At 41.4% G+C, this 60,948-nt stretch overlaps 1 protein-coding gene across 1 annotated transcript; it reads right to left on the bottom strand.

Annotated features, from left to right (window-relative positions):
- Positions 1-15,049: 15,049 nt before the first annotated feature.
- Positions 15,050-30,366, bottom strand: SRD5A3 (steroid 5 alpha-reductase 3). Its single transcript, XM_037529848.2, is given in 6 exon segments — positions 15,050-15,516; positions 16,635-16,769; positions 21,444-21,641; positions 22,891-23,033; positions 30,147-30,192; positions 30,195-30,366. Coding segments are annotated over 6 exon segments (954 nt in total). The 3' UTR covers positions 15,050-15,256.
- Positions 30,367-60,948: the final 30,582 nt, after the last annotated feature.

Here is a 60,948-nt window from a genome sequence, read left to right as displayed (position 1 = left end):
TGAAACTTTGAATACAAGCTGATTCCAGCAATATAAATGAAGATGTTCATTTCTAGCTATTCGTGCACACCAAACTCAGGAGCCTGGCGTCCTTATTAAATTCAGTGTTGGCTCTCCACCCCGCTGCAGCACTCTGCACTGTCAAAGACAAATGATTCTCCTGCGTTCCCGAGGGCTACTTCCTCCAAGCCAAAGCACGGTTTTTTTAAAAAAAAAAAAAAAAAAGTGAGAATCACGCTTCCTAAACCATATGCATCGGGCAAAAATTCAGAGGTCGTGCAGAGCTCAATCTAGCCAAGCAGTTTGGGATAAACTGTGGACACAATGAAATGGCCGAGGTGATTATCCTCAGAGACCCCGGAGAGTCCCAGCTGCCCTCGGCCAAAAACTTTCTACTTGGGAGGAGGCTTCCCAGCTCCCCAGGATACAGCTGATCAAAAAGCAGCCAGTGGGTGGGCAGCCCGGTCGTGCGCCCCAGATGAAGGTTCACAGCGGGCCCCCGGCTGGGAGCGCCCTCTCCCCTCCCCCAGAAGGAGCCGGCGCGGCCAGCCCGCCCCGGGAAGAGGCGCCTCCACCCGCCTTCCCCCGGGAGGAGGCGCCGGCTCCCCTCCCCCAGCCGGCGGCCGCGGCGGAGGGCGGCGCTCCTCAGCCCCGAGCCGGGGACCCCGAGCAGCCGGCTCCGCAGCCTCGCCCGGCCCGGCCCGCTCACCTCGGCCCGGGCGGCTTCGGGGCCCTGCCCCGCGGCGGGCTGCGGCTGCAGCTGCTGGGCAGGCGCCGGCGGCTCCTTGTTCCGGTGGCTCAGGTCCTCCTCGGGCACGGCCCGGACGCCGGCCGCGGCCCACAGCAGCGGGGCCAGCAGGAGCAGCAGCAGCCGGAGCGCGGATGCGCGGCCGCCCCCCCGGGCCGCCGCCGCCATCCCGCCCGCCCCGCCGGCCGCGCGCGGCGCCGCAGGAGGAAGTGCGGGCGACGGGAGCCTCCGCCCGGGCCGCCCGCGCCGCCCGCGCCGCGCGTCCGCACGCCTCGCCGCCGCTCAGCGAGGGGCCGGCACCATGCGGGGAGCGGCAGGGGCGGGCGTGCGCGGCCGCCGGCTCGTCGGTCCCCCGGCCCGCGGTGGCCACACGACTCCGCCAACCGCCTCGGCGCGGCCCAGCCCCAGCTTCCCCGGGCCCCGCCCCCGCCCGAGGCGGCCTCCCATTGGCCCGGCGTCCGCCTCAGCGTCGTGACGTGCGCGGGCAGGTTGAGGCGCGGCTCGCGCCCTCCTCCCATTGGCCCCGCCGCCCCGGCAGGTACCCGGCGCGGTGACCTTCCCCGCATCCTCCCGCGCCCCACCCGGACCCTCGGCCGCCCGCGCTTCCGCGGGCCCGGAGCGGCGCGTCTCTTCACGTCTGCGCCCGCCAGAGCCTTTCGCCCCGTCCCCCGGCCCGCCTTTCGGCTCTTGCTCAGCTTTTTCTAGATGTCAGATTCATTGGAGCGCCTGGCTACGTGGCACTGGCTGCGGGAACCGCCACACCTGGCCCGGTGCTGCGCGGGGTGCCGGGGCTCGGCGCGGGCCTCCGACGCGGCCACCTGCAGCGTTCTTGGGGGTTCAGAGCCCATCGTTTACAACAGTACACCTGGAAGGCGATTTCGGAAATGACGTGAAAATGCTCGAGTCTGGTTTTAGTTATTGTTGACTATTTATATATTTCCTCTAATAACCCCCGAACAAAATAAGAAGCGACGTTGGCCTTGTTCTGGAACGCTTTTCCGTTTTGGATACTTGTGTTGCACAGTCCCTCTTAGACTGACCCCTTAAAACGTTTGGCTTTTGAAAAGAGCGTTTAGGATTTTTGCAGGATAGGGATTGGGATAGGGAAGAGTAAAAAAAAAACAAAGAGGTTTGGTTGGATTTGAACGTATCTTTACCTCTTATTCTTTAAAAAGTTGAGATGTCTAATTATCAGGAGTTTGACTAAGAAAGTGCTTAGTGCCAGACATTAAATTCTAAGTATTTTATATATGTTAAAAATGTACTTTGAAGAGCGAAGGAAGGTTATCACTAAATACTGGAACAAGGAATGAATCCATTGAGGCCAGATGTGGCAAAGTGGACAAAGCTTTGAGTTCACTGAAGAGACTATGCTATGTCTTGGGTTAGTAAAGCTTTCGCTGCACCTTCTTTTTCTGACAATAATTAACTTCCTCCATTCTGTCATTGGAAGCTACTCACTCGTTCAAAACCTGTGGAAGCAGTCTTACTAGAAGTGTTCTCCAGCATTTCCCCTTCCAGAATTCAAGTCTCTTGCTTCATGCTACTGTAACTTGTTGCATGTATTGTGTAAGTAACCAGGAAGTCTCCCTCACAGTTTGGGGTAATCTTGTGCCTCCCAGTTCATCCCAGAGTGCTAATGTTTGCACCCTCACAAACTGATAATAAAAACCCCCATGTCCCATGTATCCAGACCATCTCCCCCTGTGACTCTCTCTGCATTAAGCCTATTGGACTCCCTGGTTTCAGACATGTCTGAAAGGGCGTCTAATGTCTCAGTGTAATGGCCGAGGCAGAAGGAAAAATGTGGCACACTGGTCATGTGGCCCTGATTCCTGGAAGGTGCTTGATTTGTTTTCTGGGGTGGCCCATCACTCCATAGCGCTTTAACAGGAAGTGTTCCTGGCCAAATTCCCAGTCACCTTAGAAGAAAAGGCGCTGAGGACCTCTGGGATACAGCTGCAGAATTGATGCTAGGCTCTGGCTGCTGAATGAGAGATGGCTTGAGGGCAAGGAGGCAAAGCAGGGTAGCAGAAGTTATAAAGTAAACATATATAAAGTGCCCACAGGACACTGCCAGAATTTGAGTCAAAGTGTGGCCTTTCCTGCCTGCCCTAGAGTCACCCTGATCTCACAAGTCTAGGCTCCAGGTGGCAGATTCTAAAGTGAGAAGTTCTTTTGTTACACACACCCAGGTACCTAGGCCATGCTCAGGAATGCACAATCAGGACTGGTTCTAATTGTCACCAACCTGAGGAATTACAGGTATTGTTCTATGCCTCACTGGTGACTAACTCCTTTAGAGAGAAAAAAAGACAAAAAACAGGTGGTTACTTTTCCCAGTGGATACTAGAACTACTTCTTTGATCCTACCCCTGAAGCATGCAGAAGCTCACCAATTCCAAGATGATTTTTTTTCTGTCCTGGCCTACATAGACAGTCTTAGGAAACGTGAGATTCAAAAAATGTAAGGCTGGAGCCTCCCCTGGTGGCGCAGTGGTTGAGCGCTGGGCTGCGGGACTGCCCATAGCCTCTGCAGTGCTGGTTCGATCCCCCGCCACGGTGAGGGTCCCACATGGCGCACAGACCTCTCCTGCAGCACCTGCTACTCCCCTCAGCAGTGTATTTCGGTCCATCTGCCTGTTCTGTTCCCCGCTCTGGCTCTGGTGAGTTCTCTCACTCTCCCACGCTTCTGACTGTGCCCAGTGCTTGTATAAAAAAAAAAAAAAAAAAAAAAAAGTAAGGCTGTATCCATGTAGTTTCTTCCAGTAAGAAACCCTACTTTACAAGCATCACACTGTGTGTTAATATTTTTATTCACTCCTACCGCCTTACTGAGCCTTAAGCTCCTAGATGGTAAGATTATGTCTTTGATATAAATATCCCGGTATCTAGCAGATTCCCTAACATGATAGTAGCCATGGCCGTCATTATAGTAGTAAACATTATAAATCTTTTTTGAGTGCTTAGTCTGATCCAGGCAGTACAATGAATGGGTTACATAAGTGACCTTACCAGGTAAGTACTAATTTTCATTTTTATAACAGAGAGATTTGTAACTTAAAGTCAAGTAACTTTCCCCAAGTCACACAGCTAGTAAGTGGCAGAACTGTGCTTGATACCTGTTTCATTTAACTGTTCCCTACTTACTAAAAATCCAAATATATAAAACCTGCCAATTACCTGTAGACATTAGCATTATGTGTTAGAAGGGGATGATGCCCTTTCTATAGTCTAGGTTTCCATCAGAACTGTTTCCTGGCCTCCCTCAGAGCTGTAACCACTTCACTTCTGCTGATATAGGTGAATCTGGGCAGAGTAACTGGATGTACTGGGCTTAGCTCCCCCACTGTTTATCTCTAGGAAATAGGTGTTTTTCCTCAGGGGAAACCATTTTCTGCTGTTCTCCCTGGGACTGACAGCAACTGGGGGACAGCTCTTAATTCAGAAGTTCAGTATTAGCCCAGCACACCAGGCTCCGGACCGAAAGTCCTTTCTTCCCACCTGGCCGCCTGTCTGTTTTACCTTTTGTTTTCCTCCACAGCTTTTCAGAAGAAAGAGGGGAGCTATTTCCTCATCTATGTTAGAGACCGCACCTGCACCCTAGCATCATCAATAGGTGGATTAAAGCTTTTTACATTAAACAGTCCACAGAGTAAATGTTGGTTAGAGAAGCCAGGACTGCAAGTGGAGGAAAAGGAGAGAGAACAGAAACCAGAAAAGTCTGTGCTAAGAGTCAACTGAAGATTTTGGGGCCTCTCTGGTTGTGCAAGGGGTTAAGCACCGCACTATGAAGCAATCCGTAGCCAGTACAGCACTATTTCGACCCCCAGACAGGGAGGTGACCCACATGGTGCAGCAGACCTCTCCTGATGCGCCCGCTGCTCCCCTCAGCAGTGTATTTCAGTCATTCTGCCTGTTCTGTTCCCTGCTCTGCCTCTGGTGAATCCCCTCACCCTCCACACCTCTGGCCTCTTCCCCAGCTCTTGTATGCATGAATAAATAAATCTTTTTTTAAAAATTAAATATTTTGTTGCAAATTGAAATCTAAGAAAATGACAAATAGAAATTTGCAGACCGCCTGACTTTCTCAACTCTTCAGAACGTTTCTGCTTGTGAAAAGAAGCATACCACTACCTATAGGTCTGCTAAGACCCTTTACATAATGACTTAGGACCTTGTTGGGGACTCTGCTAGTCCAGGGAAAAAGGGAGAGAGCTGCCCACTTTAGCCTGTATTTAGACTTTCTTAGATTTCCATCAGTAGGCAGAAAATTTTTTTTTAAATGATTAACTACACTCTCATTTATCCACTATTTCTTTCCCTTCTCATCTATATATTTATTTCACACACAAAACAGGGGCCAAAAAAGGTCTCTCTTGATTGCCCTCCACAAACTTGTCCCTTCCCCAGGCTTCCCATCTTAGTAAATGGCAACAGAAATCCCCTATCCGATCCCCCTACCCCACGTTCAATTCTGATCAAGTTCTGTTGTCTCTGCCTCTGAAACAGATCCTCAGTCTGTTCCCCCGTCTCCACTGGTACCATTTTGTCCAAGCTAAATGTCCTTTCTCACCTGAACTGTTAAAATGCCCTCCTGATTGCCCCCTTGCTTCTACTCTTGCCATTCCATATACTCTAACCAGCAGGCAGGACGAACTTTCAAAATTACATAATTTCTTTCCTCTATGTAACATTATCTGACGGCTTCTAAATGCTCAGAATAAAGTCCAAAGTCCCTATCTCTGAATTAAAGTTCTAAGTCATCTAAGTTCTGCCTTCTGTGTGACACCATCTCTCGGCTTTACCTCATGTGCCATGCCCAGCCGAGCTTGCTTCCACATCAGGGTCTCTGGACTTGTTTCTCTTCTTAGAGCACTCTTTTTTCTGATCCTATTCTGGTCAGTTAGGTGAAACAGCACCTCCTGAAGGGGTAAGTTCCTGCCCACCCATCTAAAGTAGTCCCCTCCCTCACCCTTGTTGTCTCTCTCATCGTTTTTTTTTTATAACACTTATCACCATCTGATATTATCTTGATTGCCTATTTTTATTATCTGTATTTTTTATTTTTATTATCTGTATCAATTAAAACAGAAGTTCCAACAGGGCAGAAATCTTACTGTTTTGCTCACTGTATTCTCAAGATATAAACTGCCTGTCTATAGAAGACACTCAGACATGAACAAATCATTAGTTTAATAAATTCTGACTGTGGAAGATGCTATCATAGCTGCAGTAGACTCACTTACTGTAGTCATGACTTTTATTTTTTATTTATTTAATTTTTTTTTTGGTGCAAGCATCTCCTGCTGAGGGTCTCAGTGGGTCTTTATTTATACGTTTAAGGCAAGCAATGGGATTACATCATCGTATGCACAGAAGCAAAATAAAACAATCAGTACATTCCTTTCCCATAGACATTTTGTTGCCTATGTGGTTTTTTTTTAATACACTTTTATTTATTTATTTAATATTTTATATAATTCTTACATTATTTTTATCTTTGCTCAGCAATCAAAAAAGATAAACACATGTTTATCTTTTTGCAGCAACATGGATGGCGCTGGAAGGGATCATGCTCAGCGAAATAAGTCAGAAAGAAAAAGAAAAATACCTGATGCAGGAATTCATCGCAGGAATTTAGAAAACCTAAATAAGAGACCAGGAAAAAGACTAATCAATACAAAGTAATAATCAAAATCAACAAGCAACTATGAACCAGAGACACACTGAGGGCGGGTGGGAGGAAGAACCAGAGTCATGACTTTTAAAGATACCAGAAAGGATATTGTGGGGTTCACTGAATTAGAATTATTTCTAATGTGAAATCTTTGAAGGTGTGTGCCAACTTGATCAGAGGTACAAAGGAAAAGAATCTCAGCATGAAAGCACCAGTTGGCATGCCTACCAAGACTCGGAGAATGGATACAAGAAAAGCCCCATGTGGGCCTCCCTGGTGGCGCAAAGGGTTGAGTGTAGCTCTCTGAAGCTGTTGGCAGCCTCTGCAGTGCAAGTTTGATCCCTGGCTAGGGAGCTATCCACATGGCACAGCAGACCTCTCCTGACTTGCCCGCCGCTCCCCTCAGCTGTGCATTTCAGTCTGATACCTACTTATGCAAAGCAAGTTGTTTAAAAATAAAATAAAATAAAATAAAGGTAGAGGAATGCCCCCTAACACCAGTGTCAGAAACACCTTCCTTTGTGGACTCTATCAGTTTGGAAATGTTTTGTGGAAAATGATGCAAAGAGAAAGACTGTAAGTTATAAGGTTGGCATCCATCATTTTTCCATCCTGCCCCACTCCCCAAAAGAAAGTAGCTGGAGAAATAACCTAAGAGGACAAAATAAGTTGTATAAAGATCCGTCACACTGGCCGTAAAAGTAATAGCCCAAGATCTATGCCAAGGAGGGCAAGCCCAAAAGTCTCTAGCAGCAGAGGGAAAAGACCTGGTGTGGTCTCCATCCCTGTCTAAAGCATTCAGCATCAAGTGTCCTGCTGTAGACAATTGTTACAATGAGCAATATGACCCCAAGTTTACCAGATATTTGAAAATGTCAAGGGAGAAATCAGAAATCAGAATTTTTTTATGTGAAATTTCCTAATTTTTGAATTTGGAGTACATTCCACTAAGTATAAAAGAATGTTCAAGATCACATTTAGCATAGATAAGAGAGTAATGTTTTTCTCTCAAGAGAGGCAGCTCCACAGTGATTAGGGATCTGGGTTCCTGCCAGCTTTCTACTCTATCCTGCCTAGGGTGTGGTCTTTATCTTCATGACTCAGTATGGAAGCTACATCTCTAACAACCAAGTTCAGGCAGCAGGATGGAGGACTAGCTGGGAAAAGTCAGGGTCATGTATTTCTTTTTTTTTAAAGATCTATTTATTTTTATACAAGAACTGGGGTACAGGCAAGAGGTGCGGGTGGGTGAGAGAATTCACCAGAGACAGAGCACGGAGCAAAACAGGCAGACAGACCAAAAACACTGCTGAGGGGAGCAGTGGGCGAGACAGGAGAGGTCTGCCGTGCCATGTGGGTATCTCCCTGGCCGTCTGGGAATCGAACCCGCGCTGCAGAAGCTATGGACAGTGTCACAGTGCTGCGCTCAACACGCTGCACCACTGGGAAGCCCCAGGGTCATGTGTTTTAAGGAGTTGATCACAAAGCACATCTGCTTATACCTTACTCGCTAGACTTTAGCTTCATGGCCACAGCTTACTGCAAAGGAAGTTGGGAAACATCACATCATTGAAGTTTACATTCGTGTTTTTCTATTACAGTCCTTGGGGCGGAATTCCTTCTTCTCTGTGAAACCTCATATTTTATTCTCAAGACCTTCAGTTTATTTAACAAGATCATTCATGTAACTGAGGGTAATTGCCTTCACTTAGTAAGCAGTTTGTAGATGTTAATCACATTGACAAAATATCTTCACAGCAACATTTAGATTAGTGTTTGAACAAACAACAGGACTGTAGCCTAGCCAGGTTCACATATCAAATTAACCATCACAGCCATTAATTCAAAATTTAAAAATCTGTGCAGACAACACCTATCTATGAGTCAGGTTTGGCATGTGACCTGCCAGTTTGCAGTTCTTCCTTCTCATGCTGGAGCAAGGATCAAGGAGCCTGGGCCTCTATAGACCTTCAGTATAAAAATATCCTGTCTGTGCACCTTCTATACGACTAGAGTATCCATGTATGGTAATGTTACAGGGCAGAGAGAAGGGCACCCCAGGACCCCCCAACCTGCCCACTCTAAATAAGTTCTGCCATCAGCCACATCAAGACAAAACATATAAAACCTCTAATGGAAAAGAACTTTAATACAATTAGTGTGCCACAAAGAAAACAGGAAGAATAAAGTTTCCAAATCAAGCCCCTGAAGTTACCCATCCCCTCATGGGTTAATGTCCAGCCAAAGAGTGTTGGCCCAAAGCAGGGCCCAAAAGCCTGCCACAAGTCTAAAGCACTTTCTGGTGGGAACCCACAGGAAAGGGTCAGAGGGGACCAGACAAAGCTGGAAGGAAAAGTGCAAAATCAAAATAAAGATAAAAGCTGCCGTTGTTAACCCCCCCATGGGTCTCTCACCCACCTTTCAACCAGTCCAGGACCCAGAAGCAAGTGCAGCTTCTTCACAAATCTCTGCTCCTTGTACCTCCTATAGGTCTCCTTCTGGCTCTCCATCATTTCTCCTTCCTTCTCCAGTCTCCTCTCTAGCTTCTTCTCCCTGCTCAGTGGGGCAGGAAACCTGGAACCCCCCCTTTTCCTGGGGACCACCTTGTAATGGTAACAGGAAGCCTGTGGTGAAAGTCCCACTGTTTCTGGAAGACTTTACTAGATAAACAGCTAGCCTTGGTATTTGTGTGTGTATTTACCATGGTGGTGTAGGGTGCTATTTGATAACTCTCTTTTCTCTTAGGCCCAGTTCTAATTCATTAAATTATTTTCACTGTAAAATCCACATCCTCTTCAAACTGTGTTCTTTGAGAGTAAGAATCTTGTCTTACTTAACCTGTATTCACCATAGAACCTAATTCTACGACTTGCATATAGTAGACCTAAGTAAAGTTGGTTGAATAGTTACACTGCTATTGTTTTGCTTTCAGAGGTGTAATGTGTAAAAAGCTAGAAATAGATAAGTGCTCTTTTTAGAAGAGGCACTAAACTGAGGCCCATACAAAAAAAAAAAAAAAAGGCATCTGTTTTTCTGATCCAGAAGGAAATATGAACCATTAGTAGACATTGTGCTTCCTCTGCCCACCCTACAAGCGTGTAAACTTCCTACATTTAATGGGAATCTTTCTGTCTTTGCCTGTACTTACAGAGATTGTCATCTTTGATTTCCAGCCCTTTTCCTTTGTTTCCTAAAAGGACTTAGTTTTTTCCAGATCCAAGAATAAGACAACATTAAGAGTTTTCAAAGGTCATTTTGCAAATACTGTCTTTTTTTTTTTAAATTTATACAACCACTGGGTATAGTCAGAAGCGCGGGAGGGTGAGAGAATTCACCAGAGCCAGAGCAGGGAACAGAACAGGCAAAAGGACCGAAATACACTGCTGAGGGGAGCAGCGGGCCGCAGGAGAGGTCTGCGCGCCATGTGGGACCCTCAAGAGGCTGCGGGCAGCTTCGCAGCCCAGCGCTCAACCGCTGCGCCACCAGGGGAGGCCCTGCAAATACCGTCTTAGACCAAAGTATGAAAGACTGCTAACTACAGAGTACAGTGTGCAAGCAGAAGGAACTGGGAAGGAGCAAGGTTTATAATTTTGCCTATAGCTTTTTGTTCAATACTGTCCCTTTTAGTAGGAAAATCAGCTACTGCTCCATCAAGAGGCAGAAGTATTTGCCTTGGTCTTTCTTGCTTCACTTACTATATGAAAGTTTAAATTTTATGAGGAAGACAGACTTTGAGTCATGTAATGAAAGGCAGGCCTGGATATCAGAAGGCCAGTTACAAGTGAGTCTTTAGGTAGCCAGACCCTTGGCAACCCTCTACTAACCATTTTTAAGGTCGAGTCATATCCCCAAATACCTTCAGATCTTGATAATAAGTTTACACCCTTTGAAAAAGTAAGATTAATAGGCATATCAAAAATGGCATGCTCAGATGTTAACTGATTCATTCTTACACACTCTCATAATACCAGGTGCTTCTGCATCTAAATTATACCCCAGTAAAGACATTTGAGAATGCAATCCAGGAAATGAAAATAAAATTCATCTGAGTTAAGTTCCTACATCCCTCATATAAAACAACAACAAAATCTAAAAATCTGCAAAGTTTTCTGAGAAGGGAAAAATATTAAAATTTAATTAATTTAATAAAAATTTAATAATAAAATTAATATTAAATTTAATAAAATATTAAAAAACCATGATTTTGGGATAGGGTAAACTCTGACTTTTCAACATATTCTGGAATTCTAGAATGGGAAAAAAAAACTCTGGAAAAGTGAAAGAGGGATTTTACCAAAGAGAAACAATGTGTAATAAACTGAGAGGATACAAGATCACCAAATATATTACTGAGACGATGAACGAGTCTCTAAATGAATTTAAGTAAACATAGTTAGATTAATAAATTACTCAGAAAAATCAGGAATTTTGATGTCTCCTCCATCTCTAAGTTTTTGTTCTTAATTTCATGGAAGGCACTGATCCCCTAACAGATTTTAGTCCCAGAATAGTTGACTCGGGGGTACGGGAATGCAGAAAGGAATCCATTTCTATTTCACTGCTGCTCATCAACTACTGTAATCCTGAACTGCACAATTGTCCTGAAATCTAAAGTTCCTTCCCATATCTCAAAAAATAATGGAAGGAGACTCCATAGACAATTTCAGATGAAAAAGAAGAAAGATGAATTGGAAATAAAATTTTGTCAGAATTTGGCAGGAAGGAGAGTAGGCCCCAACGTGAGCTGCCTTTGTGCCTACAGAGTTCATGGCCAGCTATCATGGGGATGTGGTCTTTTCACAAAAGGTGCTGGGGAGGCCAAGAAACCTACATGTGTGCTATCAGGTTTTACCTGGATGCCTGGCTACAAGATGCAGTTTTACTTTTCTGCTGAGAAATCCATTGTGTTCTTCTAGCCTCTGGGTCTTTGGTAGGAAGAAACCCAATATTAAACTTTCTCAACTCTATGCACAGAGTAGCTCTTATAATAGTTTTCATTAGCATAATTAAATTTTGCTTTCTCCAAAATCTAACGCATGGCTTTCTAGATGATTGGTATTTTGAGAAAAACAGTGACATAGCCATCACATGTACTATCTCTGTATCACTATCACCTGCTTTCTTTCTTGTCTACCTATCAGCAAAGTCTTAGAAGGTTAGACTAATATATGTACAAGAAACAGTTTATTTTTTCCCCCTAATAAACAATTTGACAGAGTGGGCAGAAATTGCTTATTAAAAGGATGACAAGAGTATAAAAATACCTACTTGCTTATTTACTATTTTAACAGCTGATTTAATATATCAGACCATTTTGAGATATATTACTGATGAATGGTCCTTGAGCTTTCAGGTATTTTTAGTTATGTCAATGTTTGCAGTCTCCTTAAACTATTAAGTGTCACATAAAAATATCTGCAAAGGTTCTTTTTTGGTAGGAATTCTAACTCTAACCAAGCATGGAATTAAAAATGTAATATAAAGCACAGCCTTGTGGAGAAAATAACCCATGCTCACTGGAAGTACATGTTAACCTAGAGGATGAGCTGCAACAGTGGAGACTCAACAAAAACACAGGCTATTTTTAGCACATTTTTATCGTTAGTGGTAAATCAGGGAATGCTGTTAGGAGGTAGTTCAGTATCATTTCCACAAATTAATAGTATCAGATAATGAAAGATGAGGTTATTCAACTCAGCCAACAGAAAAATCAAGAATATCCACTGCCAAGCGCTTTCTAGATTATCCATGTGAAGAATCTGCAGACTCTCCATGGTATTCTCCCTCAGGCACATGGAGTATTTTCTCTAACACAGAGAGCAAAGCTGATTGTCCTCTGCAAGCACAGCACAGTTCTCAGTTATTTACCATTGGCAAGATTTCACTAAAGACCAAGCTACTTTGTTCTGAACCCCTTTGAGAATATTCCTTTTATACCTTCACTTAGAAATGCAATTATTTGCAAGGCAGGGGAAAGGAAAGTAAGAAGTGGAGGATGTGTAGGGACCTCTGGGACCCTGGGGATTGGGAAGGCTTTCTCAAGCCTCTGGAAATGGGGCCTCATTATTTTCCTTAAAAGCACAATGACATTCCAGAACGGTGGTCAAATTCCAAGTCTACCCCTGGCATAATGGTATAACATCGCATGCTAAAGCAAAATATACTCTTCTCCCAAATTATTTGCTATTAAAATGGTTCATGCTACCTGTGTGGAAATGGAGACCAAACTGGATATGCTTCACATTTCCATCACAGTTTTGCCTTCATGAGTCGTGATCCCGAGGATGCCAAATTTAAATGACAACTGAAATGTTTCTTGATTTACACTGAATTGATGATCCTAAGTGGTATTCCATTCATGGGAAAGAAAATGCTACATCAGAATTATCATAAGAACTTCAGCATATGCTTTGATATGCATAGGTTGTAAATTAGTGAGCAAAGACTCTCAGTTTAACAGCACTGGCTTACCACTCCAGGGATGGGGGTGGGGCTGATATTCTTGGACTGTGCATTTGAAATGTCTAATAAAAATGAGATTCCTCCCATAACAAGGTTCACATTAGTGTAAGACTTTAGTACCTACTAGATTACAATATGACATCTGCATAAAAGGAATAAAGTTAATACCTCAGCCAACAAGTCAGGAAATCTTACGTGGCATGAACGTGCAGTTTTTACTGTGCTGCTCAGGCTACAGTGCTATTTTTCAAGTTTTATTTTTCTTTCACAACATGTGCTCTTATTTCCCGTTGATTTAATCACAGGCATTTTCTTTAACACAAGCTATTTTAAGTAAATTTTATTCCTAAATATCTTCAGATTTATTCCATTAGTTAAACTCAGGCAGACATTAATCCAATTTGAATACTACAAATGAATGAAGTTACAGCACTATTCAATTTGCAGTCAGTTCCATTCACAAAAGCCTTTTATGTATAAATATAAAAATAATTTATTTTCAACTGGGTCGCTACATGCAAAAGAATGAAGCTTGACCACTACCTCACACCATACACAAAAATCAACTCAAAATGGATTAAAGAACTAGACATAAGACCTGAAACCATAAAATACATAGAAGGAAATATAGGCGAAACACTACGGGATTTGCACATCAAAGACATCTTTACAGACACATCACCCAAAGCAGTGATAGTGAAGAGAAAGATAAACAGCTGGGACTACATCAAATTAAAGAGCTTCTGCACAGCAAAAGAGACAATAACAAAAACAAAGAGAAACCCCACCAACTGGGAGAACATTTTTGCACCCAACACTAATGATAAAGGACTGATCACAAAAATCTGCAAAGAGCTGATGAGACTCAGCAACAACAAAGAAAATAATCCAGTCAAAAAATGGGCAGAAGAGCTAAAAAGAAACTTCTCTGAAGAGGAAATGCAAATGGCCAACAGACATATGAAAAAATGTTCAACATCACTTGTAATCAGGGAAATGCAAATCAAAACTACCATGAGATACCATCTCACACCAGTGAGAATGGCACATATTAAAAAAACTAGCAACAACAAATGTTGGCGAGGATGTGGAGAAAAAGGAACTCTTGTGCACTGTTGGTGGGAGTGCAAACTGGTCCAACCACTATGGAGAGCTGTGTGGAGATTTCTGGACCTACTAAACATAGAGCTTCCATATGATCCAGCAATTCCACTCCTAGGTATTTACCCAAAGGACACAGAAACATCAATTCCAAAGAGCACCTGCACTCCTATGTTTATAGCAGCACTGTTTACAATAGCTAAGCTTTGGAAACAACCCAAATGCCCAAAAATAGATGACTGGATCAAGAAGATGTGGTACATATATACCATGGAATATTACTCAGCATTCAAAAAAGATAAACACATGCAATTTGCAGCAACATGGATGGCGCTGGAAGGGATCATGCTCAGCGAAATAAGCCAAAAAGAAAAAGAAAAATACCGGATGGTCTCACTCATAGCAGGAATCTAGAAAACTTAAATAAGGGACCAGGAAAATGAATATAAGAAAGTGAAAATCAAAATCAACAAAAAAACTATGAACCAGAGACACTTTTTGGGGGGTGGGGGGCGGGAGGGGAAGGATTGGGGTCAGAATGGGGCGTTTGCAATTGTATGGGGGAATATAAAAATAAAATTTAATAAAAAAAAAAAAAAAAAAAAAAAAAAAAAAATAATTTATTTTCAGATGCTTTCACTTTTACATTCCTAGGGAGATAAGGAAGTTAAATAAAAGGTGTAGGCTGTGATTTGAGGGGGAGAAGAGTAAAAACGACTATAAGGGTCACATAACTGGAATTCTTTGTGGGGATGTGTGAAAGCATAAACTAACTCCAACAAGCTCATTTCCCTCAGAACACACTGATGTGAAATTGTATCTTGTTATTTTCAAGGGCTATTCTGCTTTAACTGAAAGGCAATAAACATTTACCAAGCACCTACTCTGCGGCTTATTATGGAGTCCTGTGAACTTTTCCCTAACAAAAACAAAGATTATCGCATCTCTGTGCATGTCTGTGTATGTCACTGTATGTCTGTCAGCAGTTGGGAGAAGACATCTTTTAGTAGCAGGTTGGTTTTACAAGCATCTCAGCAAGCAGGTACAGAAATTCCAGGTCTGTCAAAAGTATTTCTTCTTCGACAACACTTTGAAGATTCATTTTCTTGAAGGGTATTGCTTTCTTCATTCACTGAAGACTTTGAGATATGAAAATGGAAGACTTTCAAACAGATCTGAAGAAACTGTACTTTGGTCACTAGACTTCATTGTCCTTGGGAACTGAACCGGTGACCTGGTTTGCATTCTTCACGACTGAGGTCATCTTAAAACAGAAATGGCAGGAAAGCTTTCCTATGCTTTGGATAGGAGACAAATTTGCTTTTGTAGAATTTGTGGCTGAGGAAAGCAGACAGTGCCTGGTTGAAGAAGACATACATCACCACTAACCACCAAGTTAAGTTCTGGAATCCAAAAGTCACAGCCATGGAGATGTAGATCATCAGCTCTGCTAAGTAGTTAGGGGAAGAAACATATTCAAACCAGTCTCCAAAAGGGATGCGGTGGTTACAGTGAATGACTACTCCTAAAATGGAATAAGAAGACTTCCTGAACATCTGAAGTTGAGGAAAGAAAGTTTTACCACATCACTCCTCAAACCATTTACGAAAACTCTTCACAAAAGAGAATCTGGATGTTGGAACCACCATCCTGTCAGATTTTTTGTTTTCTATCTACTACATATTAAAAAGCCACAAGCTTAGTTTAGCCTGTCACCTGTTCATAAGGACAAAAGGAAAGTCCCCATTCCCCCAACAATCCTCCAAGCTAGTAATTAGACTCTAGACTGCATGAGTTCAAATCTTGACTCTGCCATTTACTGGCTGTGTAACATTAAACTGCTTAACTTCTCTGCCAAATTTTCTCATCTGTAAAGTGAGGATAAAACTCTCCTCACCTCAAGTGAATACTGTGAACAGAATTGTAAAGCATTCAGAACAGGGGGTGGTGAAAAATAAGGACTCAATAAATGCTGACTCGTACTATTCCATTTTTAATATTTCAAAAAGACTAAAAATGCCATACTTGTAACAAGTTAACTAAAAACTCATTTTTAAAAAGATTTATTTTTTTAAATTTATGCATACAAGAACTGGGGTATAGGCCAGAGGTGCAGGGGATGAGAGGATTTACCAGAGACAGAGTGGGGAGCAGAACAGGTGGATCTACTGAAATACACTGCTGAGGGGAGCACTGGGGAAGATAGGAGAGGTCTACTGCACCGTGTGGGTTAGCTCCCTGGCTGGGGATTGAACTCATGCTGCAGTGGCTGCCCATAGCTTGATAGTGCTGAGACTTTAACCCCTGTGCCACCAGGGAGGCCCCTCAATTTTTTTTAACTTTGCCTGGAGTGATACTAGCTCACCATGGGAAGGAACACTGGTGCTCACATGCTGGTCAGACACAAATGCAGCACAGAACAGAATGACAAAATGTCAGGACTAGATGGGTCCTGAGAGATTTCCAGTTTTATGCCTCATTTGATGAGAGGGAAGCTCTAGACCCAGAACACTATTTTGTCAAAAATGAGTATGTGACAGATTAGTCTCCCACTTAGGGCAGGATGGAAAAGAATGAAGGAACATGGACATCTCCCTTCTGAGGGTTAAAACCCACATGCAATGGCTCTGAAAGGTACCTCACCTGCTTTATTTTTCCTGAGATTGCCGAGAATGACGTGACACTTATACTGATGGACAGAAGACCAGATGAACATCATCATCCCGAGGATATGGAACCATCGTGCCTGCATAAAGAGATTTTTCCCTATCACGTAGACTGTGGAAAGAAGAATTATCTTATTAGCCAACTCTTCTGAATTTCAGAGGTTCAGAGAATTAAAAAAAAAAAATCATACAGCTAACCAGCAGAACATAGTTATCTACTTAGTAGTCATGTTCCTTGTGGCTAGAAAAGCATCCTGATATAATTCTCGAGTACAGAGGGGAGAATACTGTTCCTCTCGAACATGGGGTATGCTGCTCCTCAGCCAGGAGAGCTCAATGGCCCTGGCGGAATTCCATGTCGACATTTTCTCTTGCTCCTTCTTCAAATGCTTCTAGCAGGGAGTTCATGTGGGTCTCCTACTCTCGAGACCCTACACTTCCCTACTCTTGAGATGTACTCTTGTGTGGTAAGACTACTCTGTATTTCTAAGTCTGGCTTTTTCTTTATCTTTTGATCTACTGTTAGTGTCCGGAAAACACTTTCTAAAGAAATCTCTCTCTAAGCGACCATCTGAAGCCATTGCTAGGGAGGCCCTGAATGCGGATGTTGACTGGGCTGGATCCAGCCAATGAAGAAAATCACTGAAGGAAAAGGCTAAGGGGGAGCTTCTTAAAAAAAGGAGAAATGCAAATTGCAAGGTGAAAACCAAAACAGTATCCCTTTCCTTTTAGAGAGAACCTAGTCAGAGAGAGATTTAGTTTTGGGAGAAGAAACACTCAAAGAACCATCTTCCTCTTTCTACCAGGAAGAATTCAGGTCATCAAATGACTGAGGAGCAAACCACTGGCTCCAGAAAAGCAAAAAGCAGTCAGGCTAGTCAAGGTCTTGGCTGAAGAAACATATTTGTCCATTGACAAAGGGGAAGAGCCTGCGGCACTGGAGTCAAGTGGGAGCCCCTAAAAGCTGCTTCAGGTAAGAGAACCAAGGATCATGCTTGTCCATATGGGTACCTGGAAGTAGCCTCAGGGAGGAGCTGATGACTAGTCAGTGTCTACCGAAGTCTCCTTGTCTTCACTTCTCTTAGAAACTCTACATAACAATATATAAACAATCTACTATAGTCTCTTAATATTTATTACGTTTACCTATTTAACTAAAAGTTCCTATCAGTTAAAAATAAACAAAATATGAAACACCAGTTTTAAATCTGAAGGGCTTTATGAGCAAATCACTCTGTAGGATTAAAAGTTGAAGCAGGGCCTCCCTGGTGGCACAGGTGGTTGAGTGCAGCGCTGTGAAGCTGTCCGCAGCCTCTGCAGTGCCGGTTCCATCCCCGCCGGCCTCGGAGCAACCCACACGGCAAGCAGACCTCTCCTGTCTTGCCTGCTGCTCCCCTCAGCAGTGTATTTCATCAGTCTGCCTGCTCTGTCTCTGGTGAATCCTCTCACCCTCCCATGCAGCTGGCCTGTGCCTCGGCTCTTGTATAAATTAAAAAAAAAAAAAAAAAGTTGAAGCAACTGTGAGAGTTAATGTCACTACCAAGTCACCTACTCTAATGCAGGAAATGACCTACGAAGGAAAAAGGCTCGTCATCAGTCAGAACTATAATATAGGAAAGGGGAGGCAGGTAGAAGGCTCATACCGTCTGAGGGTCTAATTTGTGGAGTATTTAATGATTCACATGGTCACTCATTATTTATTATTTACTGTGTGTCTGCTGAGCCTGGCCCTGTTGGAGGCACAAGGGAAATAAGGCAAGATTCCAGGCCTCGTGAACTCACAATCCAGTGGCAAAGGACAGACAGGACAGGAAAACAATTCAGTTAGATAAGATAATTTCAGGTAGAGATGGAGCTCTGAAGAAAAGAAAATAGTGCAGTGTAATGGAGAGTGTTGGGGAAGGTCATCTGAGACCTCCCTGGAGACAAAGAGCTGTGAAGATCTGAGTGGTGTTCAGAGGTGCTCTCTTTTCACTTTCACAAGAACCCTCTGAAATCATTCTTTCTCCCTAAGTCAGAGGAAGGTTCTAGGCCCAGAGAGGTTAACTAAGGCAGAACTCAGACTCAGGTCCACCTAACTCCTAAGCTCAGGGTTCTTCTATCAGGCTCTAGGGCTGGCAAATACCCTAATATGTTTTCCCTCAGTGAACTGCTGAAACCAGTTCTAGCCATATTGTCCAAGTGGTCTCTAATGTCCTTTGGCTGACTTTTCTTAACTACTTATTTAGGAGAGAGACAGGGGTTGGGGTTCTGCCAGCAGAGGAAACTCCAGAAGAAATATGTAATGTTGATGACAACCAACAGTCAGAAAGCTAGTGGGTAGCCAAAGTGCTTTAGAAGTACCTATGGGTGGAAAATCCAGTAGGTTCATCAGGAAGGACAGCTCGCACCATTATACGGGCTGCATGCTACAACTTTTATTCTTATGGAGTGACTTGCTCTTAAAATCCTTTAGATTTAAATCTGGTGTCTCATATTTTGTTTATTTTTAACTGATACAAATAGGAACTTTCTGTTGAACGGGTAAACATAATAAATATTACTAGGCTGTAGTAGATTGTTTATATATTGTTATGAAGAGTTTCTAAAAGAAGTGAACATAGAGGAAAAACTGACTTTTAAGTTTAGAGAAATTAGATGGAGAGATGCTAGTGTTAACATGCAGATTGACAGGCAGCCCAGGACCCTCAAACTTGCACTTTAAAGGGGTCTGTCTGTCTACCTGTGAGCACAAAGACAAAGCAACTCTTAGTGTGAAAGAATTTTAAATAGCCTTAGTGTGCATAGAGAAGAAAGAGAAGAAAGAATAACAGTTTCCTAATAAAATACCCAAAGTACCTTCCCCTCAAGGGTAAATGCCCAGCCAAACAGGGTTGGCCCAAAGCAGGGCCACTGAGGCCTGAAAGTTTGCCACAAGCCTAAGACACATGCTGGTGGGAAACTATAAAAAGGGGGTGACTTGATAGGGGCCAGGCAATTTGGGATGAAAAGAGCAAAATCAAAGTACAGATGAAGATAATGGCTGCCACCGCCAGTCTCCCTATGGTCTTTGCCAGTGTTTCTACGTGTCTTTCCTCTACATGTCTTCTTCAAGTCCCCCAAGTCCCTGGTGGGAGTCTAAAGCCAAGAAGGAAGTGTACCCTTCTTGTCTTCTCCTTGAGCCCTCCTGCCTTCCATCTTACATAGTTTCACCTGGCCACTCAGTTCTGCCCATATTTAAGCGGGGTGGTGGAACATGGGACCTCCTCCTTTTATGGAGGTGATTCTGTTATACTAGTTAAATGGCTGGATAACGTCATTCCTCAAGCCATGCAGGCCTTCAGTTGTACTGCAGCAGCACAGAGATGATATTCAAGGGGTACCTGATTGTAAAATCAAACCTGAGGGGACAGCTCCCTCCTTGATGATGGGAAATATCACACCTTCAGTCTCAATTTATGAGGATGGACAGGGCAACTTTAGGAAGCACTGAGACTTTAGAGAAAAGAATCATGAAAGATTTAACCCACCATGTCTTAAAAAAAAAAATTTATCAGGGTGAATCTGGAGGTCTAATTGGTTTTATTCAATGATGCATGAATTAGGCAGCACGGCATCTAGCTAGTAGGAAAGTGCTCAAGGAGCTGTAGCAAAGGTGTTCCTGGCCAGAGAGAGGATGGGATAAGGCTACCAGCAAAAGAAAAGAAAGATTGTTTTATGTGAGGCCTCTTCTCTTAGGAGAAGACAAGGATGCCTCACCATGCAGATGACGTCACTTGTGCTGTAATTCCAGATGGAGAGGTTTAAAACCGTGCTTTAGGGAAAGGCTGAAACTGCAACTAGGTTAGGTATTAACTCTTGGTGGGGGCTTAGCATAAATCACTCCATTTTTGGCTTATTCTTTTTTAAACAATTATCTGGGCCGACAGATAATATGGCTGCAAGGTGAAGTTACCTCAGCACTAAAAACTCATTTCAATTACTCAAAATAGCTTGAATTCTTTGTACTAAGTATGTATTATTCTTACCAAAGGAAAAAAAAAAAAACAAATCAAAAAATACCCAAACCTTCTCCATCCCCATGAAAACAACCTTCAGTGCCTCCTCCTAAAACAAAGGTCATGGTTTCCCTTCCCTCTTCCTGATTAGTGAGAGCTGGGAAAAGGTAAGGCACCAATTTGATTTACCATGGCACTCTTTCGTCCTCCCCTCTGAGGCTGCTTTACTGGAAGAAAAGTTGTCTAAACAATGGGAACAATCACAAGAACTAGACAGCCACCAAATGGTGCCGACTCCCTCTTCAGAACTCCTCCCTATTCACCATGAGCCAGGCCACCCCCACCTCTGCTTACTGTCAGTGATTTTTACCACATGACAACTTCCCACTCTCCCCTTCCCCACAAGCAACCCAGGAGGCCCGAGGCTTTGCAGAGGCAACTTTGCTGACTTTTTCTCCTCTTCTTAGATGAGCCCTGCTTCCTGGTCAACTGGACAGGATCAGTCTGGAGGAAAGCTGCTGAAGGAAACCCCATGCCCCATTTCTTCACCTTTAAATTTAGACTCCTGAACACTTCCCACTTTATTGCCTTTCCTGAAGCTTTACTGAAGGCATCGCTGCTTTTGTCTGTTTCCTTCAGGTTTTGGCAGTCATGGTTAGTGTACATAACCCAAGGCACGCTGACTTTTAAAATCTATTAGGGTGGCAGGTCTCTCGACTTTCAGTCTTACACAATGCTGGTGAAGGCCTGCAGCTGACGGCTACCTCACAGGCCCTGTGACTCAGCGCATGTGTCCTGGGGCCACTCACCATTCCTGCCGTCCATGGGCACTTGGCTCAGCACAGTGAGGCCCACGAGGACATAGTAGGCAAGTCCAAAACAGTACTGCACGACATGAATCACCGCGTTGGAGAAGACACTGACGTAGAAGCACTCGAAGAGTCTTTGCAAGCTGTGCAGCCACAGAAATACTAATACTAAGAACGCAGACAGCGCCAGCTCACCCCCTACAATCATAATGCAAAACATTCAACATTTCTCTTCCAAAGTTATGTTTTTCCTATGTTACTATGTTAAACAGAGTGTTAAACAAGATGAGAGGTAGGAAAGGGCCCCAGAAATCACCTGGTCTACCATTTTCCTTCTTTTTCAGCAATGAGGAAATGGGCCTATGAAGCCAAGGAAATTGGCTCAAGGTTACTGCAAGCTAATGATAGAGCTGGGGCAAACCCGGGTCTCCTAACTGCCTCCTCATCTGAAAGCCATTCTGGCCTTGTGGATATCACTGTGAAAGGATCACAGGCCAGGGTCAATGGCTCTCCTGGCTCTCATAGCCAGATGAAAAGGGTCAGGAAGAGTTCCAGATGACCTTGAGCACCCCACCTAGTGAGACCCTTTAGGGCCATGGGAGACAAGAGACATAGGTACCCACAGAGGCAGAAGAGGGACAGACAGGGAGAGCTATGCATTTCTTTCTCTATATAAAAATTACAAAACTCACAATCAACCTTCCAAATCCTAGAACCAACAATAAACAGATGAAGAGATGAAGTTTCAATGTGTGAAGTGTCCTCCCTCCCAAACAGAATTTGCATAGCTCATCCCTTCTGACTGTCATCTTTTGCAACAAGTTCCTCTGGTTAGACAGAAAAGGATTGTTCCTTGGAAGCCAATGGTTTGGCTGCTGGAACAAAGGACAGAGAAAGAACCAGAATAATTTGTTTCTAATTCTACTCCTTACCAGCTGCCTAACATTAATTGAGGGCACTTTATGGTTTTTACTTTTAATTCCTTAATGTAAAAACTTGTCTATCCGGGACAGAGTGAGGCAGATTTAAGGGCTGTTTTGTAATGTTCTGGTTAACAACTATTTATAGTCAATATTACTATATACCCAAAGACTTTCAGCGTAGCAAACACTTTTAATGGGTGACCAAAAAAGTGATTTTCTGTCAAATTCCTGGAGTTCTGAGATATGAGTTTGGATGGAAATATATAAATGATAAATGTTTCAAGGCAGGTCTAAGGGATCCTGAAAACTTTTCCGTTTAAGTGCAGAAAGGCCTGTATTAGTTATCAGGGGAGAACAGCCAGTCCTGTACCTGGTCCTGTACAGAGCATGGCTAGGAACCATGCCCTCACCCTCCACTTCCCAGGCCCCACTGGGGAGGAGCCTGAGTTCAGAGAACCGCCCCCTGCAGGCAGGAAGGACAGGAACAGAAAGCGATGACTGTTATTAGCCAGGGGAGTCTTTACCTCTGAACTGCACTGCCCCAAGAATTCTGAGCAAACCATGAAGCCAGTTTGGAAAAGGCGCTCCCAGAAACAGAGATTGAGTAAGGCACCAAAGCAGGAAGCCATTCCATAGCACCGACAAGATGTAGAAGTGAGAAAAACACCTGCAAAGGAAAAACAAATTAGGTAATAGCTTGTAGATCCACAATGGGGTTTATTTCCAGTTATTTATCTTTTTTGCAGCTTTTTATTTTTTATTGCTTTTTTATTTTTTATACAAAATTCTGTAAGAAAATTTTGCGTAAAAAAATTTTGTATAGATCCACTTTAAACAATTAGGCAGGAAGACTATTTTTTGTTTCCCTATCCTCTTTTCCCTTGTCCTGAAGTATAGTATTGCTTTTTATTAAGATTTTTTTTTCAGTTTTCTTTTTTGGTTTTCTTTTTCTTTTTAGTTTTACTTTTTAATAGAACCTAAATTCTTCAGGTGTTCAGGTTAAAAAAAAATATTCCTTTCAAATGATGGACTCGGTTAACTCATAGGAACAAGAGGCCTCCCGGGGTCAACAAGAACATGACTGACCTCGTTCAGCTTAGATTGAGGGTCAATTAGCAATTTCTCTTATCTCTGGGTAACAGAATTGGGCTCAAGTTCCAAAATAGGGGGCCCTGGACCCTGGCAGAGAGAACCTAGGTTGTGCTAACACAAGCCAGGTCTGTACAAGATTTCTAAATCTCAAGCGATATTGCTGCAATCACCACGCCACTGTTACACAAGATGTGCAAATCACAGGCACTTGGGGCCATAAGAAACCTTACAGCTCTTCTGATTGAACGTTTTTCTAGATTGTGTTTCCCTACATTACTCTCAAAATACGATGACATTTTAATTCGTATTTTAATTCGAATAATTCGAATTAAATTATTAATTTAATATTAATTCGTACAATTAGGTATTCACTCCTCATGGTTACAGTTCTCCTACAAGGACAAAGCCTATTTTGCAGTCAACAGCGAAAAACTAAACAAACCTCCCACACAGCCAAGGCAAGTTGAAATGAACAATGCTAATTTAATGTGAAAGACATTGATTTGCTGAAACAAGATCACCCAGTATGACACAAGAGCCTACCACAGATTCATTCTGAGAGCTGTTTACCTATACTTTGCCTACTATTTTTCTCTATGTCCAATGAATTCGAAATTTTTCTGACTCTGTAGGTGCTTGGCAGTCACATGGCCTTCCTTGGTCTTTAATACAACATGCATATATTAAACCCCCTTTCTCATTTGTTTGTGCCAAAGACCCTTGGAATCAAAAAGATTAAACACAAACTCAAGGGCTCCTCTTACAGATGATCCAGAATATCCTTGTAGGCTGTGAGAAATCACAGCCTTCCAGACCTGGCCCACAAACCCAGTCTGACAGATCTAATTGGTTCATTCCACAGCAACTCACTTAGTTCTCCCAATTACTGTTAATGCTCTACTACTGGATATGCTCTCTTTCAAAGGTCCTGCTAATCTTGGTTCTAACCTTCCGTAGGCTCAAAAGCTCACGTCCTCAGATTGTGCATAGGTGTCAATTCCATCCCAAGTCACTCACTGGCCTTTACTGTCCAAGGCCTTCTTCAGGTACACTTCCTAGAACTGAGCCCAGGTCTAGTCTGGCTCCTGGAGCTGAGCAGAAATTCAGCAGCACCTGACTCTGCAGACTCCCAAGGAGGAACTGCTTTCTGAAGGGCAACTTCTGGGTCAGCCACTTTACCTACTTCATTTTCGCAAATATTTACTGTGCAATTACAAGGTGCCAGATAATGTTCTAGGAGCCAGGGATTCAGCAGGGAACAAAGACACCAGGTCCCTGCCTTGATGAAGCTCACCTGTCAGCAGACAGCCAATAAATGAACATGTAGACATTCAGCATGACGTTGGGTGAGAGACAGAGAGGACAGAGAGGAAGCCATTCCACACAGCTGCTCAAAGATGGCCTCTCTGGAAGTGATGTTTGCTGAGAATGAGTAACCCTGTCACAGACTAAGGCATGACACTTGAGAATTTCTGGGAGAACAATTTTCTAGGCAGAGGAAAGGACAACCAAATAAAAATCCTGAGGAACAATAAAGGACATTTGTGTGGAAGGGGCCAGGCAGTGAGGTGGAGGGTAGATGCTACAGGGCCTTGCAAGGACACTGACTTTTCATTAAGTGTGATGGAGAATCATTTGAGCAGAGTGACTTGACTTTGAAATAATAATTTCAAAAATTCTGGGGCTGGACAGTGGTGATGGTGTCACAATAATGTGACTGCTGGATAAAATCACAAAGGGTGAAGATGGTAAATGCTATGTCATATGTCTTTTAGCACTGCAACAAAAAAAGCATTACTTATTTGTTTCTTATGTTTAAAAAAAATCCCTCTGGTAACTAGGTAGGGAATAATTTAGTTGTGGGGAGACTAGACAAGATTATTTCATCGTTATAATAATCCTGTAAAGATAATGTGGTGATCTTGGTGTGGCACATAAGAAAATTAAGGCTCAGAGAGGTTAAGTTACTCATTCAAGGAACAGGAAGGGGCATGGTTTGGCTCTACACTCAGCCCTGATGGCTGCAGTTCAAATCACATGAGTGCGCTCTATTCACGCAACCCTGACTTGCCCGTACCTGCTTTTCTGGCCCTATGAAGCATGTTCCAATTTATATCAAGCCCCAAGTCAACCAAACCAAATCTTATCTGTTTGGTGTTAGCTGCTAAGTCACCCTGCGGTGTCCTGCTTGGGCTGGTTGCTTCAGAGGCAGACTGCTTGTCTATTTCCTACATTTTGTACATCATCTTGTTTTGCTTGCCTGATTTTCCTCTATAGGAGATGAGTTCTACTCTGTATACAAGGAAATATACATATATACACACACACAATCATGTATGAGACATATATACATATACATGTTTCATATACATATGTGTGTATATCTCCTTATATATATGTAGTTTTAAAAAAGACCCAGCTCTAGATTCCAAAAGCTCTGAAAACTCCACATCCCTCTCCTAGTCACCCTTTCCCCTCTCCTGACACTTTGCCACAGATTTCCAAGCCCTTGGGAGAAGGGATAAGGTGATCCTATGGTAACATTGGGCTCTGCACCCAGCAAACATGCTTTTAACTTAAAACATTTTAGAGCTGCTTATAAATCTCCAGGGAGGCTCTGGGGATTCAGCAGTGAAACAATTCCTGCCTCCATGGAGCTTACACTCACATATAAAATTAAACTTGATAGCATGTCAGCGGGCAATAGCTTACTGAAAACGAAAGCTGGGAAGAGGAGAAATACTAGGTATGGCAGAATTCTACTTTTGAATAGGGTGAACTGGGCATGCCTCACTGAGAAGGGGTAACTGGTTAGAATTATAGGAAGTGAGGACATAAACCATGTAGCTATCTGAGGGAAGAGCTTTCCAGGTAGAGGGAGCAGGCAATGCAAAGGTCCTGAGTGGGAGAAAGGTCTGGCAGAGAGGCCTGGAACACTTGGAGCCACAGTGGGGACCAAACTGTAGGAGACCAAGTACAGGGGGGACAAGACTACAAAGGGTCTTGGGATCTTCCTGTGAGGGAGGCTGAACTTACCCGCTGGTTTTGAGTCAGGAGGCATGAACTGACTGAATATGTATTTGCTGATTGCCAGGATGGAGCCACGGCCTGCTAGAGGCGTAGTGAGGTAATGAAGGAAGGGAACTGATGCACATCGAGGCCTGATGGGTGCCTGGCCCTGTGCTAAGTGGTTTAATGTCATCACTACCTACGTGACCAAGCAGTACTATCCTGTTCACATTCTAATACTACCACCTCCTGCCTGGACCACCTCTATACCCCTGATCCATTTCTCTCTATGCAACGGCCAGTCATCCTTTCAAAACAAGTTGTAATGCCATGCCCCCTTCCTTACCCTAAAGCTCTCCATCACTTCTATGCATTCTGGATAAAATCTAATCATGACCTATAGGGCTCTGGTGAGCCAGCCCTAATTTCCCCTGTGAACTCATTTCCCTGCGCAGCCCTCCCTGACCAGACTTTCCAGTGCCACCAGGGCTACCTTCACTTGCTCATCATCAAGGAACCGTGTGGGTTTCCCTCTGAAGCCCTTATCACCATCTGAAAAGATCTCATCAGTTTTATAATATTTGTTTACATATTTGCTATCTTCCTAGAACATGAGCACCAAGGAGCACAGAGTAGCTTCTGGCCCATAGGAGGTACTCTGTAAATACTGGCTAAATGAATGAAAGGGAAGAGGTTCTTAACTTTTTTCTTCCAACTCCTATGGGGGTCTGACAAAAGCTACAGATACCCTCCTAAAATGTCTACCACAAGCATAAAATACATAGTGGTTACAAAGGAAAACAATCAAACAATAGGTTAACACAACCACTAAAAACAATGTGTGGTATAATAATACATGTGTCTTAATTAATGTGTCAAATAACAAGACCTAAGCAGAGCAGTCACTGCCCTATTCTTCTAGTGATGAGAAGAACGTTTTGAGATCTCTTCAGTATTTTAAATGCAATATAAAAAAAGTTGTCACAAAATTGTAGGTATTACTAATTTTCCTGTGGATTGTTGATTACAGTTGCCATTAAAGAAACGCTGAATTTCAACTAGAGGTTAGTGGGGGAAAAAAAAGATATGTTTTTTTAAAAAAAGTTCTATAGAATAACACCCACCTCTCTCCCATGCCCTGGACCTTCCTTGAGATGCTGTGGAAGGTCTGGACAGCTCTCTTTGCCTCTAGAGCTCAATTTCATCGCTATGTTTTTACAAAATATTGAACTTTTAGAAACAGGAGAAGTAGTTCCATATACACTATGCAAGTCAAGAGCATTATGACCTCAAAGTGCCCTATTTATTTAGACTTTCTGGGAAATCAAAACCCTAGGGAACAAATGGAAAATGAGAAAATTATTATCTTTAAAAAACCCAAACAACAAAACCCTACCAGACAGGATAATGGAATCAAACATTCCATAAACTTATTTAGGCTTCATTCTTGCATCCATTGGAAAAAATAATACCAAACAAAATTACCTACTCATCGTCTTAGATGCAGAAACATGATTGACAGGTGCAGCTTATTTCTAAATATAAAAACTAATAGGCTTATTTTGAATTTTGCACAATTAAAAGATACAGTAGCTAGATATTTTTGTCTCTCACTACTGGCCTGGATTAGCTGTACCTTCTTCAATGCTAAAAGAAATGTTTGTTTAAATTCAGAACAAAAGAACACTTGAATACTGGTTCTCTTCTAGAATTCTGGAAAAAAAAATGGTTTCAATTATTGCATCATGTAGTAGAAATTACAAGAAGCCCAAAGAATAGCAATTGTAATGATGAATAAGGGAAAGGGACCAAGTCTGTTTCTTGGCTGTCACACAATGACAGACTTGAGAACTAACACCTGGGGTGTGGAAACTGGAGAAGTGAGTGCAGGAAATTGCTTGAAATGTGTCCTTTAATCCAGGGATGCTAGCACCTTTTTTAAAATTTAGAAAACAGAATTCACACTCTAAGAAATATCCTTCACTTTAGAACATTAAAAAAAGTGACCCTCTAGGAATGCCAGTGCTCTAAAGTAGAAATGAAAGTTGTGCAATCAAACTTGATTAAAAATAGAAAGGGTAGTTTTCACTTAAAAAGAAATAGGTTTAGGAGAGTTCCTTTTTCACCACATCCTCGCCAACATACGTTGTGGTATATATACACAATGGAATATTATTCAGCAATCAAAAAAGATAAACTCATGCCATTTGCTGCACTGTGGATGGAGCTAGAAGGAATTATGCTCAGTGAAATAAGCCAGAAGGAAAAAGAAAAATATCGGATGGTTTCACTTATAGCAGGAATACAGGGGAACCAAATAAGACATTAGTGTAAAAAAAATAATAATAGTACAAAACACAACAAAGCAAAAACAGACAACTATAAACCAGAGACATACTGCAGGGGAAGAGGAGGGAGAGGGAGGGAGGAGCAGAGGGGACTATGGTGATGGTGCACGGGTGCCTTGGGAAAGGAAATTCTATGGGGACTCGACCTGAGGGGGTGGGGGGAAAAGCAAATATTGTTTAAAAATAATAATTAAAAAAATAGGTTTAATGAATTTGTTCTGAATACTTCCACTTCTCCCTAACTGAATTCCTCATTTCCTTTTCTTTTCCTCCCAATGACCTTCTCCCTTCTCAATATTAACACCTGCTAAATCTTTCTCCAACAGTGGAAAGTAGGGGTGAGGGGCCTACCCAGGTTTCAGAAACCAAGTAATACTTAGCCTCTGTCTAGTCTGCGGGTCTGGGAAACTGGTGCTTGAGTACATTACAAACCGCAACACGTTGCTCAGATTCCTCCCTAAATATCAACCTCAGAGGCATCTTCAAGGTAGAACAGGCACTGCTATATTCCTAGGGTCTACGATGTGTTTGGTTGACTCTTCCCGGTTATGTTCTGAATGCAAAGTAAAAAACCAAACCTAACAAAAGGAAAACATCTTACACTTCTTGAAAGAATTCCTTTTAAGCCCTAATGATTTACTCCTTTGAACCTGATTACAGAATCTGTTGAAATTCCAATGGAGCTTGAGGACCACACTTGCCTAAAATGTGCCATCTTGGGCTACCTTCTCTAGGGGCACCTGCTAAGGTGCGTGTTAGGAGGGTCACAGCAGAGGAAGGCGGTGGCGCCCTAGTTATGACCTGCATCTGGCCCTTTGTCCTGATTTTGAGGGTCAGGAGAAAAACAGGGGAACTAAGAGGTGCTTACAGCGCGCCTGCCTTCACTTCTAGCTTGAACTTGGTGACCTCAAGTCAGATTAAGACCTCCAAGAGTGCAAGGGAAGGGGGAAGGGGAGAATTTGGGGACACAGGCGACTTTCACATGCCTCCTGGGGACAAGGCCTAAATTCAGAAGCGCTGCCATTCCTCTTGGGGAAAAGACTCCACGGGGCCCCAAGTTCAAGCTCGTGCGCCCTTGCTAATGCAAGCAGCTCAGCTTCCTCGGTGTCCACAGACCCTCGGGGCATTCCACCCACAGGGCCCCGAGGCAGACGTGGGCGGTGCCCGCGGACCGGGCCCACCGGCGCTGCGCAGCGAACCCGCCTGGGCCTCCCGGGCCCGGTTCGCCGCGGCCCGCGCCCGCCTCGGCTGCCCCCTGCCGGTGGCCTGAGCAGGGCGCCCCGGGATCTCCGCGTCTGGGCAACGCGGGCTCGCGCCCCGGGCGCGGTTACCTCTTGGGAACATCAAAGACCCGGCAGATGGCCGGGCGCGGCGGCCCCCACACTTGGTTTTCCCATAGCGGATCAGGTCCTGGAAGAGCGCGCAGCTGGGGAGCAGGCCGGGCGGCACGAGCTGCAGCAGCAGGGTCAGCAGGAAGGCGGCGGCCAGCGCGAGCCACAGGGCGCGCAGCGGGCTCAGCGTGGAGAGCGCAGCCCCTGCCCAGGGAGCCATGGCCGCGGGCGCGCCCCGCTCCCGCGCGCCCAGCGCGCACACCAGCCCCGGCCAGGAGCCGCCACTCGCGCGCCGCGCGCTGGGCTCGGCCGGGCGGGACGTCGGTGACGCGGCGCGGGGCGGGGATACGCGGGGCCCGCCCGGGACGCGCCCCTGGGTGGAGGCGCCGCCTGGGCGCGCGGTGCGCGGGGCTGAGTCATGCCAAGCCTGCCTGGTGGTTCCCTGCTCGGAATCCGCGTCGGGGTGGCCTAAGTGGCTCCCCGGAGTAGGGCTGCGTGCTGTGATTCAGGGGAGGAAAACTCACCAGGCCACGTTGCTGCAGGTCTGCAGTACAGTGTTACTTTCAGTGGAAACATGGAAACCCCGAATGTTTCCCTGCAGGGTATCTAGGTAAATGATGGTACCTTAACATGTTGGGATATGGTGCAGCTGTTAGGGGGTAGGATGTCCCGAGCTAATCCCATACAGGCTTGTGGACTCCACCCCCCACTCCAGACTAAAGCCATCAGGACATTGGGAAAGACAAATCCCATCACCACCAAAGGGAGGGTGGCTGGGACCTGAGGGTGGAGTTGGGCAGCCAGGTTGGATATAAAAACCATGCACGTGGGGGCTCGCTGTCGCTCGCCTCCTGACTTCACGGCTCCTGGCTCCGGCCAGCTCTCAGAGTGCCATTTTGGGATTCCTGATCGGTGGATCGGGTAGGACTCATTTAAAACTTTGTCTCCCACTTTTCTCCCTGAGCTGTACATTTCCTCATTTCCCCTTCCCTTGTAAATAAACCTTTTATTAACCTTTCACGTGTGCCTGCAGTAGAGCATTGATAAGGGGGAAAAAAGACGTTTATAAATACACAGGTATTGGTATAGGGCAGCCCCGATAAAAACGGGGTGCCTGACTGTGGGTCCCCACCCGCGTGCTTAAAAGGACTTATCAATGCTCTACTGCAGGCACACGCGAAAGGTTAATAAAAGGTTTATTTACAAGGGAAGGGGAAATGAGGAAATGTACAGCTCAGGGAGAAAAGTGGGAGACAAAGTTTTAAATGAGTCCTACCCAATCCTCCAATCAGGAATCCTAAATGGCACTCTGAGAACTGGCTGCAAGCCAGGAGCCATGAAGCCAGGAGGCAAAGGACAGCGAGCCCAAGGCCCACGTGTTTGGTTTTTATACCCAACCTGGCTGCTTAACTCCACCCTCAGGTCCCAGCCACCTTCCCTTTGGTGGTGATGGGATTTGTCTTTCCCAATGTCCTGATGGCTTTAGTCTGGAGTGGGGGTGGGGTCCACAAAGCCTGTATGGGATTAGCTCAGGACATCATCATTTCCCCTTAACAGTATGAATACAGTTATAGCAATGTGTGGTTGAACTTGGTGACCTCAAGTCAGATTAAGACCTCCAAGAGTGCAAGGGAGGGGGGAAGGGGAGAATTTGGGGACACAGGCGACTGTATTGACCGCCTTTCCTAGGGCATTTCTTACACAAAGATGAATAGTTGTATTAGGGTGTTGAGACTGTATAATTTTAATATGCAAAGCATCAAGGGCACTGCAAAAAACAAAAATAAAAGGGAAATTGTATTGAAAACAGCAGTCCTCTTCCTGCTAGTGTTTCACTCCATCTAGCAAAAGCTTTTAACTCCATCAACTGTTTCTTCGGAAATTTATCTCCATGGAGTGACTGTGCCGTTTATTGACTCATTAATTTTAAGCAATATTGATTTTTTCAGTTATGCCAAATGAAAAATTCGCTGTTAGGTATTTTTTTTTAAGAAGTCATTAAAATGTGACTCTCAAAAAATGTTTATATATGCCTAATATATGTTTATATATGCCTAATATATGACAGTCTCTTGGACACTGAGGACAGAAGTTTACAGGACTTTAAGGACAGAGATTTACAGGACAATGGGGCTGCCTTTTCGGAGCTTATATTCTTGGGATTGGGTGGCAGAGGGAAGAGGCAACCCATACTGCAATGCGGTATCTTACCTGTGTGGAATAAATATTAGGAAACTGAGTGGGTAGACTATGCTGCTTCAATAATCCTTTGGGTTGTTAAATGTACCAGCTTTTTAGAGTTTTGCTTCTTTTTTAGAAAAGATTTATTTATTTATGCATACAAGAGCTGGGGTGTAGGCCAGAGGGGTGTGTGTGTTGGGGGTGGGAGTGGTGAGAGGATTCACCAGATACAGAGTGGGGAGCAGAACAGGCAGATCTACTGAAATACACTGCTGAGCGGAGCACCACGCGACATAGGAGAAGTCTGCTGCGCCATGTGGGTCAGCTTCTTGGCCAGGGATGTGCTGCAGTGGCAGCAGAGAGCTTCATTGTGCTGAGACTTAACCCCTTGCATCAACAGGGAGGCCAGAATTTTTGCTTCTTTATTCAAGGACACTCAAGGCTTTACTGATGCCCTGAGAACCATGTAATAAAGGATGGGCAAGTTGGCATTGCAGGTAGGACAATGAGGCCTTTTGTGTGACTCAGGATCCCTTCTGCAGGGCTAACCCTTTGTTGTTCCCTCATTTTTCGTAGGTCAACCCCACAGAAATGCAGCTGGCCCTTTTAGCTCCTTTCTAGACAAGCTGCTTGTGAGTGCGTGGCAGGACCACATTTCCTAGGTAGGTTCTCTTAGTGATTTAACACCCGGAAAGATTGCAAAACAAGATTGGGGGTGTGTGTGTATTTTGGGAACAGGAAGATTGAGAATGAAGGGGACAATTATCCGTTAATTTTTCTGTTTGGTTTTAATCAGACTGCATAGCTTATATTCAGACAAGCCCCTGTAGAGGGCAGTGGCTGAACAGGAAGCCAGCAGTCAAACCCCACTGAGAACATTTGAAATGTTTGAATCCTTACCAGAATGAGTTACTTCAAAAGTGGAAAAACAGGCTAAAGTCTGTTGGAAAGATCATTGCCAGTAATTTGCAGTTGGGTTTTGTCTTTCTCCATTTAATTACCTGGACTATATGATGGACAAATCTCTGGCCTTGTCTGCAGTAGATGACAATGCCATTCTTCCAGTTGTTCAGGCCAAAATCTTGAACTCAACCTTGATTCCTCTCATAGTTTAAATACGATTTGCCAGCAAATCCTGTTATCTCTACCTTTAAAATATAAATCCAAAATTCAGTCACCTTTGGAGTCAGTGCTTTCCTAAAAGTCTTAGCCAGAAAAATAAGAAGTCTAAGGACTACCGAGCCAGAAACAAACTGTCATTTGAAGATAACATAAACTCCAGTAGAGGCTTACAGATCTACAGATAAGCTATTAGAAATAATGGGAGAGTTATATAAGGTTTCTGGATAGAAACATCAATTTATAAATATTGATAACTTCTATTTCCCAGCAATAAATAGAAAGCAAATGTCTTAAAGATACCACTTTTTGGAATAAAATATTGTGGGATCCCCAGCCCTCCTTGTTCTCGGGGCTGGTGTCTTGGTACCCAGAGTCCTGGCTGTCAGCAAGGTACCAGATTTACAGTCAGGTTGGAGGCCCCTCACAGACAAGGACAAAAATCTTGGTATGAGGAGCATGCTGAGAAGCTGGCATTTGCTGAAAACAGCAGGCAGATATTATAGCCAGATTGGCAAGGTCAGCTAAAATACCTTGCTTGAAAAGATTATCGGAAAGTTAGGTAAGCATAGAGAATAAAGATAATATGCTTTGACTGTCAGGAACAATGGGGCCCCCTAGGCAAGAGACCCTGGCCACTCCACCCTAGTTTACATCCCCCAATAATACATCCCCCATTCATGTACACTCCCTAGTATTTGCCCCACCTTTGTACTTGATTCTAATAAATACAAGATTGCCTTTGGATCGGGGCTGCCCATTACTGCCGGTGTTAGCCCCTCTAGCCTCCAGCACACTTGGACTTCAAGTAATCTTCCCCTTGTCCCGCTCTGTGAGGGGGCAAAATATTATGAGTCTGTTGCCTGCTGCAGTCTCTCTGCCTGTTCTGTTCCCCACTCTGTCTCTGGTGAGTCCTTTTGTAACAGGGTGGTCCCCAGGAAAGGGGGAGGTTCCCTGCCCCACCCAAGGGAGGGTGGAGCTGAGCAGGAAGAGGAGAAGCTGCAGAAGAGACTGAGGAAGGAGCAGGATGGAGCCAGGAGACCTGGAGGAGGCGCATGGAGCCTAGAGACACGTGAAGAAACTGCGCTTGTCTTTTGGTCGTGGACTGGGTGACACAGATGTGGGTGAGACCCGTGGAGAGGTGACCATGGCAGCTTTTATCTTGATGTTGATTTTGCTCTTTTCCTTCCGGGCTTGTCTGGTTGTTTCTGACTCTTTTCTGTGGGTCCCCACTGGAAGATGCTTTAGACTTGTGGCAGGCTTTGGGGCCTTGCTCTGGGCCGATCCCATATGGATGGACTTTTACCCACGAGGGGACGGGTAACTTTGGGTGCTTCACTTAGAAACTAGACTCTTTGCCTTACCTGTATTGTTTCCTAGTTTTATTAAAGTTCCTTCCCATTAAAGTCTCCTATGTTTTGTGTTGATGCGGCGGATGGCAGAACCCATTTAGAATAGGCAGGTTTGCGGGGTTTGGGCTGCCCCTCTCTCTGTCCTATAACACTTTCACCCCCCACAGCTCTGGCCTGCATCCCAGTTCTTGTATGCATAAATAAATAAATCTTTTAAAAAATATTATGAGTCTAGGGGTAAATCTAGTAAAAGATGTGCAAGTCTACTTTGAAGAAGACAAACTGCTTCTGATATTAAAGAAGATGTGTTTTAAAGGAGAAATTTGCTCAGCTCACAGTTTAGAAGATTCATTTTGGTTAAGGTGACAGTTCTGCCCAAACTGATTTATGGGATAAATGTAATTTCCAATTTCTAGTTCCAATCAAACCCCAAATTGTGGAACTTAACACTGTTTCTAAAGTGTAAATGGATGTAGGAAAGTCTAAAGATGGCCACAACACTCTTGAAGACAAAGAAAAAGGTTGGAAGTCTTGCTCTGTGAACTATCAAGTCTAATAGAGAACTCTTTTTTTTTCCAGTTGTGCATTTTATTTTTTATTTACTTTATTTTATTATATATATTTTAAATCATTCTGCCTTTTTAATAGAGAACTATTAATTCTCTAGTAGTTCTGTAGCTGACTAGTAATCATGTCAACGTGGCACAGAAGCAGAGATGGACAGTAGAACATAATGACCCGTCCAGAAACAGACACCCATGAAGGATAACACTTGATATTTGGTGGAGGTTGCATGATACATTGGTGGGAAAAGGATGAACTTTATAATAGAGCTAGGGCAAAAGAGTAAACCTTCAGTATACAGATAGGGAGTGATAAGGAGGGAAATAGGGCAGGAGGGCAGCGGGGAGAGAAAGAGAAGGGACTCCTTTCTCACTCCACTCATAAAAATCAGTTTCAGGTAGATTTAAGACCTTAATGTGAAAGGCAAAACTATATTCCAGAATGTAATATAGAAGACTGCCTGACCTCAGTAGCGAAAATGTTCTTTCTCAAGCTATAAAAAGCAACTAAAGAAAAATATGAATACATACTACAACATTAAACTTAAAATCTCTTCATCAAAAGACACCATGGAGTGAAATATGAGTGACAGAATAGGAAAGGTATTTACTACACATATAACCAATGAATGATTCATATCCTGAAAATTCATTAAAAAAAAAAAAAACAGACAATCCAATAGAAAAAATGGCCAAAGACTTGAACAGGTACTACCCCAAAGAGATACTCAGGTTACCAATAAGCCTATGAAAAAAGGAGCAATCACTGGCGTCTCTGTTTGGCCAAGCCCTGGAAAAGTGCATTAACAGAGAAACCTGTCAAAAGTTCTGTTCCCCAAACGAATGTATTAATAAAGAATTGCAAATTTTGGGGCCTCCCTGGTGGTGCAGGGGGTTAAGCACAGCACTGTGAAGCTATCTGCAGCCTCTGCAGCATGAGTTCGATCCCCGGCCGGCCAGGGAGCTACCTTCATGGCGGAGCAGACCTCTCCTGTCTCGCCCACTGCTCCCCTCAGCAGTGTATTTCACCGCCCCCATCACACCTCTGACCTGTACTCCAGTTCTTATATGCATAAATAAATAAATCTTAAAAAAAAGAATTGCAAATTCAAACCATAATGGAACACAATCTTACATTAGAATGGCTAAGATGGAAACAACTGAAATACCAAATGTTAAAATACTAGAGCAACTGGAACCATCAAACACCACAAGGTGTTTGTTAAAACCACCTGGGAGAAGAGGTTGGCATTATCTGCTAAAGTTGAAGACATATTCTATGATCTAGCAGTTCTGCTCCTGGGTATATATAAGAACAGTGTACACACTTGTGCATCAGGAGACAAATACAAGAATAGCTAAAGAACATTCATGATAATTCAAAACTCAAATTCAAAATTCAAAACCACCCAAATGTCAATAGAACAATAGAATAAATAGAATAAATACTGTGAGCTGTGTTTGGACAGCCCAGTACTGTGGAGTGATTAAAATGGACCTGCTGTAGCTCCCTGCAACATGGATGAATTTCATAAACATAATGTTGGGTGAAAAAAGTCAAGGAACAAGAGTACACACAGAGTAATTCTATTTATATAAAGTTCAAAACAGGAAAGAAGGGAGAGGAAATGGTTATTATGAAAGGCAGGTCATTTACAAGGGAAAGAAGTCTGTGTTTGGTAAGAAGTTATACATGAGCTATTTGGGGCCCCGTCTGTGTCTTACTATCCTGTGTGGTGCTACATGGGTGTTTGCTTTATGATGATGATGTATATTTATGCTTTATATACTTTTATGTATGTTTATCTATAAAAATGTTAGGAAAACATATTTGCAACCTGACCATTTCTTTTACCTCCTTCATTACTACTACCCAGGTCCACTGTATTATACTGTAATAGCCTCTTAATTAGTTTCCCTGCTATCTCTGCTCATCCCCCTGACAATCTATTCCCAATACAGTAGCCTGAGTAATCCTGTTAAAAATGTAAGTAAATCATGACATGCTCAGAACACTCCTCTGGGAGCCTGTTTCACTCAGAGTGAAAGCCAAATGGTTACAGTGAATGAGGCCAGCCACCTGTTCTGCCAAAGCAACACCCTGTCCACCTTTGGGTCCTTCTCCTATGCTCTCCCTTCTTGCTACACTGGCTGTTAGTTTAATGGGGCTGCCATAACAAAATAGTATACCTGGGTACTGAAACAGAAGAAATTTATTTTCTCATAATTCTAGAGGCTGCAGTCATAGACCAAGATCCGCAGGATCGGTTTCTGTTGAGATCTCTCTTCCTGACTTGTGAACAGTCGCCTTCCCCCTGTGTCCTCATGGGGCCTTTTCTCTGTGCTGCACCGGGAGAATACAAGTGATTGAATTCTATGGAGTTGAGCTCAATCTGATGCAAATCCTATCAGATTCACAACCCCACCCCTATGACCTCATTTAATGTTAATGACTTCCTTATTCCAAATACAGTCACACTGGGGGTTAGGGCTTCAACATTTGAATCTGGGCATGGGGAGGACTCATACATTCAGCCTTAATACTAGTCTATTCATCACTCTAATACCCCAAGCCCCAGGGCTTTCTGCCTGGATTCCTCTGCCTGCATTGTTCTTCCTCTAGATAAGTGAATGGTTCCCTCCTTCAACACTGTGAGGATTAGCCTCCTCCCACTTCTCACATTCCTTTTATATTTCCCCTTAGCCCTTGCCATTACATGCCCTGCCATATACATTTAAAAAATCTTTGTTTATTGTTCCTTTTAGAATGTATATACCACAAAGGCCAAGATCTTTGTCATTTTGTTTACTAGTGTAGCTATAGCTCCTAGAACAGCATCTCCTAATAGTAGCTGCTCAGTACTATCTGTGGAATGATTGAGTTAATGCAAGAACAAAGTAATGTTTACTGAGCCTCCAGCCCCTATCAGTCCTTAAGTGTGCCAGTGTCGTAGAGCCCTTGGGCAGCTTGTGGGGTAGAAGGCTCAGAGGCTTTGGAAGCAATATACTTGGGTTAAACTGACAACTCTTTCACTTATAACAAGCTGTATGACCCTATCTGGGTTTATTTTTTACCCCTAAAATAGAAGCGTTTCACTGGACTGCTGGATGAGTTGAGTGGCATTTCATATGGAAAATTCTGTACACAGAATAAGTCCTGAGCTGCGTCTTGTGTTTTATCACCTATACTTCACCTAAACAGGTGTGCTGGATCCCATCTACCCTCCTAACTGTTATACACTGAGCTTTAATCCTTTGTTGCTCTCCTCGGCAGATAGTATCACATCATCTGGAAAACAAAGTCAGACCTATGTTGTTATCTATCATTTGTGCTGTTGAAATCCATGAGTTGGGTTATTATTAATTGGGCTTCTGATTTTTTTTTTAGGCTGTCATTGCTTACAAACTATAAACTAGAAAATTAGACAGTAACAATAATACAATGATAATTGCAGTAACCAATTTTTCTATAATATGAGAAAAAGGTAGAAAGTTTAAACGACAACCAATCCAGCCAAGAAAAATCTGGCACAAACATAAGCAAACCACAAGTTTAGCCAAGAGTCGCGAGGGCAGCATGTTGAGAAGATTTGCAACTGTCATCAGGTGCTTAACTGAGGTAGCTGCATTCAGTTAGGTCCATGCACAACTGTGGGGTTGATCTCTCTGAAGTCAGTCTCGAGGGTTTTTTTTTTTTTTTTTTTTTTTTTGACTTCTAGTTTATGTAGTTTCAGAAAGGGATAGTCAGGGTTTTAATCAAAGTTAAAAGATTGGGAGCAAGAGAAGAAAAAACTGGAAACATTACTGCAAATGTAGCTTTGGAAAATTATTCCAGACATTAGAGAAATTCAGGATCCAGTCCAGGTCACAGGTTAAAAAGTAAAAGTTCTCAATGGAAAAAGCAAAACATGAAAAGCCAGTATTATTTTAAGCAAAAAAGACATTAAAATTATGTTAGTTCTCCATATTATTCAGTCTCATCTCGATCTCTTGTTAGCAATTATTATGAGTCCAGTTTTCCCCATAAATTCTATAGCTTCTTAATTCTCAGTTCCATGATGTCAGTTTAAATAAATCAAGGCAAACAAAATAAATAACTTTATTAAAGAATCAAGAGGGAGGACTTGAACCTGGAGCAACCTCCAGATAACTCTGGGAAAGATGCCCAGATTCTGAGACTCTCAGTAAGGATTTTTTACAGTTATCCTAGGATTTCTGGAGAGCTCAAAAAATTGGATTGGGGGTGTGGTTAATGAATCCATCTGGTGTTATCTGTGCATTGAGGAAAAGAAAGGGGGTTGTTAAAGGTTACCCATTTATTTGGAGCCTTGGTTAGTACCTTTCTGGTCATCTGTGCAACCTAATAAGGACATTCCTAATACACTTGTGTTAGAAACCCAAATAGCCTACTCCTCAGTAGACACAAACCATTATATAATCCCAAACCACCCACATACCTCCTATATAAGTAAAAAAAAAAAAAAAAAAAACCAAAAACTAAAAATGACCCGTTAAAAATTTAATGTATTATTAAATCACTTCCACCACTTACAATCAGTGCTAAAACACCACAAATAAGTGAAGGTTTTGAAGAAAATCCTGCAAAACCATCTGCAAAATATACTCAAAGTAAACACAATGCATGTTATCATTATTCCTACATGGAATTTAATGATATTAAACATAATTGAATCACATATGATATAATCTAACTTAAGATGGTCCAACAAGAATCTTCTAAATGAAAGCACCTTGTCACACCAGGTGTTCAAAGTGCCAGTTACTTATACATTAGAAAAAACCACAACGAGGAAGAAAATAAAGGCTAAGTGGAAGGCATGGAGCAGTCATTTCTAACCAGTATGGTCAGTGAAGGCTTTCTGAAGCAAACTGGATCTTGAAGAATGGTAGAAGAGTAAAAGGGAAAGAGAAACCTCTAGGGAATACTACCAGCAAAACCCTATTTTGGTGACATGCATGGAATCACATCACCAAAGAAGCTACTTTGCTCATCCTGCATAAGCAGAAGAGGGGTTTTGACATCAGCTGCAAGCATCTCTGATTTGATGCTACTGCTCTTTTTTTCTACATGATTCTTGTTGGCTTCCCCTGATGCACAGAATACTGTATACAGCATGCAGTGGTCTGCTATATTTAGGCAATGGGGCAGGAGACAGTGACTGAATTTTAAATGGAGGACTAACATTATTAGTACTCCAGCTCATTCTGGCAGCAGGGGGAGAATGGACAGGAACAGAGTTAGGTAAAAGTGCACAAGATGAAAGGCAGGAGAACAGTTAGCATTTTTTGTAGCAGTTTATTTTTTTAAAGATTTATTTATTTATGCATGCGTAGAAGAACTGGGGTGAAGGCCAGAGGTACAGCAGGTGAGAGGATTCAGAGAAACAGAATGGAGAGCAGAACAGGCAGATCTACTGAAATATACTGCCAAGGCAGCAGCAGGTGAGACAACTGTGGGCCAGCTGCCTGGCCAAGGAGACCCCCTCTTGTAGCAGTTTAGTTGTGGACCTAAGTGAAAACCATGGCAGTAAGGAGTGGGGAGTGATACTTTTGGAAATCCTGTGCCTTGTTGATTTTCCTTCCCAGTCTGAATTCATGCTCCATTATTTTCTTCTACGTCCCGTGTCACACACACCAAATCTCTTTCCTCCCTGCTCTTGCAGTAGCCAGGCAAATGCCTAACCCTTTGTGAATCCAACCCTTTGTCATTATAGGATTATGTTCTCTGAACTCAGAAAGACAACTCAAGCCACCCAACAGTCCTTTATTTCCAAGCCCATTATCTTGATCATCCAAATCACCTAGCACTTTGCCCTATCACCTTTCACTCTAAGAAGGTAATCTGAATACCTAGGCAACAGAAAAGATAATGAAGATGAACTCAATGCACCTATAATCATGCCAGTGGCCACACTTCTCTGCCTCCTTTTGGCTCTCAAACCTGAGTTGACTTTAATCATGCCCACCCCTTCTTTATTTGCTTTTCTTTTTTTGGTTTTCTAAGCTATACAGTTGGCCTGGGAAAGCATTCAATCTTTCACCATTAAGTTTGGTGTTAAATCATGAAAGGACTTGAATAGTATTATATATCTTTAAAGCATTTGTTGAGATAATTATGTGTTTTTCCCTTTATTCTCTTAATGTGATAAATTTCTTTGATTTTTGGAAATTATATCAACCTTGCATTCTAGGGATAATCCCACTTGGTTATGATTTGGTATACTTCTTATATATTGATAGGTTTGATGAATTTTTTTTTTTCTATCTTTTCTCATGAGGGATACTGGTCTATAGGTTTTGGAATGTCCTAGTCAAGTTTATGTAGCATGGTCATACTAGTTCATAAAGCAAGTTGAGAATTGTTAATTCTTCCTCTTCTTTCTGAAAAGTTTTGTATATGAATGGCTTAATTTTTTTCATTAAGTATTAATAAAATTTATTGTTGAAGTCATTTGGGTCTGGAGTTTTCTGTGGGACTAAGAATTATATTTATTTTTGTATCATATTAGGAAATTTGTGTTTTTCAATAAATTCCCTCATTTTTTACAAGTGGTATAGTTATTCATAGTGGTTATATTGGCTGATTATAATCATTCACAATAATCTTGTATCCTTTTTATAATATCAGTAGGTATCTATTATGATGACTTTTTCCCTTTCTGATATAAGTGGTTGTATTTTCTTTTTTTACTAGTCATGTTGTTTATTTATGAGTTTAATATTCATTATCTTTTTAGATAAAATTTTATTGATTTACCATACTGTATAAAATTTCACGGTATAGTGTCACCCCTCAATATGCGTATATGCTCACTGCACTTGTTAATTTCATCAGCTTTGCTAATGTTTTCAAACCAAGTTGGATTTGCTTATTTTCCTGATTTTTTTGGTCTCCTATTTCATTGCTTTCTCTTCCTGTTGTCTTTATTCCCGTCTCTTTAATATCTGTATGCTTTTTGCTTTTTGTGTTTCTTTAGATGGCAATTTAAAATCACCCCCCACCCATGGGTGTTTAAACTATTTCCCACCAAACACTACTTTAGCTGCATCCCACACATTTTTTTTTAAAGATTTATTTATTTATACAAACACTGGGTACAGTCAGAAGCACAGGAGGGTGAGAGGATTCACCAGAGACAGAGGGGGAACAGAACAGGCAGATCGATGAAGTTCACTGCTGAGGGGAGCAGCGGGTGGCAGGAGAGGTCTGCTGCGCCATGTGGGACCCTCGCCTGGTGGCCTGGTATTGAACCGGTGCTGCAGAGGCTGCGGGCAGCTTTGCAACCAGCGCTCAACCGCTGCGCCACTAGGGAGGCCCTGCATCCACACATTTTGATAGATTGTCCTTCAGTATTGTTTAGTTGAAAATATTTTCCATTTCTGTTGTGACTTCTTTCCTCAAATCTTTGGTTATTTTTCTGTTATTGATTTCTAGTTCATTTCCGGAGTGATTAATTAACATTCCTATGTGATTTTAGTCTTGAAATGTATTGAGACTTGCTTCATGCTCCAGTAGGTGGTCTGTTTTGTAAATGTTTATGTGTATGTGTAAAAGAAAATGTGTTCTGTCATAGTTGGTTAGTATTTAAAAAATGTTAATCAGATCAAATTGATTAATGATATTTACATATTTTATGTTCTTACGGATATTCTTGTTTGACTTAAAGCCTGAAGTTAATGCTAAAAATGTAAGGTCAACCAATACAATAGAAGTTTGTTTGTGTGTAGTGGGAGAAGACATAAAAGAAAATATACAAGTGACCAAAAAGCACAAGAAAAGAGCTTCATCATTATTATCCATCAGGGAAATGCATATAAAAAACTTAGTGAGATACTTCTTCACACTACTTAGTGAGATACTTCTTCACACCACTAGATTGATATAATAAAATAACGAGTATTGTGGAGAAATTAGAACTTTCATAAACTGCTGTTAGGAATTTAAAATGGTGCATTTCCTCCAAAAAGTAGTCTAGGAGTGCCTCAAAAAGTTAAGCAGAGACTATTTGATCTAGCAATTCCACTTTATGAATATACTCCAAAGAATTGAAAACATATATCCAGACAAAAACTTGTACACAAATGCCCATATTAACATTATTTGTAATAGCCAGTGATGTAAACAATTCAAGGAATCATCAGCTGATTAATAGATAAACAAAGAAGGGATGAAAGACCAATAGATGCTACACCATGGGTGGACCTTGAAAACAATATAAAAGTGAAATAAACAAATTACAAAAGACCACATAGCAATGTATTAAAATTCGAGGGGGGATAATTTATCCATCCCCTGCCTCTTAGGACTCTTTCTTAGAACTCCAGACCTTTTCATAGAAAGAGCCCAGAATCTGCTGAGTCTCCCAGTCTCAGTTTTGTTTCCCAAATTCAACAAGCAGGTAAGTCATTCTTTCTCCCATAAGGAGGCGTGAGCAGTGAGAACTGGGGAAAGATGCCAGACATTGCTATTTCTTCCTTTCTCTTGTAACCCCTCTGCACAGTGCCCTATAGGTATGTTCCATCTGTCAAATATTGATTGCTCACCCTGGGCTACAAGGGTAACGAGGAATACAAAGACTTGGGCTATAGCCTCAGGGACAACAATATGTAATATCTGAATTGTTAAACAACTAGCCTCTTCCAACATTGGCTATTTCAAGGCTCAGTCCTGAAATTCTTGGTGGCTCCATCTCCTCTAATCTCTTGGTGATCTTAAATCTCAGGGACTGAAATAATGCCAAGGACTCTAGTGTCAACCTTTCCCTTGAACTCAATTGTAGCCTATCCGATTGAAAAAAAAAAATTAAGTCTATGGCTATCTTAGCCTGAACATGCATTATCTCCTCTGATCTCAGAAAAAAAAAAGTAAAAGCCATCTTCAATTTGTCTCTATAAGCCATCTCTCTCCTTTTCTTCCTTCCCTGAACCTGTCTCCAACCAAATTTACTCATGTTTCAGTTTTCCCAGGACCTGCTATTTCTATTCTTAAAATTGCTCAAAATCAGGAAGTCTTATCTTGTTTCTCATCCATACATCAACTCTAACTGAAAATTCTGCAATTCTACCTTCAAAATATGTCTGGAATATGATGCCATTTCATTACTTCCACTACTATCATCCAGATCCAAGTCACCATCACTGCATGCCTGGATTAGTATAATCTTCTAACTTGCTTTACCTGAGTGATTCCTTCCTAAGGTTAAGTGAGATCTTGGCAAGTCTTTGCTAAACCTCCCTGCCCCAGTGTTGTTCCTTCTTACTTAAAGGACATCAGTGTTCTGAAAATGATGTACATAGGCCTACCTGAACTGCTACTTCTCTGACTTCATCTCCTTCTGCTATTGCCCAGATTAACTCCATTCCTGTCACCCCGGCCTCCTCTCTGCTTGCTGAGCATGCTCCTGCCTTTGGGCTTGTGAACTTGTGTTCCATTCGATGGGCAGTTTTCTCCCTTATATCTGCCTGACCACCTCCCTCTTTTTGGGGGATGGATTTCCACTCAAATTAGAGACCACATTATATAAGATAGTATCCTTTCTTCTGTATTCCCCTGTAATGTTTTCTACATTACTCATTACGAGTGGACATATCATTCATTTCATCATCTAAGTGTGCCTTGTTTGTCTCTTCCAAGAGAGTAAATGCTTCAGGAGGGCAGTGTTAGTGCTTTTCTAGAGCCTGTGTCAGTGCCTGGCATACAGGTGGCTCAATGAATATTGTTGAATGAATGAGTGAGTGAATGAATGTTTCCATATCTATTCAAGTCATCAGTAGAAGAAATGCTGAAGGTAATATATATTTCATTGTCAAATTATTGATATATAAATTCATGCTTTGATCTATTTTTATTATTATCATTCCAGTAATTACATATGACCATCATCTGTACATATTCATATAACAAGCAGGATTGATGTCCTATTATTTAGGTTAATAACAAAACATAACATGAGTAATGGATAAAACATGAGGAAATGGGACAATTGAAAGGAAAAGAGTGGGAGTTAAACTTTCCTTCCTATATGACTTACATCATTTAAAAAAATCATTTCATTAATGTGTTTCCTATTCTACTTAGAATATTCAATTCATATAGCACAGAAATTCATTTCCTAAGTTAAATCTACTCCAGTTGGTATACAAAAAAGTAATCTTTTATGAGAGAAAACATTTGGTTATGTGCATTGAACAATGGAAATTGATTAGGTTTGACTGACCTGTCTTAATAAAAATCTTCATAGAAAAGAGTAAAAATAGATTAACAACTTCTGCTCCTTGGAATTACTTGCCAAATATTATTTTGCCTGGAACCTCTTCTTACTCTGTGATAGATTATATATTCACCACGAAAGTTAGCATTTATTTGACTTTTCTCTTAACAATGTGATTAATTACAAAGGGATTTTGACATAAAAGCATTACTAATTTTAGCTATGGTTTCTACTTAAGTGTTTTCCTGAATTTCTTTACATTGTTGCCAGACAATGTAAAGAAGGGGACATTTCCTGAGGTATAGAACCTGATCAACAGAAGGCAATCTTTTCATTCAACAAATATTTATTCAAAGACTTTTTTTTTTTTTTAAAGATTTATTTATTTATTTATACATACAAGCACTGGGTACAGTCAGAAGCGCGGGAGGGCGAGAGAATTCACCAGAGCCAGAGCGGGGAGCAGAGCAGGCAGAAGGACCGAAGTACACTGCTGAGGGGAGCAGCGGGTGGCAGGAGAGGTCTGCGCGCCATGTGGGACCCTCCTCTGGTGGCCGGGGAGCAGCCGGGGATCGAACCGGCGCTGCAGAGGCTGCGGGCAGCTTCGTAACCCAGCGCTCAACCGCTGCACCACCGGGGAGGCCCTCAAAGACTTTTTTATGGTAAACAAATTGTGAAGAGTTGGCTGTTCAAAGAATGAATAATACCCTCCCACAAAAAGCTGGGTTATAGAGCAGAAATAGAGCCGAAAATACCTTCTTTTACCTTATTACTTTTCCTAAAGGAATCAGTCTCCTTGAAATCGTGTTTACTGACTCAGATTTTGGAATGCACATTATTGAGTCAAAACTCTGGCTTTTTCCCATGGTTAAAGTATGCTTTTTGTAGTAATAGCAGTGACTAACTCTAGTTTACCACTCTGGGCCTCAGTGTGTTTATTTGTAAAACAGGGGAATTAGATTACATTGGCAACTCACAAACTTAATGTACATATCAATCACCCAGAGATTTTGTTAAAATACAGAGTCCTACTTAGTAGTTGCGCATGGGACCTGAGATTCTAATACATTCTCAGGCAATGAATACCTTACTATATATGGTCCTTGGCCTGCAATCTGATTAGCATTGCCCAGTGAAGGATAGAATGTGAGCTACATATGTAATTTTAAATTTCTAGTAGCCACATAAAAAAAGGTACAGATAAACAGGTAAAACAGGTAAAGATAAATAGGCAACAACAATTTTTTGTTTAACTCACGTAATCTAAAATATTTAACGTCATTCATATAAAAGCTATATATGAGATAGTTTATATCCTTCCCACCTGTATTAACGCTTCAAAATATGGTGTGTATTTTACACTTACAGCATATTTCAATTTAGATTTTCCACTTTTGAAGTGCTTAATTGCAGGTGTGTGCTACCATTCAGGACCCATTTCAGTGCAGGTAACATTCTCTCACCATTCATAGCTCCCTCATATTGCAAATTCACTCCTGCCTCCAGGTGGCGCAAATGTTCTTTGTTTCATCTTGGTAAATTTGCCTTTGAGAACTTTAGGAAAGACCACTTAATATTATTTATTTACTTACTTATTTAGTCCTGTCTCTTCATGTGGTCATTCCAAAATTTATATTTACAGGATATATAGTGGTAAATATATTCTTTGTAACTATGTCCTGATAACTAGAGCCCAATAAAATTACTACTAATTATGCCAAAGTACAGTAGAGAAGAATAAAGTCATTGTTATTCCTTCTTGGAGGGGCTAAGTAAGATTCAACTCTGATTATAAAATATTTTTGGATACAGGATGGTGATCAGCTATTTAATAGAGAAAAGTAAAAATAGTAAACTTGCTGTCCTGTATTTAAATAATTTTTGTGACATGGTTTTATGAACAGGAGGGAAATATTTCTCCTTCAATTTTATCTAATGCAGGATGACTGGTAATTTGTTTCAGTGGTTTATGTATTAAATTTTCAGAAAGAGAAATGATGAATATAACCATTAACCTTAATTTCAACTCTGAAATTTTGTCTGTACTGTAGGCATCCTACACTTGAGGGATTACAGTTTCCAAAAGAATACTTTTAATACTTAGATTTAGTTTTATGAAAGTATGTCCAATGTTTAAAACCTTGCTGTTATTTCTTTTGTCTGAGTGTGCTTTGAACGATAACTAAAATATGTCAGTATCATGACATATAATGTGTTACAGTCATCCTCATGGTAAACCAGTGAGGTAGATACGTTTATTATCCCGTATTTCAAGTGAAGAAATGGATGCTCTAGAGATGAAATATCTTGTCTGGGCACATGGCTGATAAGTAGAGTATGAGTCCCAGGACTGATTGCTGTGACCATGCAGGGGTCTCTTCACAAACCTGTGCCTTTCAGGGGCAGCTCTTTCTGCCTGCTTGTGTTTGTGTAAGCATCCTTTTCTTAAAGTTTTTTAATAATAAATATTCTCTTTTGTATATATAAAAAAGTAGAGTGTTAATTAACCTTTTATAGGTTAGACCCTACAACTCAACTTCAACTTCTATAGGTTGGACCCTCAACTCAACTCAACTTCTCAACTGCAAGAAGCTCTCATCTGTCTTAAGTTGAATTTGCTGATCAGTCAACAAAATTGTCAACAAAAACTACAATGTACAATGGTCTTTCATAATGATAAGTTGTAACATGCTTAAAATAATGTCAAAAAGCCAAGAGTTCAGCTAATGTTTAGTCTTGATTCTAATTAGATTAATGACTCCTTAAGCGAGGTTACTTAAATTCTTCTCTGCATCTGTAAGAGTTTATAAGAGATCTCTTTTGTGGATGTAAAGGTTGATTATATGACATGGTACATGACAACTCACTTCAAAAATATAAACTTCTTCCATGTAATCATTGTAAACCTGTACCAATTATATTATATCACATATGGGTTCCCAGCAGTTTTTATGTGCTCTCTTGTTATGCATATATACAAAGTGTGTGTGTGTGTATGTGTGATAGAATGACATTCAGATCCTTTCTTTGCCACCCACTGACTCTGTTAATTTGGGCAACTTAGTGAATTTCTCTTGGAAAAACAGTTTCTTCAATTGAAAATCAGGATTGCTTCCCCTCTTCCCCCCGCCCCCTGCCCTGAAAGATATGTCATGAAAAACAAATGAGATGATATATGCAAAGTCTCTAGCATATAGTTAATTCAGTCAATGCCAATTTTGTAGAACAATAAGATGGAAATATCAATAAGTTACATTCATTCCTGCATACTTTACTTTTGAGTAAAATTTGATATCCAGAAGCAAAAGGAGCTGAAAAGTGAGGCTAGTCCACAAAGAGAGTGTAGTTCCCATAGCTCCCCAAATTCTCATTTTTTAAATGAAATTGGGCCAAGTTTATTTAATTCATGCAGCAAACTGCCTTAGTTCTTGACTTTGTGCTGGCAGTGAAAACTAACTTTTAAGTAATCTTGTTGAGGGTCTTATAAAGACGTAATGGTATTTGGCTTCTTATCTTACCCAAGTCACTTGGATGAAAAATTTGTCTTTCCTTCCCTTTTTTCAGACAAAGGATTTATAACTACTTTAGCATATTACTGATGCGGAGAGACAGTACGGAAACGTGACTCTGGCTGACTTTTACAGGTCCTGATATGGATGTATTGCTTGTGATGCATGGACAGAAAAAATACAGTTTTTTAAAGAGTAAACACTTCCTGATCTAACAGATTCTTTTTGTTTCATTTTTTTTTAAAGATTTATTTATTTATGCATACAAGTACAAGAGCTGGAGTGTAGGTCAGAGGTGCAGGGGTGGGGGGTTGGGGGTGGGGGTGGGCGGTGTGTGAGAGGATCACCAAAGACAGAGTGGGGAGCAGAACAAGCGGATTGACCTACATATACTGCTGAGGAGAGCAGCAGGCAAGAAAGGAGAAGTCTGCTGTGTCATGTGGGTCAGCTCCGTGGCTGACCAAGAATCGAACTCTTGCTACAGTGGCTGGCAATAGCTTGATAGTGCTGTCTTTAACTCCTGCGCCACCAGGGAGGCCTCTGTTTTCTTACTTTTCTATCTCTCCTTCCCCATCCTTTTCTTCTTCATCTGTGTGTGACTGCATCTGAGAACAAACAAATCTTGAAATATGACTAAATTCTTGAAAACCAGGTCAAATCACTTGTCCGCATCAAATTCCCTCTTCTGTTGCTGCCCAGGTACAAAAACCTTCTGAGCCACGTGGTCACAGCTCACTTCACACTTAGGGAGGAAAATCTACTTAATTCTCCCAAACTAAGGGACTGTCTGCTTCTGACACTGAAAGGGGATCTTGGAAAAAAAGGATTCACTGATAGAGCATGATCTCAAAATGTCCTGCAAAGACTCAGAAGGTGCCCAAACAAATATGGCATCTTAAAATTTCCCTTAATGGGTTTGCAAAAGGACTGGAGAGTTAGAGAAAGAGGAGAAACTTTGTCATGAGAAGACAATGACCTGGCCTGAATGATATCTTGCAGAAGATAAGGAAGATTTAAACAGGATGGTTTTGGATGACATACAGGGTTGAATTGAGAGTGAATTTTCCCACAAAGGAAGCTGGTATCTGCTGTCTTTTCTATAGAGTAGCTATAAAGCAGATAGTGACATGTGATAAATTGGTCGTGGGAGATAATCAAGAGATGATTGTCCTAGAGCCCTACCCCCTTCCCTGTTTCACCTCATTCATTGCTCACATTACTAGGGTTGTTGTCGTATAGGCTTTGTTGCTACATAAAACTGAGTTTGAATCTCTGCCCTTCTCCTAAATGACCCTGGCAAGTCACTTTGCTTCTCTGTGCCTTAATTTCCTCCTCTGGAAATGCAACTATTATCTGTCCAGATAACCTAACCCTGTTGTTGTGAGAATCATCTTACGTCATGAAAGGAAAGAGATTTGTAAATTACTGACTACTGCAAATGTAAACGCTGACAATAAACTGTAGAACTGGTGAATGGTATGCCTATGGGTTTCTGCAGATCTGTAGTTCAGGTTTGCTGATGAACTCTTCCCTTCTCTTTGTCAAAGAACAGAGGGAAGGACTTGGTGAGTCTCTATCAGATGGAAAGAGCAGTCAGTCAGTGTCTTGCTGTCAGGCCTCAGTTACAGTTTTGATCAGTAGCACTTTCTATACTCCCTGCTATGTGCTTGGTGCCAAGTTAGACAACTCACCTAGGCTTGCTTACTAACTCTCCTTTGCAGAAGAGAAAACAGAGGATCCAAAAATGAAGACACTTGCTCCAGGTCACACAGCTGTTAAGTGAGAGGGCCAGGATTTCTCATGTTCTCTTTTTATCCCACAGCTTTGGGGGTGAATGTTGGTGCCTCCCAGTTTTCCCTTTTTACTTTCTTCCTCTTTTACCCTGCGCCTCTCTTTCTCTTCCCCTCTTCTTCTTGAGGTAGGACAATTTTTTACTAAATAGTAGAGGAAATTTAAAAGGAATTTAAATCCAGGTGAACAAGCGTTTAAACTCTGCAACAAGTAGCTTTTTTCCAGAATCCTCAGGGAAAACACCAAAGAATAAACCTGTGGATATAGGAAGTTTCCCTGGTGGTAGCTGTCCCTAAGAGTATCTTTCTTTTAAAAATTAAAAAAATTTTCTTTCTGTTGATTGCACAGAAATTACACAAGTATATATTCACTGCAAATTCTAAAAATTGAACATTTCACATCAAGTGAAGGGGGTCTTTTGACCCCTTTTACCCCACCCCTAAACCTAGATGTAACTATGGCTATCATTTGAACATATATATAAGTATGTGTGTGTGTATATATATATATATATATATATATATATATATTTTTTTTTTTTTAGAACTTCCCATCTCTAGGCATACATTACTCTATTTTTTTTCCTGCTTCATAATAGGAAGTTATAGTAATAAAAGCACTCCCCTACTGATAAATTTTTAGGTGGTTTCCATTCTAGTGCAAACAATGTTCCAAAGAGCAACGTGTGAGTTTTTCTAGGGTAGAAACAATATGGATGTAATGAAATTGGTAGACTGGCTTCCATCCTTTCCCTAATCCCTGTCCTCAAGATCTTTTACCAGGATCACTATGATTACTTGGATTCTCTCAAATTGTGAGTTTTATACAACTTAAGTTCATGATCTTTACTTTTGTGCTTTTGTGATATTATGGTCTGACTGAAAAGCATTGTTTGCATTACTCTTGTAACAATGCTGCACTTGACATGGTTGCATTGTGTGTGTGTGTGTGTGTGTGTGTGTATTTAATGGGTTCATAGAGTAATGTATATTGGCCTCTCAAAAGATTATAGTATTCCTGCCAGCACTGTGCAAGAAAACCCATTTCCTCGAACTTTCACCAACACCTGATATTTTCAAACATAAGCATTTTGCCATTCTGATGGGGTGGTTGAAATGATGTTTCAGTGTTTTTTAAAAATTTATTTTAAAGATTTTATTTATTTATTCACACAAGAGCTGGGGCACAGGCCACATGTGGGGGGTGAGAGGATTCAGAGACAGAGACAGAGTAGGGAAAAGAACTGGTGGACTGACTGAAATACACCGCTGAGGGGAGCAGCGGGCAAGATAGAAGAGGTCTGCTGTGCCATGTGGGTTTCTCTCTGGTCAGCCAGGGGCTCGAACTAGTGCTGCAGAGGCTGTGGATTGCTTCATAGTTCTGTGCTTAACCCCTTGCGCCACCAGAGAAGCCCCACTGTTTAATTTGTATTTTTATCTTACTTTTTTTCTATCATAAATATCTTCCTGAGGGAATTTTTATGTCCTCATCGAGGAGTGGGGGATCCTGTCCCAAGATCTGTTCCATTCCACCCCTAGATTCAGGCTGGAAAAAATGCCCAGAGTGGAGGCGAGATTCTGAGTCAACACATAACCTGGACTCTGGGTCCTGGAAATTATATTGACACGGGGGTGCTAGATCCACTTATTAGGAGTGAAGGTTTTTGGACTTCAAGAAGAATAGAAATCAGAGTCCAGCCTTAGAGAAAAAAAGCAAAGACAGTTTATTAAGCTGAGCAGACAGGAAGCAGGCTGCTTCATAGGCATTTGGTATTATCAGGACATTAAATGTGCCGCAGGGTTCTCTCGAGATCAGGTGCCTTCTTAGTTCCAACAGGCTTAAACCAGCCATACCCCCAACCTGTGTGTGTGCAATTGCTAAAAGGGAACTGTCTGACTTGTCCTGCCTTAGTACTAGCAGCCCCACCCATGGTCCAGGTCTGGAATATTAGCGCATGATTCAGAGATGCTGTAAGGTGATCACATACTTACAGTCCCCTTGTTTATTTTCCTGTTGTAGGGGTGTGATTTTTTGCCTAGTATGACAATTTTTAAAAATTATTATTTTTTCATTGACATCACATTACTTTATAATGGTACATGAGTTTCTGGTTTACATCATTAAAAATCAACATATATAGAGAGTACATTAAGTTCACCCTTCACATACAATTGTTCCCTTTTACCCTCTTTGCCCACCCCCTTCCTTTGTGCTAATCACTAATTGGTTTAAGAGTTTAGTTCATCCATTTATTTGCTCTTTCTGTATCCACACATAATGAAATCATAAGGTGTTTGTGTATCTCTGACTTCACTAGCATAATGCCCTCCAGTCCTATCCGCATAGGGCTGGATTTCTTTTCTTTTTTTTTTTTTTTCAAAGCTGAGCAATATTCCACTATGCATGTACATCACTTCTTTATGCAGTCTGTCAACTGTTTTTAAATAAGCATTGTGGAAATTTAACATTTCTTATCTGCTTTTTGATTATGAAAGCACCACATGTCCGTTATTTGAAAACTGAAAAAGTTTTGAAGAAGCATAGAGAAGTTGAAACTATCTTCCACTTGCAGGCAACCACTGTTGAGATGAAAAAAATAGACTTTGAAGAAAATACATTTTAAGATGCATGCATATCCTACTTTGATACAGCTTTTAAAAATGCTATATTTATTTTTAAAACCACTCAGAGAGGTGATTTTGTCTTTATATCCTACACTATTTGGTCTGTAAGTGTGCTTCTGCATGGCTTCTTTGGAATATACCTTTATACTTATCATATGACTTAGGACTAGACTAAGATGTTGCTCCTCTTACATGTCTGCTGTGAGTTCACATATTTCTGAGTCTAAGTGGGACCTCAGACCTGAGTCGCTCTGTGGGGCTAGGAGTTGATAGTCACTGAAACTATTCTAGAATGATAGGGTAACTTTGTAATTGTCTCACAATATGCTAAGGACATCCCCTAATTTGCATAATAACCCTAATTGGAAAGAAGCTAACCCTCTTTACAACTGATGTTGGAAATAATAGACTGAATGAGAGGCTCTAAGTGCCTGGAAAAAAATCAAGCCGTACGGACTGAATTGGTGTAGGGGAGCAGTGATTGCAAGTTCCATGTGGGCCTGTGTCTGCCCAGTGTCCCAGTTTTTACTGAGCTGCTGGATACTGGCAGCTGGGGAGACAGAGGTGCCTTCCTGGCCCCCCAATGCAACCAAAGCCCCAAATCAAAACAGCCAGAGAGAGCCCATTGGCTGTTCATTTTGCTCACCAGATTCTTGGAAAGTTTGTCTTCTATGAACTCGAGTGAATATTCCTTATTAAGGCTAAGATAAATGCAGGAGGCTGCATAATTATTCACAATTGATTAGGAGGAATGTTGAATTGAATGCTCTGATTCATTTTAGTTCTATTGTGGAAATTATTTGTTGGCTGCTACTTATTTCCTTTCTTGTTTCACAGTTTATCTAATTGACTCTGAACATTAAGTGATGATTGAAATGGTTTGCTTTAGAACAGATGGCTTCATGCTATTATATAGGACATGCTCTCTCAAAGCCCCTGCTTTACGAGTTGGGCCTGTGATTCCTGGCAGCAATTATTTTAACACTAAAGACTCATTTTCCAATATCAGTTGTTTAAAAGTGCTGTTTTATCTCTGGATTGATGGGCTAAAAATAGTGGTTTTCTGGCTGAGCTGGGCAGGTTGGTTGGAAAAGCCAGGGACTAATTCTTGGGAGAGTTAGTGAAGATTCTTATTTTGCTTGTAATTTTGTCATCTCAGTCATCTTAGTCATCTCAGCTGAATGTTGTAGTCTAAGATGCTTGTTCTAGGATTACAGTCCTCAGAAGGAAGCTCTGAATTCTAGGGAAGAGGCTGGGAGGCTAAGGGCCCGTCAGCCAACAGGATATCATGCCTTGATGTGGCCTTGAAGGGCTGCTTACAGCAGGTGGGGGTGTAGGAGCAGGAACAATGAGAGTGGAAAAGGGGGAAAGAAATTGAAAGGAGGAGGAGGGAAGAACAGGGCTCTGGGTGCTGAAGTTCAAGGCCAGTGGCAACCTGGCATTAACTTAGGCCTCTGGTAGGGGCCACATAGACTCTGAGGACTGCCTGTTTTCACACAACAACTCACCAGACATAAGGGCACCTCTCACCCCAGAGAGCTATCCTGATTCCCTGCAAGACTATCACAATCCTGACACTAACACAGGTCTCTTGACTTCATTGCTGAGTTCCTTGGTGGAACCAGAGTGACCTGGAGCTCAGAAGAGATCATATAATTTTCTGTTATTGTCAATTATGCAAGTACATGTTATGCACAAGGGTTGTTACACTTGAGGTGACATCAAAGGAACCTTTTAATTTAATTTTATTCTTTTAATTTAAATTTTATTTTTATATTCCCCATACAATTACAACCCCCTTATTTTGACCCCAATCCCTCCTTTCCCCGCCCCCCACCCCCCATAGAGTGTCTCTGGTTCATAGTTGTTTGTTGATTTTGATTATTTTCTTTCTTATAGTTATTCTTTTTCCTGGTCTCTTATTTAAGTTTTCTAGATTCCTGCTATGAGTGAGACCATCCGGTATTTTTCTTTTTCTTTCTGGCTTATTTTGCGAGCATGATCCCTTCCAGCGCCATCCATGTTGCTGCAAATTGCATGTGTTTATCTTTTTTGAATGCTGAGTAATATTCCATGGTGTATATGTACCACATCTTCTTGATCCAGTCATCTATTTTTGGGCATTTGGGTTGTTTCCAAAGCTTAGCTATTGTAAACAGTGCTGCTATAAACATAGGGGTGCAGGTGCTCTTTGGAATTGATGTTTCTGTGTCCTTTGGGTAAATACCTAGGAGTGGAATTGCTGGATCATAAATATTCTTACTTTTGAAAGGGATGATATCTTTAGAGATGTTGCTTAGCAGCAGATTGCCCTGTACACAGAGATACTCAGAACTATGTTATATATATGTACACATGTATATGTACACACGTATACTTATGTATGCATATATAGAACAGAAACAGAACTGTTTCTCTGGAGAACCCTGACTAAGGAAGAGTCCAAAATATCAATCATAAAGAATATTACTTGGAACGACACTTTCTATTGCCCTACATGTATTATATTATTTTACAACATAGTTTTTCATTCATATCCTTAAAATCCTGGCATTGTACTTATATTTTATTCTTGTTTTAAGTTGTCTCCAAGCTTCTGAGGAACAATGTAGAACAATATAGATACATAATATATATACCATATTTAGTTCATATACCATCTAATATGTATATTCACGTCCGTGTTCATTATATGTATACTGTATGTGTGTATATTAACATATAGTTTTGAGTACATAAAGGTGTGTGTGTATATAATGTATGTATATATCTTTATATGGATATAGAGTTGACTAATGAGAAATTATGGAGGCCAAGAAATCTAGACCCAGGAAATCCAAGGGTAGGAGAAAACTAATGCCTTAGCTTGAAGATGTTGAAACAAAGATAGAGAAACCTTTACATGAATTGATAGCTCATTCTTTCTATCTATCACCGAATAATATTCCACAGTGGAGATATGCCACATTCAATATTCAAGATATTGAAGGATATCTTGGTTGTTTGCATATATTGACAATTTCATAATTGTCCATTTGTATGCAGGACAATTTCATAATTGTCCATTTTTGTATGGACAAAAGTCTTCCACTCATTTGGGTAAATACCCAGGAGCTGGATTGCTAGATCAAACTCAGTCTTTCTTTCGAATAACCCTCTTTTATTTACAGAGCACTTTCAAATTAACTGAATTTTTTAAAAAGATTTGTTTATTTATGCATACAAGAGCTGGGGTACAGCCCAGAGATGCCAGGGGTGAGAGGATTCACCAGAGACAGAGTGGGGACCAGAACAGGCAGATTGACCGAAGTATACTGTTGAGGGGAGCAGCAGGCGAGTCAGGAGAGGTCTGCTGTGCCATGTGTGTTGCTCCTTGGCCGGCCAGGGATCGAACTTGTGCTGCAGAGGCTGCTGATTGTTTCATAGTGCAGTGCTTGCACCACCAGGGAGGCTCTAAATTAAATCAATTTTTGTAGGAGTTCTTTGAAGTATGTGATCTCTGTATTATTATTTACACTTTTTATGGAAAACTAAGGCTCTAAGAGATTAAGGAAAACATCCATAAAGTTGGTGAATGTGTAACCCAGCACTTAACCCTGTCTCCTCACATGACCCAAAGTTACGATAAAGCAGTTAACTCTGGCCAGAATAATTCTCATGATCTTAGCACAAATCCCTCAAACAATAAGACCAAACCAGTCCCAGCAAAATGGGGGAAGCAGTAAGGTTTTTTAAAGTGTCTTCCTGGGCCCACACCCAGAGTCTGTCTTTCAGACAGACATTTTGCTAGCCTTTCCCCAGGATCAAAGGCATCTTTACTTTTACACTGGAAACTGCCCAATAACTGACCGGATAACCAGATGAAATCATTCAAGTAATTGTTATTATTAATGACTCAACATGCTACCCCTCCCAGATAAAGTACATTTTCATAGTAGCTTTTAATATCTTTACTAAAAAAAAGTAAAAACTGTGGGAATTTTCAACATTGGGCATGGCTTGGGTGGGTGGAAGGAAATGAAGTGAGATCTCTGTGTACTCCTCGAATTACATCTGGCATTAATTTAGACTAAATGTCACATCCATAGGTAATGATTTTTACTGTTTCATTTTATTCCTAGATTATCCCCATAGATTGGGGAAAAGCTATCAATGGAGAAAATGACATAGGCATAGTTACCTGTCCTTCTAGTAGCTGGGCCTTAATTGTCCATCTGCAATATTTATTGACCTCATGCGATGAATTGCCCCATGAGGTAGATCGTATTTGATGTTGGATGAAAGAGGAATGACAAAGGGGTAGCTTGGAACCTCCTCTCTTTAATCTACCAGCCTTTATAAATAAAACACACAAAAATAAAACACACAATAGAACATACAGTAAAATATACAGATCAGTGTACAACTAACAGTAGTGTAGCCTCAGGACAAATCTCTTCAACACAAGTTGTTGGCCCCGAATCCCTCCTTTGTAGAAACACCGTGTGCCACTGAGAGAGACTATTCAAAAGGGCCTTAGAAAATAAATAAGCATTTATAGTGTGAATTTTGTCATTACCCCTCAAATGTGGAAAGAGCAGTGTCTTGATTATTATAATTGATGACTGGTCTCTGTTCAGCATATTCTGCTTTTACCACTCAAATTCCTTCCTTTTGTCTTTAAAATATTAGTAGTTAATTGGCAAAATCTTGACCGTGGATATCTCTGCTCTTTTGACTTGGATAATCGTGGGGACCTTATAGTAAATGAAAGTGTTACCTGTCTGAATATGATTTCTGTTTTTTAAAAAAGGGCAGATTTTGGGTTCCAATATCTGAGTGAACTTTTATCTCTGTCTGAGACCTCAGGAAAGCTATTGTCTAGCTCTGTACTGCTGCTCAGTGAAGATAATGTAACTTGAGTCACCCCCCAAATGAATAATTGTTGGAAGGCAATGATTTAATTTCATTTTTGAAATTATGTTTGTTAAGGTATCAGTTTACAATACCATATATGTTTTAGGGATATAGGTTCACACCTACACAAATGTATGTTATCACACCACACCCACCACTAAAGCAGTGTTAACTAGAAATAAAGTCTGAACGATAGACAACAAGTTCATGTGATAATCAAAGTGAGGGTTTGAATCTGGTAAATACTCAAATTTCACTGTCAGAATTGTTACAATAAGCACAAGTTTGAATTTATTTTATATAGGTAGAGAAGTGAATCATTAAGAATGTAATTATTCTTGATTCTAGTTCTGAGTTTTCTCATCTAAAGATATTTTGCTTCCAGAGGAAGGCAGGCATTAATCTCCTCCTTTCTAAAGAATGCACTGCTGAGATGCAAAGATTATGTACCTACCCACTGTTAAATATTCTTTATTTGACTCCTTGGTCATCAGTGGGTGTGGAAAGACTGACTTTACCTTCAGGCAGTAAAATTCCTGCATAGGCTACAGGATGGAGCCTGTTCACTCTAAGTCTGTGAAGCTAACTGCTCCTTTGCCTGCTAGATGTGGGGGTGGAGGAGGGTCCCTAGAAAATTTTACAATATGTTCACAGATGCAAGGGGAGGTTTTAATTTAGTTCAGTGTGGGTTCCTGAATCTGGATGAAATATTTGGGGCTTGCCCAGTGCAAGCATTTGTAATAATACTGGTAGGGCATTTAACTTGATGTAACTTTCAGTGGCTCACATTGCTCTGGAATAAAGCCCAAAACCCTTAACAAGGCTCCCAGGTCCTTTATGAGTCATCCTTCCATTCATTTCAGTGCTTCCCTAGCCCTGGGTACTTATTACTCATGTCAAACTAGAGTCTGCAGTGTGACAATTTTTTACCATTTGCTCTCACTAAGCTGTTGGTACACACCTCTAAGCACAAGGTGTGGAAATCTGTAACAATCCATAAATATCTGCTGAATGAGTGAATGACAATGATTCATTTATGAACCCAAACTGGGGGATGAACTATAAACACTTTATTAGACAGTTAGCATAAGTAAATTTGAAGAAAAACAAAAGCATATTGGGCATATGTCCAAAGACTATGAAACTATCAACTCAAAAACCTGTATGTTCCACAGTGTACACAGCAGCATTATGTATAATAACCAGGACATGGAAGCAGCAGAAATGGCTACTGACAGCCACTTGGATCAAGAAGTTGTGGTACAGTCACACTATGGAGTACTATATAGCCATAAAAATTATAAAATATAGTTGAAATTTTCAACAAGATGGGGGAAGTTTGAGAAAATTGTAGCAAAGTAAGTCAGAATTGTAAAAGCAAATACTGGAAATTTACACAGCAGACAATTCAATAATGTAAAAACACTTAAAAAGAAAACAGAGGACATCAATAAACATCCTGTGGACTCTGAGGTTACGTGGGCAGGAGGGAAAGGGACAAGGAGACAGGAGGGATGGTGATGGGGGAAAAAATAAAATGGTAATCATTTTGAAGGCTAAAAAAAGGTAATAGCTGATGCAAAAGAAAATAAATACAATTGTCATGTCAACTCCTAAAACCATTTAGGAGTTTTAGGGTAAAATTGCTTTTTTTTATGTAATTGTTTAAAAAATATAATTTAGCTAATATACATTTATTTTTCAGAGGGTAAATATACTTAGTCTATCCAAAAAATAAATCTCTAAAGTGGTTTAAAGGTAAAAATTGAAGTATGGGATTATTTCATAATACATAAATATAATCAACACAAATGTCATCTACCATTGGAAAAAAGTATAAAAGGATTAATAGTTTTTCTAATAATCAGTCTTGTATTTGTACTCATTCATCTTCTCTGTGCAATGCTATTACCAGTCACATGTGGATATAATTATTAAACACTTTTAAAATTGTTTCTTATAAAACTGGCTCCATTTTTAGTTCTCAAATCATGCATTCACTTTCAGTATTTCTCAGTAAGTGAATAAAACTACTTATTTTGAATGTTTTAAGAATCAGGAAGACCACTACACATGAAAGGAAAACATGAGGCAGATCTATAAGGAATTTAAGTGAAACAAATGACAAACACGGTGATATTAGATAATTGAAATGAAAATGGTTGTTTTTAGTTTTGGTTAATTACATTTATTCCCTTCCTTCCTTAATAAGAGTTTGCCAAGTACAAAAACTAGAAGTTACACAATAATTTCATTTGTTTGATAAATGGCGACAAATGTATTCTAAAAAGTGTAAAACTGTGTCTCTGAGGCAGGCCACCCATTTACAAAATAAAGTTCTTCTGCCTTATTGACATGAAGTCACATGTCCATTTCTGCTCTAATCACTGTGGCCGAAGGGATGAGGCATGCTGATTGGTTGAGCACTAGGTCACATGTTCCATCCCAGAGCAGGAAGTGGCCAAAAAGCAAGCAATCAAAAGATACCAAAAGCACAATATGAAGCCTGTAAAGAATATTAACTTGGTAATAACT

This window comes from Talpa occidentalis, unplaced genomic scaffold (assembly GCF_014898055.3).
Source record: "Talpa occidentalis isolate TD23 unplaced genomic scaffold, MPIMG_talOcc4v2.1 talOcc4.6, whole genome shotgun sequence".
NCBI classification, from domain to species: Eukaryota; Metazoa; Chordata; class Mammalia; order Eulipotyphla; family Talpidae; genus Talpa; species Talpa occidentalis.
Note: the sequence above shows the minus strand (reverse complement) of the source record. Positions and strands in the feature narration are given on the sequence as shown.